General features: G+C 40.2%; 5 protein-coding genes across 5 annotated transcripts; 3 read left to right on the top strand and 2 right to left on the bottom strand.

Moving 5' to 3' along the window:
- Nucleotides 1-4,403: 4,403 nt before the first annotated feature.
- Nucleotides 4,404-6,625, bottom strand: LOC306696020 (perforin-1-like). Its single transcript, XM_079159501.1, has 3 exons — nucleotides 6,611-6,625; nucleotides 5,968-6,503; nucleotides 4,404-5,783 (listed from the first exon to the last, which is right to left on the bottom strand). Exons 2-3 carry the CDS (start codon nucleotides 6,501-6,503, stop codon nucleotides 4,610-4,612), a joined length of 1,710 nt encoding a protein of 569 aa, XP_079015627.1. The 5' UTR covers nucleotides 6,611-6,625; the 3' UTR covers nucleotides 4,404-4,609.
- Nucleotides 6,626-13,203: 6,578 nt separating this feature from the next.
- Nucleotides 13,204-23,890, bottom strand: LOC306696403 (uncharacterized protein; the record flags this gene model as incomplete). Its single annotated transcript, XM_079160007.1, has 5 exons — nucleotides 13,204-14,571; nucleotides 14,756-15,291; nucleotides 15,399-15,430; nucleotides 21,998-23,166; nucleotides 23,355-23,890. The coding sequence occupies 5 exons, from the start codon at nucleotides 23,888-23,890 to the stop codon at nucleotides 13,398-13,400; spliced, it is 3,447 nt and encodes a 1,148-aa protein (XP_079016133.1). The 3' UTR covers nucleotides 13,204-13,397.
- A 6,373-nt stretch (nucleotides 23,891-30,263) lies between these two features.
- On the top strand, nucleotides 30,264-31,800 carry LOC306696187 (myeloid-associated differentiation marker-like). Its single transcript, XM_079159739.1, has one exon. The coding sequence runs from the start codon at nucleotides 30,551-30,553 to the stop codon at nucleotides 31,436-31,438; it is 888 nt and encodes a 295-aa protein (XP_079015865.1). The 5' UTR covers nucleotides 30,264-30,550; the 3' UTR covers nucleotides 31,439-31,800.
- A 655-nt stretch (nucleotides 31,801-32,455) lies between these two features.
- LOC306695815 (testis-expressed protein 2-like) lies at nucleotides 32,456-59,526 on the top strand. The gene is made up of 13 exons (XM_079159188.1): nucleotides 32,456-32,585; nucleotides 33,096-33,186; nucleotides 44,694-46,225; nucleotides 47,117-47,317; nucleotides 47,502-47,832; nucleotides 47,956-48,185; nucleotides 48,455-48,634; nucleotides 49,283-49,382; nucleotides 54,251-54,377; nucleotides 55,366-55,479; nucleotides 55,812-56,021; nucleotides 56,770-56,890; nucleotides 57,626-59,526. Exons 3-13 carry the CDS (start codon nucleotides 44,714-44,716, stop codon nucleotides 57,773-57,775), a joined length of 3,276 nt encoding a protein of 1,091 aa, XP_079015314.1. The 5' UTR covers nucleotides 32,456-32,585; nucleotides 33,096-33,186; nucleotides 44,694-44,713; the 3' UTR covers nucleotides 57,776-59,526.
- Nucleotides 59,527-61,039: 1,513 nt separating this feature from the next.
- Nucleotides 61,040-70,328, top strand: ccdc40 (coiled-coil domain 40 molecular ruler complex subunit; the record flags this gene model as incomplete). Its single annotated transcript, XM_079160006.1, has 17 exons — nucleotides 61,040-61,169; nucleotides 61,699-61,829; nucleotides 62,062-62,145; nucleotides 62,740-62,959; nucleotides 63,597-63,754; nucleotides 63,857-63,979; nucleotides 64,202-64,323; nucleotides 65,546-65,789; nucleotides 65,901-66,083; nucleotides 66,678-66,923; nucleotides 67,060-67,273; nucleotides 67,389-67,558; nucleotides 67,639-67,730; nucleotides 68,261-68,372; nucleotides 69,335-69,529; nucleotides 69,616-69,774; nucleotides 70,092-70,328. The coding sequence occupies 17 exons, from the start codon at nucleotides 61,040-61,042 to the stop codon at nucleotides 70,326-70,328; spliced, it is 2,820 nt and encodes a 939-aa protein (XP_079016132.1).
- Nucleotides 70,329-72,089: the final 1,761 nt, after the last annotated feature.

The following is a 72,089-nucleotide window of genomic DNA, read 5'->3' as shown; positions in this document are numbered from 1 at the left end:
AACTTCAATTTAGAAGCCATGGCAGAGCGGAGCTGTTCCTTTGCAACTGGTTGACTCCAGGGAAGTAAGAAAAAGTTTGGTTGTAACATTATCAAGCATTCATGGAGCATTCACAGGCTATATCCAGCATCCCGCAGCCAAAATGAAGTGCAGTCCACGAGTTGCGATCCGCCCGCTGCAGACGACATGCTGGACTGCGAAGCTCAGTATTTTTTTGAACGTGTCGCGTGTCCAAATTGCACCAAATTCGACAAAACACTCACTTGGGTCCACTTGTGGAGTAGATCAGATGAGCATACTTAGATGTCAGTGCGCATGTGTGCGTGTTTACATGCCTGCATGCATGTGCAGTCATGCAGGGGTGTGGTAACCTCTAAAAGCCCTCCCCACCTCGCCTTGGTTTCATGGGAACCTGTGTGCAGCTAATCCTCCTTTTGGCTGGAGAGGGCTTCTCCAAACAAATCATCCAGCCATAAGACCCACTGCTCCTCAAGTGGGCTCCTGGCTCTCTTTACCAAGCCTCGCCAAAAAACCTCTCTCCTTTCTTCTCTTTTCTCTCATATGCTTCACATAAAACAGCTACCTACCGTGAGGCAAATCCCCTCGCCTCTGTCTCTTTTCTTCTCGGAGCGAGGGAAGGAGAAAGGAATGGGGTGTGGATAAGCCAGGCCAGCAGGAGATTGTCAAGTTGAAGAACTACGATGACCTGTTTTGGAAGAGCGGGTGAGACTGAATAATGGGTGCTGGTAAAGGGGTCATTGTTTGATAGCGAGAGGAAAGTGAGGATAAAGGGGTGAATCTCAATACTTTGATGTGGCTCCTTCTGTTTACCGTCATTATGCATCACAGTGGATTAAAGTAGTATGAAGATCGGTTTACAGTATCTATCTACTGTAAACTGCATGCATAAACTGCACCACTGTATCACAGTATCTATCTGGGACCACTTTACTGTCATAAAGATAAGCATCGTTCAAATCATCATCCATTCATCATCATCCATCATCTGTGGAGTACTGGGGAGACCTTTGAACTGCACTTGGGGAGGGTTCACCAGTCCACCACGGCAGCCGGGACCCTCTGTCTCTCTCTGTTCATGCTCTTATAGATATCTATTGTATGCATTATTATTATGTTATATATATCGTGAATTGGAGGGCACTATTGGGTTTAGCATTTTGGTAAATGTAGGATCCACAGATTGCGCTTTAACCATTATTATTGAATTTCTAATAATTAACAAAAATGTGTTCGCAGCAAAGGGGTCTTCTTCCCTCCTTCAGTCCTCATGCGTTTTCTCCACTGGAAGTGCACCTATGGCACTTTATCGCGTTTTCTTGTACATTGGGTACCCACCTGGGTACCATTTAGTACCCAGACAAATAACATGCATGTTGTATGTACAGTATCTCTCCAAAGTGGCCACAGGTCTTAGTGGTGTTCCTCTTTAGTGTCCCACTCACAGCTTTACAGATTCACAGCTTTGCAAAATTCTTTACATTTCAGTTAACAGCTATGTTACTGGAGCTGCTGCCCGAAACATGAGTAAACTTTGAGGCAAATTCAGGGTCTTTATATCTATATCCTATTGAACTTCAACAGCTAACTTCATTCCATTAAAACTGTATCCATAAGCGGTTGTGGTGTAGTTTAGGCTAGTAAAGTACATGAACCAGCAGCAGGGCTGTCTCCAGAACACTTGTCACGTAAATGAGTGACTTTTGTGTTGTGTTTTTGCCTTCATTTAAATCATTTTGTAGAGAATTATTTTTTGTGCATTCAAAACCTCTAATTACATCCACTGGGATTCAGTGTATAATGATACAATATGATTAAGTTCTTTGTAGGACTTGACTACATTGTCACTTTAGTAGTCTTTGCTTTTATAGTCTAAAATACAATATTTTAATCTCCCAGTATAAGTACATAAACAGGCCTGCTGTTGGCTAAAATAGTCACCATAATAACTTCACTGCTATCAGGGATTCTTCATTTCTCTTACTAGAACGGCCTTCACAATCACAACTATCCTTTCCAAAATAACTAATCATCAGGAAGTAGACGGTGTGGCCTCATCTTTAGCTTGGCAGTAAAGCTAGTTTTAAATTGATCCCCATGGTTTCATAATTCTCTCTTATACCGAGGATCTTATAACGAGGCTCTTATAACGAGGCTCTAACCTAAAAATCATCAAAACTATGATTAGCAGATATTCTAGTGACAGCGAAGCTTTGTTAATATACTGTATATTATATCAGATATGTTCTATCTAACATAGTATTAGTACAAACTACATTGTATTGAGTGGTAAAAACAAAATACTGAGGAAGTACTGTATTTAAGTACAATTATGATGTACTTTAAATTTCCATTATATGCTACTTCTACTTCATTACATGTGAGAGGAAGATGTTGTACTTTTTAATCCACAACATTTATTTTCCAGCTGTAGTCACATCAAGTTGCTCTGAAGAATAAGGTTTTAAATTCATAACATATAATCAGGGTTTAGCTCAAACTACCCTACATATAAAGTTTGTACAACACACGAAACCTCAACAAGTTATAATGGTAAATTGCTGCTGACATGTTAATGAATCAGCAATAAGTATTAGACATTAATTGATTCATTTATTTAAGAGGAAGTACATTTTCCTGGTGACACTTCGATACTTAGTTGTTTACATTGTAATGCTGAATACTTCTTCCACCACTGCATGTATTATAATAATATTAATAATAATAATAACTTTATTTATATAGCACCTTTAAAAGCAGAGTTTACGAACTGCTTTGACAGACAACGCAGCAAAGGCAAGGCAATAAAACAGCAGAAAGTATTACACAAAATAGTACAGTTAATGATACACATAAGTGATACTGTATATGTGCTATTCATTTACATTATGAAGCGTTTTGAGCGGGAAATTGTATAAAGTAAATTGGAACAGATATGGTTTATTGCACTTGCTTGTGTTCATAACATGAAAAAGTTCACCCTCTGCTGCTGCTCATCCAGTACTACAGGCAGCCTCCCTCTCCTCACCACTCTGATCATCTTGGACCTCCGAGTTGTTGCAATTCATGTAATTACCACAGGGGAGCAATAGTTCCATACAGACTTGACTATAAATGTGACAACTGCTGTTGAGACCATCAGCACTCTATTATGCCATAATGCAAATCTACTGACATATGATTTAGAAAACCTTAATGGTTATATTTTCAGATACAATTTTGATGTGAAAGAAGTTCTAATTAACTTGTGTCACTCTTATTTTCTAGTGGTGAAATTTTCAATATAAATATTAAATAAAAACGTTTACAGCACAACTAAGTCTTAACTGTAAACTAATGAGGTGACATCTTAACTTTTATAAAGCAGTTTACAAATGAAGACAGATACACACATTCTGTAGTTAGCACTGTTTGTCAGCTATCGTCTGTCTTTGTGGAGTTTCTTCTCTCTTCTGTCTAAACACAAGTTTCTGAACTTGAGCTGTGTGACACGAGGGAATTGATGCATCCTCCGTCTATTTATAACACAGAGCGCAGGTGTGCCGATACACAGAGGCAAAGTGATTGGTTGGGATCATCAGAGGATCCTTTGTGCTTGATTAAATACACTCACTCACACACACACACGAGGAACATATTTAAATATGAAAATATACTCAAATACATTGGTCGATATGAAGCATTTTTACAGCGTAGGTGCACACATGCATGCCCATATGTAGCCTATTCAAGACAAAGGCACTCCCATGCAGGAATATGTTCAGACAATAAAAGAAGGCAATATTGTACCCGATGTGGGATGGAAGTAGCAAAAAGTCATTGGTGAAAAATGGAGGTGATGAAAATGCATCTGAATAAAAAACGGAGAATGTGACTTGAGAAACGAAGCGATACATTATTTTTGATTTATTTAAACCTTATTTAGTTAAAACAGCTGTGATGTGATGATAACAGAGCCATGTACATTTGTCATTCATACCACACAATTGCCAGGATAGTGGCCTTAAATGGAATGAGTGACAGCTATCAGTGAATATGGGTAAAGTTTAAGTGAACAATTTACACTTATATTTGTTTTACATTCTCTCAGCCTTCAACAGGAAGGACTCAGATTAAATTGTAGTCGGAAAATAATAGTGACAAATGTAGAAAAATCTAATCTAAAAATCTAACTCAACCCCCCTCATTTGGAGGTACATGGTGTAAAAGTTATTATTCAACCAAACTACTTTTAATGGTTCATATATTTGATAAGCTTGAGCACTCGGGCCTGAAAAGTTTAAACAGTCTATAGCTTCTGCATTTATGAGTATGCATTTTAATATTACATGTAAACCACAACATCAACATACCTTTTAAGACATAAAATCAGACGGACACTGGTGTTGTCTTTGCGGATGCTTTATTGGCAGAATTTGTAACTTACAAGAAAGAAGCAGAAGAAAAGGTAGATTATAAAACACAATTTTTCAGATATTTTTGGATTATACTTTGTGTTTTGCAAATACAAATCAAGCAAAGAAAGAGTTACAGAGGGAAATATGCTATTATATAGTGGTACTCTCGTTACTCTTAATGTCAACTGCTGACCTCAACCTGACTGGCCGACTGGTTTAGCATACCCCTCCCCCGCCCCAAGAAGGACCCCGTTTCTGGTGTGGAAGACCTTGGCCAGAGAGGGACTCATGGGGGATGGTATGTATTCTTGACATTGGTCACCGCCGAGACTTGCTGCACACTCGACTGAGTACGAGAAGAAGAAGGTGCCATAAGTCAACGCGCAAGAGTTGCTCACTGACCCCCTATGCAGAAAGATTGAACACTCGCCTAACAGATCACTATTCCAGGAAAAGTCTGCGTCATAAACATCGAACTTAAGTTTGTTTCGCTTGCTAATGTTGACGGGTCCAAAGTTAAAAGTCTCCTTCCATCTAGGATTGTCATTGTTATTAATGACGGCAGTGCGTTTCTTCTGACCTCCATAGCTCACCTCCACTGAACCGTCTGACTTAGTAAACATATCACCATACAACCCTTTTGCAGAGAGCTTGAAAACCTTTAATGTTGCAAGACCTTTCCCAGCAGGACAACAGTTTGACTTGATATTCTGATTACTGTTGCAAACACAAGCACAAGGATCCCTTGAGCTGGATCTGTGACCAACCTGACAGGATTCTGAGCATTTTTTCAACACTGCGTTTTGGCTGATGTACTTCTCCACCTCATGCTTCAGTCCGTCTCTGGCAGGATGACCGCTTGGCAGTATGGTGTGCAGGGGGTTTATGCTGTATTGGACCACATCGGGTGAGGACTTCAGGGAGTTAAGCCAGTTGTTATAGACTTTGAGGTTTGTTTGGCTTTCAAAGAGGATGTCAGTGCCATCAATGATTCCACCGATGACGTCCGTGCTGCGCTCATTAAACGTGCTGCTGAAACTTTGTCCGGAGCCTAACTTCTTCTTCTTTGCCTGACAGCGTTCGTACTCTGCCCTAATGCTCGCAGCGCTTGCAAAGTTAGCAGAAGCCTCGACTGACAAACAGTCATTGACTTCTGTTGCCGACAGTCCACTCATGGTTGCCTCACAGGTCTTGACAGAAGTGATTGCTTTTATTTGCCCACCTAGAGACACTTGTGTTATGTAATGTGTACCATATGTGTCGATCAGTCTGCGATATAATGACACCGTTTTATATGAATAGGGTGGAAGGGAGGCCACGGCTGATTGAAAGTCAGGACTCAGCGGAGGATTCTTTGCCAATCTGTAGCTGTGAAGCACAGGAAGTATATTAATCAGTTACAGTCTATCACAATCCAATTTTATTCACTGTTAATGTTGTTTGCAAAATTGCTGTGTATCGAGGACACTGTGAAACAAAGTATTTCTCAGTGAACTGACCAAATTAATGCAGAATTAATGCCAAGAAGACAAATATCTGTCCACATACTCACCGATAGAAGCTAGAGTCGACAGAATGGCGAAAGAAGGTGTAGTGGTCTTGTTTGGACTTTCTCATGGCAAAGTGAGATTCTTTGGAGTGGGAACCTCCAAAGCCAACACCAAGAGCAACAGACGGGTCTACAGGGATTTCGAGGCCAATTTTCCAATTGTTGGACACAGCTGAGGTGGAGTCATTGACAAGAGTTTCAACAGAATTGTAGACTATACTGGAGACCTTTAAACCAACATTTTGGAGGGTTCTCCAGTCGACCACGGCAGCTGGGACCTTCTGACGAACTCCGTTCATGTAGTTGTTGCTGAACATCCTGCAAGTGTTGTTGCCGAGCTTCCAGGTTTCCATGTCGATGACATAGGCTCCTTTCCGCTGCATTGTGACGATGTTGAAGCCTTGTCCACCCAGGTTGTAACCTGGGACAAAGTGAGCCTTTTCACACTCTTGCGGTGAACCAATGAAGCCCACACTGGCTGACAGACAGAGTGGACTCCATGCCCAGCTCAGGAGCATGAGATGCCAAAGCCTTGCCATCTGTATGGAAGAAATAAAAAGTGACAGGAGGTAAAAGGCATGAACACAGACTAAGTTAATTAATAATAATGTGCCAGATAACTCAAATCAAAACTCTGGGGTCTCACCTGGACTGTTGACAGCAAGCTCTGTTCAGTAACTTACAATATCTGACCCATGTTATAGTATTGATGTAGAGGTGGAGTCTTGATTGCCTTTGCATGTGATTCACACATATCTTTTTTTTAGCTATCTGCATGTGCATGTGTCAATGTGTTTTGGACTGTGGGTGGTTGGCAGTGTTGTTAGTTCTGTTTTTGATACATTTCCATCTGACTTGTTGTAGTATGCACTTTAAGGCACATTTAGTTGACCTGTAATGAAATACACTATACACATACAATTAAAGTTCGAGCCACTGAGACTTCTCATTAATATAAAATGATTAACCCAAGAAGAGAATACAATATCATTAAAGGTAATGTATTTCTTACTACTGTAATATGAGACACAGTATTACTGAATTTAACACTACCCTTTCCTTATAAAGTATACTGTAGGCTGCCATGACATTAGAGCAAGTACACAGACCCTTAACGGCATTTTGTAATAGAGAAAAAAGTTGTATTACAAGACAGGACGGGTCAGGCCTAGCTGGTTTGCTTCCTCATTTCAGTAGATATCTCTATAACCCAATATGAAGATGTTACTTCTTCACATTCTGCAGATTTTAGTTCATTTTTTAATGTTTGAAATTCTGGTCAGATCATATACATTGCAACTTAAAAAAAGACAGCTCAGGGAGCAAGCTCCTCCAAGCTCATTGCAGGTAGTTAGAGCATATACTGATTGTCAACTTAAAAAATGTGTCTACCTCTTCATCACAGCAGTCTGGTACAAAGCCTGCATTACTACCAATGTCATCAATCAGCTTGGTGAACATGACACCAAAGTACTAAAACTCCTGCATCTGACTCACTCCAACCCAAAAGGGAGAAATTCACAGTACAAAACACAGTACTAACGCCTCAGACTTGGAGGTGCTGACTCTTATCCCAGACTCTTGGCTGTAAACGGCCCCAGATCATGCTAGAGGTCAGGGTCCAGTGAAGCCAAAATACTTGCAAAAAGTACAAAGTGTGCAATTGTGATGGCACAATGCCGAAGTCTGGCACAAGTCCTGTTTGTGTCAGCTCTGCCTTCAACACTATCATCCCATGTCTGCTGCATGACAAGCTCTCTCAGCTGCACGTGCCCGTCTCCACCTGCAAGTGGATCACAGACTTCCTGTCTGACAGGAAGCAGCACGTGAAGCTGGGAAAACGTGTCTCAGCCTCTCGGACCATCGGCACCGTTTCCCCCCAAGGCTGTGTTCTTTCCCCTCTGCTCTTCTCCCTGTACACTAACAGCTGCACCTCCAGTCATCAGTCCGTCAAGCTCCTGAAGTTTGCGGATGACACCACCCTCAATGGACTCATCTCTGGTGGGGATGAGTCTGCCTACAGGTGGGAGATTGACCATCTGCTGACCTGGTGTGGTCTGAACAACTTAGAGCTCGACGCTCTAAAGACAGTGGAGATGGTTCTGGATTTCCGCAAGAACGTAGCCCCACCATCCCCTATCACCCTGTGTGACTCCCCCGTCGACGCTGTGGAGTCCTTCCACTTCCTGGGCTCCATCATATCCCAGGACCTCAAGTGGGACCCTAACACCAGCTCCATCACCAAGAAGGCTCAGCAGAGGATGTTCTTCCTGAGGCAGCTGAAGAAGTTCAACCTGCCAAAGACAATGATGGTGCACTTCTACACAGCCATCATTGAGTCCATCCTCTGCTCCTCCATCACGGTCTGGTACGCTGCAGCCACTGCCAAGGACAAGGGCAGGCTGCAGCGCATCATCCGCTCTGCTGAGAGGGTGATTGGCTGTAATCTGTCGTCCCTCCAGGACTTGTTTGCTTCAAGGACCCTGAAGCGAGCAAGAAAGATTGTAGCCGACCCCTCTCACCCTGGACAAAAACTGTTTGTGCCACTCCCATCTGGCAGGAGGCTGAGGTCCATCAGGACCAAGACCTCCCGACACATGAACAGCTTCTTCCCTTCCGCAGTCGGGCTCATTAACAGAGCCCGGGACCCCCACTGACTGTCATCCCCAGGAAAAATTCCTACCGGTCACTCCCCTGCATCCCTTCGATCCCTTCTATTTCACTCGACACTTTTACACTACACATCTTACTTGTTTATAGTCCTGTTATCGGTTGGTTTGTGCACTTTATTTTATATTTCACTTTATTTATATTTCATCCTTATTTTATGTTTCACTTTATTCTATATCTTACTTTATTTTATATCTCTCTGTAAATTGTAATATGTTTCTACTTGCACTGATTGTTGTTGATTGTTAAATGTTAAGCACCTTCCCGTCATGTCAAATTCCTTGTATGTTCAACATACCATGGCAATAAACGGTTCTGATTCTGATCCTGATTCTGATTAGTGCATATCTAAATGATTATATTTATAGAAATGCATGAATAATGTACATCTAAATAAGTTATTAATCATTTACTAACACTTTATAAATTATTTTATTAATCATCTATAACTCCTTAATAATTGGTTTGCAAAATATATAATACTTCATTTACAAATGGGGAATCCATCATTTCTAAAGTGTGAAAACACAATAATGAAACACATAAGAGACGAGCTTATTAATCAAGAATAAAACATTTATAACTGTTGTTATGAACTGCATACTAATGAATTATTAATGTAGGAACAATGCTTTATAAATGAATTAAGTGTTTACTCATACTTAACTAATGCTTCATAGTGTGTAGTTATTATAAAGTGTTTCCAGCACTTTGAATTACCTTGTTGTTGAAATGTGTTATACAAATAAACTTGCCTTGCCTATTTCTTTACATAGCAAATAGTTGCTGCGATATTAATGCTCTGAATATTTTAAAGAGAACCTTTGAACATTTAAAATTCCAAGAGCAGTTCACTACATGGTGGTTGAATAAATGTCACTAGTATTGCATTTAGCATTTAGAGTGAAAATCTAAGTTGTAACTTTAAAACAGTGACAGTCATCTCGTGAGATGCATACAACTCTTCCTGTGTCACACAACGACACTGTGCTCTCTGTCAGTGCTGCAAGTTTGCAGATGCATCCCACCTTAAAACACAACAAAGCAATCTCTGAAGGTATATATTGGCTGATGTGTGAAATTCTTTTTTTTTTAAAGTTTGTCGACTGTTTTTTGTAAGATTAATCAAATCGCTATAGCCTTACTTAAAAGACAATTCCTCCTTTTAATAAATGTACAGAACTCAATCATAGCAGCCATACTGTACAACATGAACTAAAATGTCACACGTTTTTTGCCCATCTGGCGTGTTTCACACTTTGTCTCGTGTGATTGCACTATTTTACTGGAATGAGGAAGCCTATACTTCTCAAGTGGATTTTTTTAGGGGGTCAAGTATCACTCAACACACAACACACAAAATGATTATATTGCACTCAATTATTATTAGACTTTGAACATCTTGGCAATGACGGGTTTAAAAACTAAACAGCAGCCTTGAAAAAGAAAATTACTGCAAATTGTTGTTTTTTTGAATAAAGTTTCTTCTGATTTTAATCTTAATTGTTTGTGTTTTTTGTCTCTCTGCATCTGTTGGCTCTGTTTTTTTAAGCTCTTTGTAACTTGTTTTTGAAGGGTGCTACAGTATATAATTAAATCATTTCTCATTTTTAATACTATTTGTAGTAGTATGACATTTTAAATACAAATTCAAACACCTTGTGATGGAAAGAACAACTAAGTATTTAAAGTACAGTAAGTAATTGCGGTGATTAAAAACCTGATAAACACATGTACTGTAGCTCTTTTAAAACTCTTTTAGTTTATTTGGGAGGATTGCACCTCCAGTTTGATGACATCTACCTCTTGTTCCTTTTGCATTTGAAAGCACCTCTTCACTTCCAACAATACAGTCTGACAGATGAATCAAAGATACATTGGGAACATTATGGAATGGTTTATTTTAAATCAAGAAACTACCAGGCAGCACTATAATGCCATAGGTGTTTGTGTATGTATGCATATAAGATCTGGCCAGACTGTCAGTGGACATCACAGGCCGACATTGTGTAATTGTTATCAAGTACTTAACTATCAGAAAAGAAAAAAGCACATGCTCAGGTCTTGTGTCAGGGATCATGAAAAAAAACATCCGTGATAAACAAATATCTAATTTCCCCATTTAAAAAAGCTGTTACAATCGCAACATTAGTGCAATGGGTACAAATCATTTAGCTATTTCAAAATTACAGTTTAAAGGATGTGATTGTCAACAGTCAGCAATGATATCTATTACCAGTGGTGGAAGAAGTATTCAGATGATTTATAATAATCATCAGATAATTTAGATAATAGGAAAAGTAGCAATACCACAGTGTAGAAGTACTGCAAGTTACAGGTAAAAGTCCTGCACTCAAAATGTTACTTAAGTAAAAGCACAAAAGTGTAATATATATTTTATTTTTGTATTAGAATAAGTGATGCATTATTGTGTTAATTTATTTAATGTTACAGCTGACAAAGGTGGAGCTAAATTTAATTTCTTTATATACTGTTGGGTGGCTTGTGAATTTCTCCCCGGTAATCAATAAAGCCTTATCTTAACCTATAATAACACATCAGAATTAATTCTTTGACTACATATTGTGTTTATAATCTGTATCTGAAACGTATACTTATCAAATAAATATAGTAAAGTAAAGATTACAATAGTGGTAGAGGTATAAATAAGTAGCATATAATGGAAATACTCAAGAAAAGAAAAAGTACCTCAGAATAATACTTAGGAACAGTACTTGAGTTAATGTACTTAGTGACTTTCCACTACTGTATATCATTTACACACACACACACACTAAGTATGCATATTCTTCTACATTATGATGAGGATTTTTGTCAGGGTTGGAAGGCGGCTACATTGTTTTCTGCATGAGGTACGCTTAGTACACACAGGGTTTCCTCCCACTGCATCTTTGTTGATAAGATGAAGATGTTCACCCTCTGCTGCTGCTCCTTCAGTACTACAGGCAGCCTTCAATCTCTACTCTAATAATCTGGAATCTATTTTATTACCACTGAGGGGCAGTAGTTCCATGCAGAAATTACAGCCCTACGTTCCATCAAATCTTCAAGCCTATGATAAATATCACAAACCTTCTGTGTTTCTCTTTATAGATTTATGAAAACCAACAGAACAAATCTTAAATGCTCTAAAGCTCAGAGAGATGCCTTCTAGCCATCATGAGGAATCTGTGTTTATAAAGTGTTTTTATCCTTACTTTTATCTTCACTATCTTCTAATGTTGACTCAGAGAGCTCTGCACAAATAATTCCTATGTACCTGGACTGTTGGTCTATGTACAAATGGCAAATAAAGAACCTTGAACCTTGAACCTTGTTACCACAATGTTGTTTATCATTTGGTGGATTTTTATTTAACATTTTTGTTAGAGTAAAATACCTTTCTGTCCAAAGGAATGAATACAAATAAACTAGTTATATTCAAATATGATTTTATTTTAAAATAAACTGCACAACTGAGCCTGAACCATAAACTGATGAAGTGACATCTTAACTTTTATAAAGTAGTCGACAAAGGAACACAAATACACACAGCCATGATTCTGTGGTTAGCACTGTTTATCAGCTATCGTCTGTCTTTGTGGAGTTTCTTCTCTCTTCTGTCTAAACACAAGTTTCTGAACTTGAGCTGCGTGACACGAGGGACTTGATGCATCCTCCGTCTATTTATAACACAGAGCGCAGGTGTGCCGATACACAGAGGCAAAGTGATTGGTTGGGATCATCAGAGGATCCTTTGTGCTTGATTAAATACACTCACACATGAGGAATATATTACACATGCAAACATGAAAACATACACACTGACAGTGATCTATATGAAACATTTTTACAGCGTAGTTGCATACATGCCTGTCCATATGTAGCCTTTTCAAGACAAAGGCACTCCCATGCAGGAATATGTTCAGACAATAAAAGAAGGCAGTATTGTACCCGATGAGGGATGGAAGTAGCAAAAATTCATTGGTGAAAAATGGAGGTGATGAAAATGCATCTGAATAAAAAAATGGAGCCATAAAAATATGACTTGAGAAACGAAGCGATTCATTTTATTTTACGGATTTAAACCTTATTTAGTTAAAACAGCTGTGATGTGATGATAACAGAGCCATGTACATTTGTCATTCATACCACACAATTGCCAGGATAGTGGCCTTAAATGGAATGAGTGACAGCTATCAGTGAATATGGGTAAAGTTTAAGTGAGCAATTTACACTTATATTTGTTTTACATTCTTTCAGCCTTCAATAGGAAGGACTCAGATTAAATTGTAGTCGGAAAATAATAGTGACAAATGTAGAAAAATCTAATCTAAAAATCTAACTCAACCCCCCTCATTTGGAGGTACATGGTGTAAAAGTTATTATTCAACTAAATTACTTTAATGGTTCATATATTTGATAAACTTGAGCACTCGGGTCTGAAAAGTTTAAACAGTCTATAGCTTCTGCATTTATGAGTATGCATTTTAATATTACATGTAAACCACAACATCAACATACTTTTTAAGACATAAAATCAGACGGACACTGGTGTTGTCTTTGCGGATGCTTTATTGGCAGAATTTGTAACTTACAAGAAAGAAGCAGAAGAAAAGGTAGATTATAAAACACAATTTTTCAGACATTTTTGGATTATACTTTGTGTTTTGCAAATACAAATCAAGCAAAGAAAGAGTTACAGAGTGAAATATGCGATTATATAGTGGTACTCTCGTTACTCTTAATGTCAACTGCTGACCTCAACCTGACTGGCCGACTGGTTTAGCATACCCCTCCCCCGCACCAAGAAGGACCCCGTTTCTGGTGTGGAAGACCTTGGCCAGAGAGGGACTCATGGGGGATGGTATGTATTCTTGACATTGGTCACCGCCGAGACTTGCTGCACACTCGACTGAGTACGAGTAGTAGAGGGTGCCATGATTCAACGCGCAAGAGTTGCTCACTGACCCCCTATGCAGAAAGATTGTGCACTTGCCTAACAGATCACTATTCCAGTAAGTGTCTGCATCATAAACAGCGAACTTAAGTTGGTTTTGCTTCCTAATGTTGACGGGTCCGAAATTAAAAGTCTCCTTCCATCTAGGATTGTCATTGTTATTAATGATGGCAGTGCGTTTCTTCTGACCTCCATAGGTCACCTCCACTGAACCGTCTGTCTTAGTCAACACATCACCATACAACCCTTTTGCATAGAGATTGAAAACCTTTAATGTTGCAAGACCTTTCCCAGCAGGACAACAGTTTGACTTGATATTCTGATTACTGTTGCAAACACAAGCACAAGGATCCCTTGAGCTGGATCTGTGACCAACCTGACAGGATTCTGAGCATTTTTTCAACACTGCGTTTTGGCTGATGTACTTCTCCACCTCATGCTTCAGTCCGTCTCTGGCAGGATGACCGCTTGGCAGTATGGTGTGCAGGGGGTTTATGCTGTATTGGACCACATCGGGTGAGGACTTCAGGGAGTTAAGCCAGCTGTTATAGACTTTGTGGTTTGTTTGGCTTTCAAAGAGGATGTCAGCGCCGTCAATGTTTCCACCGATGACGTCTGTGCTGCGCTCATTAAACGTGCTGCTGAAACTTTGTCCGGAGCCTAACTTCTTCTTCTTTGCCTGACAGCGTTCGTACTCTGCCCTAGTGCTCGCAGCGCTTGCAAAGTTAGCAGAAGCCTCGTCTGACAAACAGTCATTGACTTCTGTTACCGACAGTCCACTCATGGTTGCCTCACAGGTCTTGACAGAAGTGATTGCTTTTATTTGCCCACCTAGAGACACTTGTGTTATGTAATGTGTACCATATGTGTCGATCAGTCTGCGATATAATGACACCGTTTTATATGAATAGGGTGGAAGGGAGGCCACGGCTGATTGAAAGTCAGGACTCAGCGGAGGATTCTTTGCCAATCTGTAGCTGTGAAGCACAGGAAGTATATTAATCAATTACAGTCTATCACAATCCAATTTTATTCACTGTTAATGTTGTTTGCAAAATTGCTGTGTATCCAGGACACTGTGAAACAAAGTATTTCTCAGTGAACTGACCAAATTAATGCAGAATTAATGCCAAGAAGACAAATATCTGTCCACATACTCACCGATAGAAGCTACAGTCGACAGAATGGCGAAAGAAGGTGTAGCGGTCTTGTTTGGACTTTCTCATGGCAAAGTGAGATTCTTTGGAGTGGGAACCTCCAAAGCCAACACCAAGAGCAACAGACGGGTCTACAGGGATTTCGAGGCCAATTTTCCAATTGTTGGACACAGCTGAGGTGGAGTCATTGACAAGAGTTTCAACAGAATTGTAGACTATACTGGAGACCTTTAAACCGACATTTTGGAGGGTTCTCCAGTCGACCACGGCAGCTGGGACCTTCTGACGAACTCCGTTCATGTAGTTGTTGCTGAACATCCTGCAAGTGTTGTTGCCGAGCTTCCATGTTTCCATGTCGATGACATAGGCTCCTTTCCGCTGCATTGTGACGATGTTGAAGCCTTGTCCACCCAGGTTGTAACCTGGGACAAAGTGAGCCTTTTCACACTCTTGCGGTGAACCAATGAAGCCCACACTGGCTGACAGACAGAGTGGACTCCATGCCCAGCTCAGGAGCATGAGATGCCAAAGCCTTGCCATCTGTATGGAAGAAATAAAAAGTGACAGGAGGTAAAAGGCATGAACACAGACTAAGTGAATTAATATTAATGTGCCAGATAACTCAAATCAAAACTCTGGGGTCTCACCTGGACTGTTGACAGCAAGCTCTGTTCAGTAACTTACAATATCTGACCCATGTTATAGTATTGATGTAGAGGTGGAGTCTTGATTGCCTTTGCATGTGATTCACACATATCTTTTTTTTAGCTATCTGCATGTGCATGTGTCAATGTGTTTTGGACTGTGGGTGGTTGGCAGTGTTGTTAGTTCTGTTTTTGATACATTTCCATCTGACTTGTTGTAGTATGCACTTTAAGGCACATTTAGTTGACCTGTAATGAAATACACTATACACATACAATTAAAGTTCGAGCCACTGAGACTTCTCATTAATATAAAATGATTAACCCAAGAAGAGAATACAATATCATTAAAGGTAATGTATTTCTTACTACTGTAATATGAGACACAGTATTATTGAATTTAACACTACCCTTTCCTTATAAAGTATACTGTAGGCTGCCATGACATTAGAGCAAGTACACAGACCCTTAACGGCATTTTGTAATAGAGAAAAAAGTTGTATTACAAGACAGGACGGGTCAGGCCTAGCTGGTTTGCTTCCTCATTTCAGTAGATATCTCTATAACCCAATATGAAGATGTTACTTCTTCACATTCTGCAGATTTTAGTTCATTTTTTAATGTTTGAAATTCTGGTCAGATCATATACATTGCAACTTAAAAAAAGACAGCTCAGGGAGCAAGCTCCTCCAAGCTCATTGCAGGTAGTTAGAGCATATACTGATTGTCAACTTAAAAAATGTGTCTACCTCTTCATCACAGCAGTCTGGTACAAAGCCTGCATTACTACCAATGTCATCAATCAGCTTGGTGAACATGACACCAAAGTACTAAAACTCCTGCATCTGACTCACTCCAACCCAAAAGGGAGAAATTCACAGTACAAAACACAGTACTAACGCCTCAGACTTGGAGGTGCTGACTCTTATCCCAGACTCTTGGCTGTAAACGGCCCCAGATCATGCTAGAGGTCAGGGTCCAGTGAAGCCAAAATACTTGCAAAAAGTACAAAGTGTGCAATTGTGATGGCACAATGCCGAAGTCTGGCACAAGTCCTGTTTGTGTCAGCTCTGCCTTCAACACTATCATCCCATGTCTGCTGCATGACAAGCTCTCTCAGCTGCACGTGCCCGTCTCCACCTGCAAGTGGATCACAGACTTCCTGTCTGACAGGAAGCAGCACGTGAAGCTGGGAAAACGTGTCTCAGCCTCTCGGACCATCGGCACCGTTTCCCCCCAAGGCTGTGTTCTTTCCCCTCTGCTCTTCTCCCTGTACACTAACAGCTGCACCTCCAGTCATCAGTCCGTCAAGCTCCTGAAGTTTGCGGATGACACCACCCTCAATGGACTCATCTCTGGTGGGGATGAGTCTGCCTACAGGTGGGAGATTGACCATCTGCTGACCTGGTGTGGTCTGAACAACTTAGAGCTCAACGCTCTAAAGACAGTGGAGATGGTTCTGGATTTCCGCAAGAACGTAGCCCCACCATCCCCTATCACCCTGTGTGACTCCCCCGTCGACGCTGTGGAGTCCTTCCACTTCCTGGGCTCCATCATATCCCAGGACCTCAAGTGGGACCCTAACACCAGCTCCATCACCAAGAAGGCTCAGCAGAGGATGTTCTTCCTGAGGCAGCTGAAGAAGTTCAACCTGCCAAAGACAATGATGGTGCACTTCTACACAGCCATCATTGAGTCCATCCTCTGCTCCTCCATCACGGTCTGGTACGCTGCAGCCACTGCCAAGGACAAGGGCAGGCTGCAGCGCATCATCCGCTCTGCTGAGAGGGTGATTGGCTGTAATCTGTCGTCCCTCCAGGACTTGTTCGCTTCAAGGACCCTGAAGCGAGCAAGAAAGATTGTAGCCGACCCCTCTCACCCTGGACAAAAACTGTTTGTGCCACTCCCATCTGGCAGGAGGCTGAGGTCCATCAGGACCAAGACCTCCCGACACATGAACAGTTTCTTCCCTTCCGCAGTCGGGCTCATTAACAAAGCCCGGGACCCCCACTGACTGTCATCCCCAGGAAAAATTCCTACCGGTCACTCCCCTGCATTCCTTCGATCCCTTCTATTTCACTCGACACTTTTACACTACACATCTTACTTGTTTATAGTCCTGTTATCGGTTGGTTTGTGCACTTTATTTTATATTTCACTTTATTTATATTTCATCCTTATTCTATGTTTCACTTTATTCTATATCTTACTTTATTTTATATCTCTCTGTAAATTTTAATATGTTTCTACTTGCACTGATTGTTGTTGATTGTTAAATGTTAAGCACCTTCCCGTCATGTCAAATTCCTTGTATGTTCAACATACCATGGCAATAAACGGTTCTGATTCTGATCCTGATTCTGATTAGTGCATATCTAAATGATTATATATATATATAAATGCATGAATAATGTACATCTAAATAAGTTATTAATCATTTACTAACACTTTATAAATTATATTATTAATCATCTACAACTCCTTAATAATTGGTTTGCAAAATATATAATACTTCATTTACAAATGGGGAATCCATCATTTATAAAGTGTGAAAACACAATAATGAAACACATAAGAGACGAGCTTATTAATCAAGAATAAAACATTTATAACTGTTGTTATGAACTGCATACTAATGAATTATTAATGTAGGAACAATGCTTTATAAATGAATTAAGTGTTTACTCATACTTAACTAATGCTTCATAGTGTGTAGTTATTATAAAGTGTTTCCAGCACTTTGAATTACCTTGTTGTTGAAATGTGTTATACAAATAAACTTGCCTTGCCTATTTCTTTACATAGCAAATAGTTGCTGCGATATTAATGCTCTGAATATTTTAAAGAGAACCTTTGAACATTTAAAATTCCAAGAGCAGTTCACTACATGGTGGTTGAATAAATGTCACTAGTATTGCATTTAGCATTTAGAGTGAAAATCTAAGTTGTAACTTTAAAACAGTGACAGTCATCTCGTGAGATGCATACAACTCTTCCTGTGTCACACAACGACACTGTGCTCTCTGTCAGTGCTGCAAGTTTGCAGATGCATCCCACCTTAAAACACAACAAAGCAATCTCTGAAGGTATATATTGGCTGATGTGTGAAATTCTTTTTTTTTTAAAGTTTGTCGACTGTTTTTTGTAAGATTAATCAAATCGCTATAGCCTTACTTAAAAGACAATTCCTCCTTTTAATAAATGTACAGAACTCAATCATAGCAGCCATACTGTACAACATGAACTAAAATGTCACACGTTTTTTGCCCATCTGGCGTGTTTCACACTTTGTCTCGTGTGATTGCACTATTTTACTGGAATGAGGAAGCCTATACTTCTCAAGTGGATTTTTTTAGGGGGTCAAGTATCACTCAACACACAACACACAAAATGATTATATACACTCAATTATTATTAGACTTTGAACATCTCTGCAATGACGGGTTTAAAAACTAAACAGCAGCCTTGAAAAGAAAATTACTGCAAATTGTTGTTTTTTTGTTACAATTTCTTCTGATTTTAATCTTAATTGTTTGTGTTTTTTGTCTCTCTGCATCTGTTGGCTCTGTTTTTTTAAGCTCTTTGTAACTTGTTTTTGAAGGGTGCTACAGTATACAATTAAATCATTTCTCATTTTTAATACTATTTGTAGTAGTATGACATTTTAAATACAAATTCAAACACCTTGTGATGGAAAGAACAACTAAGTATTTAAAGTACAGTAAGTAATTGCGGTGATTAAAAACCCGATAAACACATGTACTGTAGCTCTTTTAAAACTCTTTTAGTTTATTTGGGAGGATTGCACCTCCAGTTTGATGACATCTACCTCTTGTTCCTTTTGCATTTGAAAGCACCTCTTCACTTCCAACAATACAGTCTGACAGAAGAATCAAAGATACATTGGGAACATTATGGAATGGTTTATTTTAAATCAAGGAACTACCAGGCAGCACTATAATGCCATAGGTGTTTGTGTTTGTGAATGTATGCATATAAGATCTGGCCAGACTGTCAGTAGACATCACAGGCCGACATTGTGTAATTGTTATCAAGTACTTAACTATCAGAAAAGAAAAAAGCACATGCTCAGGTCTTGTGTCAGGGATCATGAAAAAAAACATCCGTGATAAACAAATATCTAATTTCCCCATTTAAAAAAGCTGTTACAATCGCAACATTAGTGCAATGGGTACAAATCTTTTAGGTATTTCAAAATTACAGTTTAAAGGATGTGATTGTCAACAGTCAGCAATGATATCTGTTACCAGTGGTGGAAGAAGTACTCAGATGATTTATAATAATCATCAGATAATTTAGATAATAGGAAAAGTAGCAATACCACAGTGTAGAAGTACTGCAAGTTACAGGTAAAAATCCTGCACTCAAAATGTTACTTAAGTAAAAGCACAAAAGTGTAATATATATTTTATTTTTGTATTATAATAAGTGATGCATTAATGTGTTATTTTATTTAATGTTACAGCTGACAAAGGTGGAGCTAAATTTAATTTCTTTATATACTGCTGGGCCTTATCTTAACCTATAATAACACATCAGAATTAATTCTTTGACTACATATTGTGTTTATAATCTGTATCTGAAACTTATACTTATCAAATAAATATAGTAAAGTAAAGATTACAATAGTGGTAGAGGTATAAATAAGTAGCATACAATGCAAATACTCAAGAAAAGAAAAAGTACCTCAGAATAATACTTAGGAACAGTACTTGAGTTAATGTACTTAGTGACTTTCCACTACTGTATATCATTTACACACACACACACACTAAGTATGCATATTCTTCTACATTATGATGAGCATTTTTGTCAGGGTTGGAAGGCGGCTACATTGTTGTCTGCATGAGGTACGCTTAGTACACACAGGGTTTCCTCCCACTGCATCTTTGTTGATAAGATGAAGATGTTCACCCTCTGCTGCTGCTCCTTCAGTACTACAGGCAGCCTTCAATCTCTACTCTAATAATCTGGAATCTATTTTATTACCACTGAGGGGCAGTAGTTCCATGCACAAATTACAGCTCTACGTTCCATCAAATCTTCAAGCTTATGATAAATATCACAAACCTTCTCTGTTTCTCTTTTAAGATTTATGAAAACCAACAGAACAAATCTTAAATGCTCTAAAGCTCAGAGAGATGCCTTCTAGCCATCATGAGGAATCTGTTACCACAATGTTGTTCAACATTTGGTGGATTTATATTTAACATTTTTGTTAGAGTAAAATACCTTTCTGTCCAAAGGAATGCATACAAATAAACTAGTTATATTCAAATATGATTTTATTTTTAAATAAACTGCACAACTGAGCCTGAACCATAAACTAATGAGGTGACATCTTAACTTTTATAAAGTAGTCGACAAATGAAGATACACACATTCTGTGGTTAGCACTGTTTATCAGCTATCGTCTGTCTTTGTGGAGTTTCTTCTCTCTTCTGTCTAAACACAAGTTTCTGAACTTGAGCTGTGTGACACGAGGGAATTGATGCATCCTCCGTCTATTTATAACACAGAGCGCAGGTGTGCCGATACACAGAGGCAAAGTGATTGGTTGGGATCATCAGAGGATCCTTTGTGCTTGATTAAATACACTCACACATGAGGAACATATTACACATGCAAACATGAAAACATGCACACTGACAGTGATCTATATGAAACATTTTTACAGCGTAGTTGCATACATGCCTGTCCATATGTAGTCTTTTCAAGACAAAGGCACTCCCATGCAGGAATATGTTCAGACAATAAAAGAAGGCAGTATTGTACCCGATGAGGGATGGAAGTAGCAAAAATTCATTGGTGAAAAATGGAGGTGATGAAAATGCATCTGAATAAAAAACGGAGAATGTGACTTGAGAAACGAAGCGATACATTATTTTTGATTTATTTAAACCTTATTTAGTTAAAACAGCTGTGATGTGATGATAACAGAGCCATGTACATTTGTCATTCATACCACACAATTGCCAGGATAGTGGCCTTAAATGGAATGAGTGACAGCTATCAGTGAATATGGGTAAAGTTTAAGTGAGCAATTTACACTTATATTTGTTTTACATTCTTTCAGCCTTCAACAGGAAGGACTCAGATTAAATTGTAGTCGGAAAATAATAGTGACAAATGTAGAAAAATCTAATCTAAAAATCTAACTCAACCCCCCTCATTTGGAGGTACATGGTGTAAAAGTTATTATTCAACCAAACTACTTTAATGGTTCATATATTTGATAAGCTTGAGCACTTGGGCCTGAAAAGTTTAAACAGTCTATAGCTTCTGCATTTATGAGTATGCATTTTAATATTACATGTAAACCACAACATCAACATATTTTTTGAGACATAAAATCAGACGGACACTGGTGTTGTCTTTGCGGATGCTTTATTGGCAGAATTTGTAACTTACAAGAAAGAAGCAGAAGAAAAGGTGGATTATAAAACACAATTTTTCAGACATTTTTGGATTATACTTTGTGTTTTGCAAATACAAATCAAGCAAAGAAAGAGTAACAGAGTGAAATATGCTATTATATAGTGGTACTCTCGTTACTCTTAATGTCAACTGCTGACCTCAACCTGACTGGCCGACTGGTTTAGCATACCCCTCCCCCGCCCCAAGAAGGACCCCGTTTCTGGTGTGGAAGACCTTGGCCAGAGAGGGACTCATGGGGGATGGTATGTATTCTTGACATTGGTCACCGCCGAGACTTGGTGCACACTCGACTGAGTACGAGAAGAAGAAGGTGCCATGATCCAACATGCAAGAGCTGCTCACTGTCCCCTTACGCAGAGAAATTGAGCACTCGCCTAACAGATCACTATTCCAATAAGTGTCCTCGTCATAAACAGTGAACTTAAGTTGGTTTCCCATGTTAACGACGATGGGTCCAAACTCAAAAGTCTCCGGCCATCTAGGATTGTCATCGCTATCAATGATGCTAGTGCGTTTCTCCTGATATCCATAGTTCACCACCACTGAACCTTCTGTCTTAGTCCACCTATCACCATACAACCCTTTTGCATAGAGATTGAAAACCTTTAATGTTGCAAGACCTTTCCCAGCAGGACAACAGTTTGACTTGATATTCTGATTACTGTTGCAAACACAAGCACAAGGATCCCTTGAGCTGGATCTGTGACCAACCTGACAGGATTCTGAGCATTTTTTCAACACTGCGTTTTGGCTGATGTACTTCTCCACCTCATGCTTCAGTCCGTCTCTGGCAGGATGACCGCTTGGCAGTATGGTGTGCAGGGGGTTTATGCTGTATTGGACCACATCGGGTGAGGACTTCAGGGAGTTAAGCCAGCTGTTATAGACTTTGTGGTTTGTTTGGCTTTCAAAGAGGATGTCAGCGCCGTCAATGTTTCCACCGATGACGTCTGTGCTGCGCTCATTAAACGTGCTGCTGAAACTTTGTCCGGAGCCTAACTTCTTCTTCTTTGCCTGACAGCGTTCGTACTCTGCCTTAATGCTCGCAGTGCTTTTAAAGCTAGCAGAAGCCTCGACTGACAAACAGTCATTGACTTCTGTTGCCGACAGTCCACTCATGGTTGCCTCACAGGTCTTGACAGAAGTGATTGCTTTTATTTGCCCACCTAGAGACACTTGTGTTATGTAATGTGTACCATATGTGTCGATCAGGCTGCGAAATAATGACACCGTTTTATATGAATAGGGTGGAAGGGATTTCACGGCTGATTGAAAGTCAGGACTCAGCGGAGGATTCTTTGCCAATCTGTAGCTGTGAAGCACAGGAAGTATGTTAATCAGTTACAGTCTATCACAATCCACTTTTATTCACTGTTAATTAATGTTGTTTGCAAAATTGCTGTGTATCCAGGAAACTGTGAAACAAAGTATTTCTCAGTGAACTGACCAAATTAATTCAGAATTAATGCCAAGGAGACAAATATCTGTCCACATACTCACCGATAGAAGCTACAGTCGACAGAATGGCGCACGAAGGTGTAGCGGTCTTGTTTGGACTTTTGCATGCCAAATTTAGATTCTTTGGAGTGGGAACCTCCAAAGCCAACACCAAGAGCAACAGACGGGTCTACAGGGATTTCGAGACCAATTTTCCAATTGTTGGACACAGATGAGGTGGAATCATTGACAAGAGTTTCAACAGAATTGTAGACTATACTGGAGACCTTTAAACTGCACTTTTGGAGGGGTCTCCAGTCCAACACGGCAGCTGGGACCTTCTGACTAACTCTGTTCATGTAGTTGTTGCTGAACATCCTGCAAGTGTTGTTGCCGAGCTTCCATGTTTCCATGTCGATGACATAGGCTCCTTTCCGCTGCATTGTGACGATATCGAAACCTTCTCCACCCAGGTTGTAACCTGGGACAAAGTGAGCCTTTTCACACTCTTGCGGTGAACCAATGAAGCCCACACTGGCTGACAGACAGAGTGGACTCCATGCCCAGCTCAGGAGCATGAGATGCCAAAGCCTTGCCATCTGTATGGAAGAAATAAAAAGTGACAGGAGGTAAAAGGCATGAACACAGACTAAGTTAATTAATAATAATGTGCCAGATAACTCAAATCAAAACTCTGGGGTCTCACCTGGACTGTTGACAGCAAGCTCTGTTCAGTAACTTACAATATCTGACCCATGTTATAGTATTGATGTAGAGGTGGAGTCTTGATTGCCTTTGCATGTGATTCACACATATCTTTTTTTTAGCTATTTGCATGTGCATGTGTCAATGTGTTTTGGACTGTGGGTGGTTGGCAGTGTTGTTAGTTCTGAGAAAAGAAAGACAGAGGAGCAAACAAAACAAACAAACAGAACATTTTTGGTAAAAAAAAAGAGCTGGAGAATGGGTCATGTAGTGGAGGGTAGGGTGCAGGGGTTAGCAGGTGAAGGCGAGTTTGAAGAGGTGGGTTTTGAGGGCTTGTTTAAAATACATCAAATTAAAGTTAAAGCCACCGAGACTTCTCATTAATATAAAATGATTAACCCAAGAAGAGAATACAATACCATTAAAGGTAGTGGAGTAAACTGTATTTTTTACTGATTTAATGTGAGACATGGTATTACTGAATTTATCACTACCCTTTCCTTATCACGTATACTGTAGGCTGCCATGACATTAGAGCAAGTACACAAACCCTTAACTGCATTGTGTAATAGAGAGAAATAAGTCTGACATTAATCTTAAGTGAACATAAAATGATTCGCTTTCTAGCCATACAGGCAAGAGTTGGTAATTGTGTCAAATCCTTGCCCTTAAAGGTACAACGTGTAAGATCCGGCCACATGCTCCTACATTTACAGTCATCTGTTATAAAGAAATTTAAAAAAAATGTTAAAAGCCAACTGCTCGTAAGAACGTGCGAGATTCAACCAATTTTCAGAAACTCTGAGACCTGGTCAGAGTAACATTGCTACCATATAATCTTCACGTGTGGCATCGGCTTTTGGTTTACGTTAACCATCTTTGTGTTTACTGTGAGTCCAATTGGGGGCTGTGTGGTCCATGTATGTTTTGATAGTTTGTCTATTCAGAATCAGAATCAGAATCAGCTTTATTGGCCATGTATGCGTGCACCTACATCAAATTTAACTCTAGTTACACATTACTCTGATCGTACATACACACACATGAAATATATACAATAAACAAGAGAAATATAAGAGAAACAAGGACATTAAAGACAACAAGTAGAACAGAGAAACTAAGCATAAACATTTAACATTTAAGTACTATGTACAATATAAATATATATATATATAAGAATATATATGAGCATAAAGAACAACACAATGACAATGGACAATGGATTCGATTAAACCCAATGTGGCAGAAACAAGAAAAAGACTCATATTTTAGTTTTGTCCTCCCTGTCACCAGGAGACCACTTCGCCAGGAGGAAAATATGCATTAGCTCCGAGATACGGACTTTCAGTTAACCGAGCTGCAGCCACTCAAATTCAGTGATTCCAGGGGACTGCTCCAATACCTGCTGGATTAGCAAACTTTCTGTAGCCGCCATTACACAGGTTAGACCGAGAGCTACACCCACCCTTCTCCCGACAGTGAGTCAGGGATACCCCAAGAGTCCGGGATAAGAATCAGCAACTCCAAGTCTGAGGCCCTAGTACTGTGTTTTGTACTGATGTGACTTTCTCCCTTTTAGGTTGGAGTGAGTCAGATGCAGGAGTTTAAGTACTTTGGTATCGTGTTCACCAAGCAGATTGATGAGACATTGGTAGCGATGCCGGCTTCGTACCAGACTGCTGTGATGAAGAGGCACATTTAACTTGACAAGTTGACAAATACTGTTGTCTGTTTGCTTGTTACCACATTTTATTGTACATTTTAATATTTTTCTATTTTAAAATGATGTCTTGATTATTGCACTGTGTTTATTATTATGCACCATTCACAGAGTCAAATTTCTTGTATGTGTAACCTACTTGGCAATAAACGGTTCTGATTCTGAACGCTCTTCGCTCTCAGAGACAGTGTGGGCAGATGAATGCCAATCACTCACATATTTTCTGGTCATGTATAAAAATACAAACATTCTGGGACAGGGTTATTCAGATTCTTGAGGAGATTCTATGCTACAAGATTCCCAGGGACCCCTGGATTGTGTACCTGGGATTGATATCCAGCGACATAATTCAAAAGAAGGACATTTATCGCTTCAAAATCCTGACACTCGCATGTAAAAAGGCTATCACAAGGAGCTGGTTGAAATGTGACCCTCCAAGACCAGGACAGTGGCTGGACATTGTGGAGGAAATATACTCCATGGAAAAACTATCTAACGATTAAAGCAGGGACCCATGATCAACGCTGGAGAAAATGGACTGCGTACAAGAGAAAAGATGGGCCGTGTTCTCAGCTGGTCTGAAAAGAACGGATCAAAGGTTGTAATTTTTATTTTGTCATTAATGATGTGATGTTTTGTTGTGGATTTTGTTCAGTGTAGCAACTGAAAAATAAATAAAAAGTGTAAAAAAGAAACAAAACAAAAACAATGACATTATATGTGCAATCATGAACTGAGAGCTAAATGTTTTAGCTGCTTGCAATTCTTTCTTTTTACTGTTTGAATGGTTCACCATCACAGCAGAAGTGTGTGTCCTGTTCCCATACTAAGCAAACCACAATGTCACACATTTGGTGTTGGTTCAGTTTTGTTTATCTGACACATGTCTCACTGTGTCTCCAGTTATCGAGCTCAATTCCTCGAATGTGGAAGCTGCGGTAAAAGTAGCATTATCGTATATGGAGCTTGAAATAAGAATAAAAGTGGAACCATATTTGATTGGCCATGTAGGTATTTAGATAAGTCAGTCATCAAGTTACTGTAAAGACCCATACCATCTTTTCAGGTTCAACTCTTTAACTACAAACTATGTATACTTAAACATATCTGCTGTTGGGCTTTGGACCTTCAACATCTTGATTAGTCAATAAGTGACATCTATAAAAAGTGCTCCACCAGTGATGATTGTGTGGTGAATATGTTGTCCTTTGAGCAGTCTGTTTCTGTTCATCCTATCCACTGATTGAGTGCAAAACAATTAAAGGTGCTACATTCGAAATTCAGAGCATAATTTATTGTGCTAAAGGTGCAACCAACGTCAAGAGTCAAGAGATTACAACACACACAGAGGGAGAGTGACTTCATTCTCTGCTCAGGTAGCCATGACTCCACTATATCTTTACATTGCAAATAGTTGTTTGCTGCTATATTAATGCTCTGAATATTTTAAAGAGAACCTTTGAACATTTAAAATTCCAAGAGCAGTTCACTGGTGGTTGAATAAATGTCACTAGTATTGCATTTAGCATTTAGAGTGAAAATCTAAGTTGTAACTTTAAAACAGTGACAGTCATCTCGAGAGATGCATACAACACTTCCTGTGTCACACAACGACACTGTGCTCAATGTCAGTGCTGCAAGTTTGCAGCTGCATCCCACCTTAAAACACAACAAAGCAATCTGAAGGTATATATTGGCTGATGTGTGAAATGATCACAAATTCTTGTTTTAAGAAGTTTCTCGACTGCTTTTTGTAGGATTAGTCAAATCGCTATAGCCTTACTTTAAAGACAATCCCTCCTTTTAATAAATGTACAGAACTCAATCATAGCAGCCATACTGTACAACATGAACTAAAATGTCACACGTTTGGTCCTTTTTTTTTGCCCATCTGACGTGTTTCACACTTTGTCTCGTGTGGTTGCAGTATTTTACTGATATGATGAGGAAGCCTATACTTCTCAAGTGTATTTTTTAGGGGGTCAAGTATCACTCAACACACAACACACAAAAGGATTATATTGCACTCAATTACTATTAGACTTTGAACATCTTGGTAATGATGGGTTTAAAAACTAAACAACAGCAGCCACATTGCAAATTGTTGTTTTTTAAAATTAAATGAATTCTGATTTTAATCTTGTTTGTGTTTTTTGTCTCTTTGCATCTGTTGGCTTGTTTTTGGAGGGTGCTTTATAACTAAATAATCTGTAATTTGTAATACTATTTGCAGTAGTATGACATTTTAGATACAAATTGAAACACATTATGATGCAGAGAACAACTAAGTATTTAAAGTACAGTAAGTAAATGTGGTGATTAAAAACCCCATAAGCAGATGTACTGTAGCTCTTTTAAAGCCCTTTTAGTTTATTTTAAAGGATGTGATTGTCAACAGTCAGCAATGATATCTGTTACCAGTGGTGGAAGAAGGACTCAGATAATTTATAATAATCATCAGATAATTTAGATAATAGGAAAAGTAGCAATACCACAGTGTAGAAGTACTGCAAGTTACAGGTAAAAGTCCTGCATTCAAAATGTTACTTAAGTAAAAGCACAAAAGTGTAATATATATTTTATTTTTGTATTATAATAAGTGATGCATTAACGTGTTAATTTATTTAATGTTACAGCTGACAAAGGTGGAGCTAAATTTAATTTCTTTATATACTGCTGGGCCTTATCTTAACCTATAATTACACATCAGTATTAATTCTTTGACTACATATTGTGTTTATAATCTGTATCTGAAACGTATACTTATCAAATAAATATAGTAAAGTAAAGATTACAATATTCCCCTCGGAACTGCAGTGGAGTAGAGGTATAATAAAGTAGCATACAATGGAAATACTCAAGAAAAGAAAAAGTACCTCAGAATAATACTTAGGAACAGTACTTGAGTTAATGTACTTAGTGACTTTCCACTACTGTATATCATTTACACACACACACACACTAAGTATGCATATTCTTCTACATTACGATGAGGATTTTTGTCAGGATTGGAAGGTGGCTACATTGTTTTATGCATGAGGTACGCTTAGTACACACAGGGTTTCCTCCCACTGCATCTTTGTTGATAAGATGAAGATGTTCACCCTCTGCTGCTGCTCCTTCAGTACTACAGGCAGCCTTCAATCTCTACTCTAATAATCTGGAATCTATTTTATTACCACTGAGGGGCAGTAGTTCCATGCAGAAATTACAGCTCTACGTTCCATCAAATCTTCAAGCTTATGATAAATATCACAAACCTTCTGTGTTTCTCTTTTAAGATTTATGAAAACCAACAGAACAAATCTTAAATGCTCTAAAGCTCAGAGAGATGCCTTCTAGCCATCATGAGGAATCTGTTACCACAATGTTGTTTCAACATTTTTTATTTAACATTTTTGTTAGAGTAAAATACCTTTCTGTCCAAAGGAATGCATACAAATAAACTAGTTATATTCAAATGTGATTTTTTTTTAAATAAACTGCACAACTGAGCCTGAATCATAAACTGATGAAGTGACATCTTTAACTTTTATCAAGCAGTTGACAAATGAAGACAAATACAGACAGCCATGATTCTGTGGTTAGTACTGTTTATCAGCTATCGTCTGTCTTTGTGGAGTTTCTTCTCCCTTCTGTCTAAACACAAGTTTCTGAACTTGAGCTGTGTGACACGAGGGACTTGATGTATCCTCCGTCTATTTATAACACAGAGCGCAGGTGTGCCGATACACAGAGGCAAAGTGATTGGTTGGGATCATCAGAGGACTCTTTGTGCTTGATTAAATACACTCACTCACACACACACACGAGGAACATATTTAAATATGAAAATATACTCAAATACATTGGTCGATATGAAGCATTTTTACAGCGTAGGTGCACACATGCATGCCCATATGTAGCCTATTCAAGACAAAGGCATTCCCATTAATGCATGCATACATTCATGCACTAAAACATTTGCAGCTAACTGCCACCCTCACAGACATCCAAACACTCATTTGAATCCAAGCAACTCAAACATATTTCCAGGTGTTGTGAAATTAAAAGACAGATGCTTGTCACATCAGCTTCTTCTCCCCTGAGGATAGAGCAGATCCACACACACTACCAGATCCTCTGAGCAACACTTCACTCAAATGATCCACAGCACTCAACAAATAAACTCATCTTAACTTAATACAAATGCCCCACAGGCAGCTACAAACATCATGCAAACAATTATTCAGAGCTACCTGTGACCATATTTTATGCCTCCAACAGTGAGTTCAAAGTGGTGGCAAATGAATGCCAATTGAGTCAGGAGAACCTGTACTCGCCGTAGTTTATTATCTCAAAAAAGGGAACTGCATTGCATGAGAATCGAGAGTGGGAGGAAGATAACCTTGTTTGCATGTTTTTTTTATTGTGGTCATTTGCACGTATACCTCCAGTGAGACTGAAAGCACTGCTGCAACCTCAAAAAGGAAGTAGGCGAGGCTTATTTTTACAGAGACAGTGTTCCAAGAGATAATATTTTGAAGTTTTACTTGCTATGTGAAAAGGATGAAGCACTGGTGAACAGAACAGAAAGAAGGTTGTTTTTTGTATGATACCTGACGGCGCAAGTGAAGATTTGTTGGAGGTGACTGTTTTATGTACCATTGACTGTACTGGACTACTCTTCAGAACTCAACATCAGGCCAATATTTTGGGAATGCAATTAGCTGATTGACGAAGCTTTTAGATTTCAACATTCTTTTGGTGGAACTGAGACTGAAGTATCATTTTACACGCCTCTTGGATATCTTGTCTCTTGGATACGAGATCACCCAGATTCAACATTGTGAGAATGCCTGTGATTGTATTGGAGGCCAAAGACTTCACAAGTCCTCTTTTCTTGGTGCGGACATGGGAAGTCGTATCCGGTTGCACCACCTTCAGCCTTGTGGCCTCGCTGGAACCTTCAGAGTTCAACAAAACTTCAACCAACCACCACACATTCAGGATTTTCTGCATGTTTTCCTGGTGCTTCTTCTTCACACTTACACTCCTTATCCACATTCTCAGCATCATCCAGTTTCACAGCCTTATCCCAATATCCTGGAAGAACCTGACTATGACAGCGGCAGTTTTAGGGGCACTGATGTGTCTTAGTGCCTCTGTGGTTTTCCCTTGGATCGTCATGGATCATCAACGGGCACCGCCGAGCATGGTGGCGGCTGTTGTGGCCTCCTGCATCACCTTCCTTGGCTACACCTCAGAGTCCTACATTCTTCGCACCCAAGCCCAAGAACAAAGAGGCTACATGGGCAGCATGCCTGGTCTCCTCAAGATACTCCAAGTCTGGGGATGTTGGAGTATGATACCCCTGGTTGTGGCGATCTGTGGACACCCTACTTTTACAAACAGCTGGCAGCTGTGGGTCTCCTGCGTATCATACGGTGTCTGTGTCCTCATGTCTCTAGTCACACTTGTGGTAATATTAGGAGACTTTGCTGGGCGATGTTTTCTACCTTTTGACAAGTTATTGGCCGGCTTCAGTCTGATTGGGGTGTTGCTCTTCATGGTGGCGACAGTGATTTGTTTTACCAAGATACTGGATCTGAGAGACCTCGGACAAAGAAAGAGTGCAGAACTGGTCATCATGGAAACAGTGGTTGCCAGTATTACACTGTTGGCTTATACAGTGGACCTTGCCTTCTCCATCAAACTGGTGTGCGACAGGAGTCACACATGAATTAATACATTAAATGTATTGCATGTGAAGTTCATCATTATCCTGAAATGTTTAGGAGAAAATTGTTTCTGTGGTAAGTGTGTGTAAAAGTCAAACTGACTGGATGTTTTAATCATTGCTGTGTACTTAAATTAATCAAATGTATGAAACTGATCCGATAATATAATTTAACTGACATGTGAAAGAGTTATGTGACTTTTATGGTGCAGTTTACTGACCCACTCACTGTACATCAACTAAACCTGGGTTATGTGACAGGTACACTAACCCATAAGCACACAACATATTTTACTGATATACTGCCTGGTATATAGTGGCAGCTGAACAGCAGTCGCCACTGTTGCTTAAAATAAAAGCTGTTGACTGTGGACATTTAAGAGTTTTTTTTCTTCAAAACTGAAAAGTGACACCAGAAGGCGCAGACTAAACAGATTCGACACAAATCAAGCTTTACATTAACCTCAATTTAATGAGAACAGTTGCAATTCACCAACACTGGGTGGCAACACTGCATTAGCATGTACGCCCATTTAAATCACAGGGCTGGACTTAAAGAGGAACTTAAACGTTTAAACGGCAGAAATACATTTGTCTCAAAAATGTTTTTATTGTGAGGGTTTTTAACTAATTAATTGATTTGCCTATAGGCAATACACTTGGAAAAAAACTATTCATTTAACAAGGGCCAGCAATCTCGTTTAATTATGAGATCCTCAACATTTTGTAATTGCCTAACTTTTTATATTGTTCTTGTTTCCTGCATTGATAAGCCAGAAAGCACTGTGCAACATTTTAATAACTTGTGTACATCATTTCACACAGTTTTACCTTCTCACATCTGCCTCATCTGCTCTCGGCCTGGAAAGACGCTCTGTCGACCAATCGATTGCCAACCGACCCGCACAGCGAGCCAGTTATTATCCCACCGCTCGGTCGCTCGGTCTCGATTACTCTGGCCTTGATAGACTGCTGCGTGTTTCCTTTAAGGAACTGAGTCCAGTCAGCTAGTCAGTTGTCAACAGGCTGAGCGAGAAAACGAGCCGTTGATGCAACTTGGTACGTTAACGTTGTCGTGTTGAGAAAACCCTCATTTTGGAAGTTCATTTGGTTCGTTGTTTCCAGATAAAAATGAAGTCCCCTCGACACGGTAAGCTGTCCTTGACATCTCTCTGTTTTTGTCCACATTCTGCGAGTTTGGTGAGGTGACCTCGGGTAAAAAGGACTTTAAAACTATTTCTTGATTCAGTTTGTAGCAAGCTAGCGTTGGGTTTTCAGTCTAATATAGACAAAACAAGTCTGTCAGTTGAAATAGTCGTTAGCCTGTTATCTTACATGTATCACAAGACAGGCTGCTTTCTCTACTCGCCATCGGTTTGCTATTAAAGCTCGTCAAGTTTCTATTTAGACCACGTTAGCACGTGTATTAGCCGAATTAACTTCTTCCAGCAACACCCATATGTCAAATGCCACTTGGAATTATATTTGTTTGCCACATGATTATGTCACAGTCTACAAACATTGTACACAAATGCTACCAATACTTACTCACCAAGAAGCATAAACACCCACTTCATATTGCCACTCTTTATGTCTTTGTGTTTTCAACCTGCATCTGTAATGATTGAGCATTTCTCTTTGCTGGTAATGTGTTTCTCAGGAGCCCCCTGAGCATCATGCACATGTGAACATGACTCTGCAGTAGGCAGATGCAAGTCCCAGGCTGGATTGAATGGCACCGAGGATACAAGGTAAGCACTTTGCCAGTAAATTTGAACTCATTATTGATCTGTTGCTTGAGCTACAAATGCCCTCAGTGAGGGCTAAGTCTAAGAGATAGATGGGGAGAGAGAGAGAGGAAGAACAAACGTAGTTTAAGAGAATGAAGAGCGGAATAGGAATACACTGAAGTCTGTGTAATATACACTCAGGGATCAAAGTAGAGATTTACTGATACTGGATATCGGCCCGATACTGACTCAAATAGCTGGATTGGGTATCGGTGACAATGGGGCCGATCTGGTATTGGATACCATTGTTTTAATAATTAACAATTCAGTACATTTACTGCATATGTATTTACTTTTTTACATTTTGTTTTACAAAGTTAGGAAAGTTAAGCTTACCTTACACTTAAAATAATGATCCCATTCACTTCCTCACAGTGAGAGATAGAGCGTGGTAATCAAACACTGGTATTGGATCAATCTCCAACGCATAGGAATTGGTATCGGGACTGATGCATTGGTGCATCCCCAGATCAAAAGGAAACTTTGGAGAAATACAAAGTCCATAATATCATGTGATATTCCTAACCTGAAGGAACACAGAGCCATGAAGATTATGAAATATAGTGTTTGTTGTGGGAATAATAACTGCAAAGAGCATCTTTGTCAATCACCTGTAAGGATGCTGGTTTAAAAAAAACATTTGAAAATGTGTTGGGACGCTTATCTCTCAATAAATATAATCGACTGTCCGACAACTTTTTTTTGAAACACCACAGATGTTCATGCCCTACCACCAAAGGCCCTGACATATGGATAGTTAAAGTCAATAGCAGCAAGGTGTCTTTCAGGTTCCTTTGCACACAGTGACCTCAAGGTATACTTGAAATGTTAAGTAACTTGCTCTACAAGGTTCCTATGCATAATGACCTCCTCCCATTTAACCAGTGTACTAACGGACAGTGGTCTCTGTGGTTGTATTTATCTTAGTTGTGGCATGTAGCTGCTGCTCTTCTATAGAAGAACATCAAAGCTGGCATGCTGGTTGGAGTCCAGTGTCTCCTGAGGGAATTTCAACATGTCACATTAATGTTACAGGTGACAAGACTACAACTGCTGTATGCTTATATTGAGATAATTGTTTTTGGACCTATGAACAGCCTTTGATACCTTGCGGCCAAAGTTATGTGGCGATGATTTATTCATCCCAAAACCTGCCGAAGGGATCTGCACAAACATACCTCGAGGCCATGGCCCAGCCCTACACACCACTCCATGCTTTTTTTTGGTGCTATTTGGTTTCTAAAATTCCCTTTTTATCCTCATTTCATCCCCATTGTAAGTTATCACATGTTATTTTTCATGTCTCCAGGATATTGTTACACTTTTATGATACTGACCCTTGCACTCCTTCAGTGTTCTCTTTGTAATCGTCCTGCAGTATTCCCTAATTTCTTTGTTTAGGCTTATGGTAGATTGTAAAGTCTTTCTTTGCTCAGAGCAGCTGTGTTGTTGAGTCAATTATTCACAGTAAATGATGGTTTGACTTTCAAATTTGCATGAAGTTATTAGATATTGTATAGAGTGAACAGACTACTGTCCATACTGAGAACTTTCTTCAACACAATACCTTCATACTGTTGTCTGAGTAACTATGTTACAAGCCTTTATACAGGGTTGTTAGGGTGGTGATGCTGTGCATATCAAGGAGAAGATACTAGCATTTCACTTTGTTGTTTGTTTTTTGGGAGAGAGAAGCATTTCGGTCTGTAATGAATTGCAGATATTAAGGCTGACATAAAGGTCCAACAACATAGTAGTCTAATTCATACCATCCATGCTGATATTTATAGTAAAATCTGTTTATGAATATCTGTCCAAATAACTGAGTCTAACACAGAATTTTTTTTAATACTTTAATCAGTGTCTAAAAAAGGGTTTGATATGGGGAACCCATGTGCACAATGCCATTTGAGATGGAAGAAAATCAACAGTAAAGAGTTGAGAGGAAGCAACTAGCATTGAGCAAAATACGCTTCCAAATGCAGTTTTACAGTTTGTTTGTTTATTTTAATTTTTTTTGCACAAAAATAGATTTCTATGGCAGGGAAGCATACACTGCATCACACATCACTTGTTGGTGGAATACGTGTTGATAATAAAAACATAAAATAATGCCGTGGTTATCCGTTTCCTGACATCTGTCACAGATGGGACACGGCACCAGTACACTGTGTGTGCTTAGCTGTCCTGTTACAGAGCACCGTGTCACCTGTGAGAAACAGGAGGAGGTTCAGGGTTTGAGCAGCAGGTGCGGTGACCTTTCACCAGTCTGATTTTCCTAAAATGGAGTCTGCCATATTCATCTTTCACACTGAGACGAGGAACATGTGCTGCTTATCATACTGGGCTACACCCCTGTTGACTGTGCACCTGCTCGTAGCTTTTGTCCAAGCTCTCACCAGGTCTGACCTATTTTTGTAAAAGTGAAATGTTCCTGTTTTGGTCCAGGATCAGTCAAAGCGTTGGCCTGCTCACATTGTGTAATTTTATTCAGTATAAATGTAAAACAAACTAATAGGAGATCTTGTACCTGTATAGTGACCATTACAATTGGACTACCGTGTGCTTAGAGTGTGTTCACACCTCTCTTCCCTTCACAATAGCCCATTACATCACAGTTTATTGGCCCCTTACAACAGACTAGTTTACCACATGAGACCATTTGTCTACGTAGTAGAAAAAGAAGTCTTGTAGATGTTGCGCAAGAATTATACAATATCGTTTTACTGTGATCTTCTTTCACCACTGATCAAGATAAGAAACTTTTCGGCAACTGTAGCTCAGTTAGCTTTCTCTTGTTTGCGAGCCTTATTTGACTTTTGGCTCTTAAACATGTCACCATTTTCAGGCTCCTGACTTGAGGCTTATTTGGTTAAAAATAATACAAAACAAGCCTCTTCTAACATTCAGATTTCATTAATAAGGGGTGGTTAGTGCCTTGCTTCAGGGTTTCTCAGTCACTGCTTTTTCAACCATCTTGTTATGCTGACTTTCCTAGTCTACAGAAAGTAGTTTGATTAGAATTCATTCTTCAGTATTGTTACTGCAAATGCATTGTCCATAAACACTGGCCCAGTTTCACACAGTTATCAATCTTAACAGCATAAAGGCAATCAGCCTAGCCTAGCCTAGTGTGTGTGTGTGTGTGTGGGTGGCCAGCTTTGTTTCTTTCGGAGTAATGTCCAGGGCTTTGTTGGACATGTGATATTTCCAGAATTCCACATAAACCTGTCCTTGTTGATTTCTGTAGAACCCTTCGCAGATCTCTATCAGTAATATACTTGTCCTACACATTTGTGTTGACATTATTAGTTTTCCTTTTCTGTGATAAGGGAAAATACAGTCTGACATTGAAGATACGTGTAAGCCTTCTGTTATGTATTCACGCAGGTGCTTCTCCCTTACCTACCCAACCGGTGAAATAATGACCATTACTGAGATATCAGGGGAATGTGTCAACCTGCCAGCCAGCAACGTTTACGGGCTGGTTTCAGGTGCTGCCTCCATTGCACGCTGACAGCACCATTCATCGCGCTGCCGTCATTTTAATCACTTATTACCAGAGGAAAGAGACAGAGGCGAGGTGGGTAGATGTATAAATATAGCCCGTCTATAAATACTGCTTGAGTTTCTCACTAGAATCCGAGACATTATTCACAAAGCTGCAGTACGTTCACAGGGAGTGTTTTGTGTGAGAGCAAAGGGCTAGGAAAGAAATTGAGATGTCTGAGCATCGGTGAATTCATTTGCCGTTTTACTTTGAGCCCTGAGGAATAGTACATCTATCTTTTTCATAAGATTAAAAGTCATTCCCCATGATCTACAGATTAGTCTGGGATGCATTGACATAGCACAGACCCTTTCAGTCTCCCATGAGCTGCTCTCAGACTCAATGACAATGTCGTCTATTGTCATTACAGTTTGGCTGACGAATGCTTTCCCCAGTTCCTTTCACTTTGTCCAACTGTGACGACAATAAAAGTACGATTGCTGCATTCTACACTCTTAAGTTTCTTGTTTGTTTTTGTTGGCCAGGAGGGCACAATTATTGCTAAATGAGATTCCTGATTGTGTGTTGTTTTTTTTAAGAGATGAATATGAGGAATATTTTAAATTTAGTAATTTTTAGTAATGATTAAATGTGCAGCACAAAATCTGTTATTCTTATCGGTGTTTGATTTCTTTTGTGCCTCAAAGTCTGCTGTTGTGAAACTGTATCGGGTTGCAGGAAAGTTCAACTACTCTAGATGGATGCTGGCAGCCGGTCACAGGTGTGGTGAGTGCCATCAGAAAATACACCCAGCCTAAACTAAACTAAAGAAAATGTTATTTCTTCATTGAGACAGTCTCATAAACTGGAGGGTTTTCTGTATTTTTGGAAGTGATTGACTCTAGTATGTTGACATTCAGGATGTGCTGGGAACTGTTTAGGGAAACAAAAGAATGTTTGTGGAGACAAAGCTTGGTCCAGTCCTCTCCTGAGTTTACCCAGATGTGGCCAGCTGGGTAGATGGCTGCCCCAGAGGCCTGGATGCAGACTTGGCTTACTGCACCTTCAGTGTTGTTGTTTGCTGGAAGGCTTCGTTTCACTCTGACTTTTGGATGAAACTTTGGATGAATATCAGTTGGTAACGATAAACCTGTTAGACTGACAGCCATTCCTTTTTCTTTTTCTTTTACATTTTCAACTTGTGCTGTAACTAACCGTTTTATCTCATAATCACTCCATGAGTTTTCTCAGAAATAGAAACCATGACTAAAGTTGAGCAGTAGACTAAGGCCTCAGAGAAAGAGCACTGGGTCATCTTGATCCTCTCTGCAAAACATGCTTACACGGTTGCACTTAATTAAAACAGTGATCTTAACTCTTCTTTGTTCCTTTTATCTAGTGTCTTGTTTTTAATGAATGCCTTATTTTTAAATGATACATGTGACCAGCTGACTCTTATGGAATAGTAATCGAAGTGAGAGGCCGGTAGTTCAAAGAGCAATGCAAAAACGTTCTAATTAAAATAATGTAAAGGAAAAAACACAAAAAGCTAAAGTGTCTGCTTCGAAAACTAGTTAATTAGTGCCGTTAAAAAGAATCAACGCAATTCTTTTGTTAAAAATGAAGAGAGATGCATCTCTTGTGGGAGTCACGGCTGACTGAGGCAGTATCTGTAACCGGAGCAGAGAGACAGATCTCTTGAACCATGGCACAGTTTAGTCACCGCTGCAGCCAAGGAGTTCATTTAAAAGTAATGAGGGCTTGTTGACGAGCTTCAGCGGTTAAGTGAGGAGTGAATTATTTAACACGAACAACACCTGGGTCAGTGAACAGACATGCTTTGAAACAGGCTGAATCTGGGTATTAACTGCATTTAGTAACACAAGGCTTCTGTATGTTCTGTAAAAGAAACCCTGCCAACAGTCCTAAAGGCTTTGTCATCGGAATGTTTGAATATTTTAGCAAAAAAGAGGATACAACCCGAATCCAACAGGTAACTTTATTTGTTTGATCAACTTATTTTTACAACAATTATGTACTAACGGCGCACTTGGCTCGTCTGTCCCAATACATTCACCATGTTGGCTTATCATGTTTCAATGGACAAAATGTGCTTTTAGTTGGCAGAGAGGCGTAGTGTTCTCACTGCCTAACATTTCAATCCCTTCCTGTCTCACCAGTTTGTTGACATTCTTGAGAACAGTTCCAGTTCTGTTGGCCTGCTATTGTTTATTTGTCTCTAGAACCTGAAATCTGAAATGAAACTGTGAAATGCATTAACCAGTTTACCTCTTAACTCTTAATCACTCAGTTACTAGAACATACCAGGACACACACACCTTTGTCTCAACTAATGCAGTCAGCCATATTGAGCGCTAACATACTGCTCGGCTTACTCATCTGTCCACACTGTGTATATTTCTACACTGACAGAAACAAAGAGATATCCAAGAATGAGAAACACAAAGGTGCGTTACATGCCAGACATGCATCCACATAACCAATCGAAGTTACCGCCCTCTCTTTCATAGTTGAACCACATTAGGGGCCTTGACATGTTCACATAATGAGTCTTAAGTCATGTTAAGCTTTCTCCCACCTCAACCTTTGCATTTGAATAAAAAACAACCACGATGGGGCATATTATCCTCCTTCCTATCTGTAAACTGCCTACAGGGCAGTTAACTGTTAGCTATTGTAGCTGAACTGTTGGCAGTAGCATTAATGGGAGTACTGGGCTGTGAGACACTATGCAAGTCATTAGCTAAACTGACAGTGTAAGCACAGGGAAAACCATCACTACTGCAAATACACAGCAGGATTTGAAGTGGGACTTCTTCTAATCCCCTCCTAGGCAACCTGGATAAAGCATGGTGATCTGGGATTTCATTAAGTCTTCCACGGGGGAATGTGTGAGCGTGTTTTCAAGTCTTTTACAAGGTCTTTTTTTCCTCTTGTAGTTTAATCTCTGTGCCTTGGCAAGCCTCCTCTTAACGCCACTGATGTCATCTGAAACAGTGGTGTATGACATGAGATGCTCCGAGGGGGCTGACATGTGGTGTTGTATTGGCAGAAAGCAACAGGCAGGATGACTTGCAAAAATACCCTTGCAGTGCGGTTACTGAGCTTTACACAGAAGAGGAAACGCTGTCAGCCAATTCTACTGATTTAAAAAAAAAAAAATGCATTTAGGGGTTGGGGACAATAATGTAGGGAGGTTGTAAAAGAATAGTGTCCCGTCTGGAGACACCGTTTTTAGCTACAGATAGAATATGTGTGATAATTGTCTAATTGTTTTAGACTGTGAAGCATAGTTGTGTTTCCCAATTACAATGTGTTTTTCCCTTGGGGAAAAGAAAGTATATCTATCATGTCACAAAGTAGCAATTTCAGTCCTGTTCATTATGATTCAGATTCACTGTTAAGTAAGCTTCAAAGAGTTGTTGACTGATATTTGCTTCCTTACTGATCAGTGCATATAGTTGGACAGAATTATGGGGTTTTGGAAAAGTGACCAATTATTTGTGTCTTGGGCAAAATATCAAGCAGTGGCGGACTCTGGCTGTGTGAGGGGCAGGGGTGAAAATAAATAAAAAGGGCACCAGCCCCACCAGCCATGGCCCTCCCATGAGAGAGGCTTTCTTTGGTTCCAGACAGTCGTATATCCTTACTGTGATGTGAAGCTTCTGAAGAGGTTCTACAGGAGTCAGCAAGCAGTCCCATGCAACCCATACAGCTGTGGTTATTTAGGGAACCCAAAGTTTCTCAAACTTGAAGCCTCATTTAAAGAAAGTAGGTCATCAGTCAATGATGGTAAAAGTCTTCCATTTATCTATGATGTAAATTCCCGTTTCTTCTTTTGGTGGATCCACTTTTCCTCATCTGACTACATTTAGCTGTGTTTGCTTCGGTTAGGGACTTCCTCCATTTCCTATTATTACAATGACTGTGGCGGGGCTCACTGATCAGGCAACATGTCTCGTGGCTACATTGATCGTTTTCAAATATGGCACTGTCAAAAGATGTCCTCCACAAAGAATTCATTTTATTATTGTTGAACATTGTCATTTAACATCAAGGATTCATCAGCATTAAATCACAAATGGCAGAACACTAACATTTCTCTCAAACTACTCTTAAATGAAAGCATAAATAATAAAATAATGTTTGACCCTTTTATTTGTGCAATGGATTTGACAAAATATGAGACCAGGACTAAGTTTGTCACGCATCATGATTATTAAGGATGTTAATGAAACTTTGCCCATTTTAAAATGTATTTTTAACTATTTATTTTGGGCAAGATGTTTGAAAGGAATAGTAAAATTACACCTCTGATTAAAGAAATTGCTGGAGCATAAATACTTGCCGGTAAAAATATGATTTAGCACAGAATGTAATCTAACTACAGAACACAGAATGTAAGTTACCACATATCTAAAGTTCCTAATACTGTGCTGAGTAATCTCTTAACTTTAGTAACTATTCTGTTAACACTGCAGTCTCAGACTAATAAGTAGAAGGCTTCTGTGTACATTCTGATGTGTTTTGTTGTCTGGACCATAGAGGTCAGGGGTCATGTTCTCGGGAAACGATACTGAGAGAACACGGGGTCAGCAGATGAAGCCAGTCTGCTGAGCTCTCACAGCAACTCGTTGTTTAATTAGTTGCAGCATGACAGTTGGGAAGCCAACTAAGACTATTGGTTCAGATTTTACCCTTGATTTATAAAGGTTCTGACCCTTAATCTGTACTCTTCACACTTAACGTCATTTATTGACATTGTTGTATAAACATGTTCACTAATAAGGTTGCAACGTCCATCTTATTTTTATTTTCTGCTCTTTATGGCTTATGGGAATAAACATGGACATAAACAATGCTGGCTTTAAACAATCTGCTCTGCAAATGTTCTATGTAGAAGGAAATGCATTCAACGCATTAGTTAGACCTCAAGGATACACACAATGGATTTTGATAAACACTGAATAACATTAGTTTGTTTTCTGTCACCCTGCTTTAAAATACCACATATTTGATTTCATAAATGCATGTAAGTTTACGTTTAGAGATTGAATTTACCCCTTCAGACACTGGATGAATCTTGTTTCAGCTAATCCACATTATAAAACATCCCTGTGTTAAAATAATTGTTGCAACTGCTATCTTCTCACCTCACCAGCATGTCAATCTCAGGTTCATTTGAACAATACATTCAGTAGCTAAACACACAAAGCCATGTACAACTACTCACTTAATTTGCATGGATACATTCAATATGTTTATCGGTCTGTGAGTCTCTTCTCATTACCAGTGTGTATCTGCTTGTTACAGAAGAAGTGACCTGTGTGTGAACATGTCTCTAATTAGTGCAAAAACACGAGGGTTAATGAGGCTGGCCTCCTTCTGTAATTGGCTTCATCCCCATGAATGACAAGATTTCGTTCTTCACTGTCCTCTTAGGCTGTTCATTGGCTCAGGGAAAGGCACCGGGAAAGCAAGACAAATTAGCACTTAATTGTCAGTACTGTACATGCCCAGTCTTTTGCTCCGTTTGTGTGTTTCCTTTTGCATCGTGTTAAACTGGGAGATAGAATCAGCTTACAGACCACACACACACACATAAACGCATACATACATACATACTTCTCCAGTTAATCACTAATCCTAATATGCTGTTGGCAAATACTGCCAGGTCCTTTGAGTCCTACATGTTGAAATAAAATCCATGTCCAACTGGGGATCCATTAGAATGGCCTCATTGTTTTGCTGCTGACTGAAGGCTGGATAGGGACAGAGGTGGCTGGCAGACTGCCTGGCTGGGTAACAAGCTCACTCGTGACCAATGTGACAATGAGTGACTAAGTTGAGTCTGTTTATGAGTGAGCCAGCATGATCTCAGGTCACTTCTGTGGTCCGGACAAGACACGAGAAAGCTATTGCCAAATGTCAATAATGCTTATAAAGATGTAAATGAAGGCAGCAGTTTGATCTTATTGTGTTGTCATACAGTATATATCCTGGCTTGACGGTACAGCAAACTTAACCTGAATGCAGCAATGTCATTCCAAACATGAAATACAGCAAACATTAGTTTTGCTGTGTGTGTTGTATGTTATAATTGGCTTTTACTAAATGTCACATACCAAGTTTTGACTCGAAAGTATTTTAGGTAAAAAACAGCTTAATAATGAATTCCTTTCCATAAGCTCATTGCTCTGCATTACACTGGGCAGCTTACAAGCACACTACAGCTATATGCATCTAAATTCTGAGATCTGGAAGTCTGAATTCTAAACACTCATTCGCAAATTCTTACTTTTGCGTAACAATGCCAGACTACAAATAGTGCTCTTACTTCCTTGTGTATTTAACCCATGGCTTTTTTTTTCATGTACAGTATCAACTTTTGGTGAAGTCCCTTTTCTTGGGCTGAGCTGATCTTTTCAAAATACCCTAACAGAAGCTATGCCTTCCTGTGAAATGTGTTTGTTTCTTAAAGAGCATTATGTGAAGCCTTTTTATAATGTTTTCAATGGTTTTGTCGTAAACCTGCTCAGCATAATGAAGCTGTCACACTAGTGACAGCCGTAAGCTTGTAGAATAAACTGGAAGTGTAATTACTCTAAGGAGTACTCCACCTAGTTAGCATTGACTCCCATAATAATGTTGTCAAAATCAATGCAATCAACACAGTATCGTCTTTTGTATTCCACACATTGTTGTTTCTTGTCAAAACCTTGTGTCTACATTACACGCAACTCAACCAAAAATGGTCAGATTCTGGCGCTGTGCGAATAGCGTCTAATATATCCTCGAGCTGCTATCCTCAAACAGAGAGGAAGAGTGAGCTTACCAGACCTCTGTAGCTCACTCCTTTCTTTTTCCCAACTCCAAACCCCCAGATTTTTCCATTTTTAAACTACTGTCTTCAGACACAACCGACGCCGCAAATGGCTTTTTACAACTTTTCTCATAGAAAGTAGTACTTCACAAGACCTGTAAACGGACTGATGTGTAACATTGGTTTCCCTTTTTTTTCTTCTTGAAGGTAGGGTTGGTAATCTTCTTCAAAAACATTTCTGAATTGGCCCTGTGAATGTTCTATGTTGATTCTGAATACCTGTCCATCGGCCTATTCACCTTGCTCCTTTTAATAATGTTCCCTTTATAAAGTTGGGTCCTTTTCTTTGTCCCTTTCAAAAACTCCTGTTGATCACCCAATGCACTTCAGGCATCATGTTGTGGCACCAAACAATCTGCATAATTGTGCAATGTTTTCAATTTATTATCTGGACAGTACTAAGTTATAAACACCTATCAAGACTTGTGACAATTGCCAAGCAAGTCTAGATTCTTGTTTTAGCCAAGCTATCTTTGCTTTTGATTGCTCCTTATTGGACTCCTTGATTTTGCTGAATATTTGAGCAGTATGTGGTAGGTAATTGCAAAAGTACCAGCAGGTGGTGAGTGGGATTGTGTGAGTGTGTGAGTGTGTGTGTTTCTGGTGATTTAAGGTTCCTTATTGTTGCTGAACTGAATTCTAACACAACCAAACTGGTTTGGAGATACAACACTGTACCACACAGGTACATAGACAAATACACATTTTTGTCTGGAAATTGCATCACTAACATACTTTACCTTGCCTTCATAGATAGATAGTCTTTTAAGAATATGATACATTATCTCCTTTGTTTTAAATTTGATTTAATTCATTAATTGTGCTCGCAGTCCTGTTGTCACTGCCTGGGGAGGGTGCAGACAGCAATTTGCTTACGCTAAGATACATTGTGGCCCGCCCCTGTTTTTTTAACCTTTTGAGTGCTACAACAACTGTTTGTGTGTCCTTTTAACTTGTTCCTGTTTCGACTGAAACGTTTATTTAAATATCAAAATAGTTAATAGCAGATTATTTTTTGAAGATCTACTGTAGTCAGGTAATTAATGTCGTGCCTTCTGTTTTCCTTCTTCGCAGACTGACTCCGTGTGACTGCAATGACTAGCCAACATCCTAGCCATGCAGAGAGCGCTCACTCCAAAGAAAAACAGCCACCTGCCTTGTCCCCCAAGCTCCATGTCCAGCGATCGCCATCAAAGGACACTATCACCATCCACTTCTCAGCTCTTGGGAAGGATGAAGAGGAGGAGGAGGAAGAAGAAGAGCTGTACTGGACAAGTGTCCCCACTACCTCAGCTGATCAGGATGACTCAAACATTGTGACAGCCTTAGAAGCAAGTGAGGAGATGTTTGAAGACGTGTCCTCGACATCTGCAGCCAAGGATGCATCCAGACTTTCTCCGGTTTCTAGACATCACACTAACCGTTCGTCATCTCAAAATGCTGAGCAAAAAGGCTCAACGTCTAACTCCTCTCCCACTAAATCTTTGAGCTTTCCTTCCAGTGACAAACCCTTCCTCAGCTTGCTGAAGTCTCTCTCCTCTGACAACGAGTCTCGGGATGGGATCCCTGCTGTTGCTGCTGCAACAGTAAGGCACAGGCACCTGATGAAGAGTCTTGTCAAATCTCTATCTTCAGATACATCCCAGGACTCGTCCTCTTCCTCCACACCCTACCGTCTTCCAGAATCCCGCCTTAACCTGCAACTCTTCAAGCAATTCACACAGTCCAGGATGCCGTCTGCTACCACGTCGTCAGCCGGCGATTCTAAAACTGCCCCTTCCTCTCCGTTAACTTCACAAGATAGCCGCAGCTTCTTCAAAGTCTCAGAAGTTGAGGCAAGGATTGAAGACACTAAACGGCGTTTCTCTGAGGCCATCTCCGAGCCTCTCCAACTGTTTAGTAAGATGATGGATGAAAAGAGTGGCAGCAGTATTTACCGGCCCAAGTCCCTCTCTGCAAGTGCCTCAGAACTCTCCAACATTACTTCTGTCAATGGTCTCCTGGAGAGCAACAACAATAACTGCATCAAGGAGGAAGAAGGAGGTGACCTAGAGGCTGAGAGCCCCAACAGCAGGGCTTCTGGTACTGCTGAGTCACCCGTTATCCCCTCTGTTGACACTAAGAGCCCCAACAAATCTTTACTTTCCATGTCATTAGACAAATGCTCTATGTCCGCTCTTGCTAAACAAGAGTATGACGACTTTTGCATCCTGTACAGTGAGGACTTTGAGACTTGTACTGACACAGACGGCGATGGTGGCAATAGAACTGATGATACTGGAACTGGGAGTCAAACTAAAGTGCCACTAAGTGGTAGTACTGAACCATTCAGTGAAGATGAGTCAGAGAGAATAGAGCCAGCACCTAGTATTCCACACTATACTCTCATCATCCTTACTGTTCTGGTCTATGGGTATTTTGTTTTACCTCTACCGAGTTACATAGGAGGAATGCTGCTTGGGATTGGACTGGGATTTCTTTTAGCCATTGGTGTTGTGTGGCTGACAGGACCAAAACCTTCTGGCAGTACTTTTAGACAGTCCAGACAACATGGGAAGCTGTGGAACCTGACTAGGTTGGACATTAAGGAACCAGAAATCCATAAGGTCAGTGAAAATTTCCAACTTAGTTGAATTCGTTTTGTATGCTGCAAAGGCCTTGAAACACATTTGCTATCATCGCACGTCGATTTAGCTTTTTATTAGCCAAAAAACTGGCCCCCTAGAGGCTCAATCCTACTTTGACCAAAATTTTCATCCGCTTTTGGAAACTAAATCGACTAATAATTGACTTATTATTTTTGTCAGTACAATAGACATGTTGCATCTTCCATTCTTCTCTACTGTACCACCCCACATTTATACATTAAAGCCACATATTGCAACATTTTAATGAAAAAAACAAACTAGAATCACTGCTTTTTAGTTGTATGCCTCCGCCAACCAGTCATGTTGCCGTTTACATGCATATCTGAAATAGCATATGCATTCTTATGAGGGAATGATGCATTCTAGAGTTATGGCAAAAAGTGTGTTGAGCCCATAAAAAGGCATTAAATAAACTTTTATAATGAAAGAGAATTTGTCTTCATCATATATCTATGGGGTTCCGTGAATAAAGGCAAACATGCAATTTAAGATGCATATTTCTATTTTTGCCTTGAAGTGTCGAGTAACAAACAAACTAAATGTGGCTCCTGGGCTGAATTTAGCCAGACAAACTTCAAAGTCTACCACAGAAAGCAGATGACAACAAACTGCTTATGACAGCGATTACAAGATACTCTCTTATCAGTGTGACGTTCATAGAGACATGGATTCACGGTTGTCCTAATTTTCCATGCACAGTTTTCGATTGTTATATGTCTTCTATGTTTGCAGGTGTTCAAAAGCATTTCTCTCTTTAAATGCAGAAAAGCATGCACATGTTTTCTAGTATGACTGTTTTGGAACTCAAGCCTTGAAAAGTAATCAACATGTATAATGTCTTCCCTCCAGGGCTGGATGAATGATATATTGAACTATGACCCAGAGACGTACCATGCCACACTGACGCACTCTGTGTATGTCCGGTTGGAGGGCTCCATCATTCGTTTGAGTAAACCCAACCATAATGTCGCTCGCCGTGCCACACACAATGAAACAAAAGCCGAAGTCACCTACATCAGTCAGAAGATCTATGACCTCACCAACTGCAAAGTATGTCGCTGGCATAATTGTATAATTGTATTAAACAATGTTGGATTTTAGATAGATAATGTCAAATACTAAAACATGGGAAATGTCCCTCTAATTATCTTTTAAAAGCTATGACATTCTGCTGGAGATTTGTTGAAACCCAACCATGTTTGACTCAGGTTTGTCTTCTGTAACCCTCCCCCAGGTATATCTAGCGCCTCAGAGCCTGGCCAGGAAACGTGTGTGGAATAAAAAATACCCCATATGCATTGAACTTGGCAAACAGGATGACTTCATGTCAAAGGCCGAGGGGGACCGGTGGGAGGCCAGTGAGAGCTTTAACACGAGGGAACGAGGAGAGGGGACCGGAGGAGGACAGGAGCGAGGGTGGTCGTCTTCGTCCAGTAGAGACCTGACCCTCTATCTGTTTGGAAGGACTGGGAGGGAGAAGGAGGAATGGTTCCAGCGGTTTCTATCAGCTTCCAAGCTAAAGGCGGACTTGAAGAAAGCTTCAAGTTCTGCTGGGACTAAGACTGGTGAGCAAAACTGATGTTCTGTTACTGCAAGTCATTTGTCTCCTTCCGGAACTGAAGAAGTCAATTTGAGAGATTTTGTCATGTAATTCCTCACCGTTTTCTTTTATTTGCCATGGCCCACAGCTCTGAGCTCTCACAGTCGCAGCAGCAGCCGTGGCAGTCTGGATGAGGCACTGGCATCTCAGCCCAGGTCAAAGGACGCCTCAGTGCCAGCAGGCAGTGCCAAAACCAAACCGCTATTAGACTACAATGTATACATGGCCTCCTTACTGCCAAAACAGGCGGTAGTCAGCCCTGCAGCTGCCAGCCCTGCTCTTCAGAGTCCTCAGAGTAGCCCTGGGGCTGATAAGAAGGTAGCACATAGATTTATCTTCCATTTATACTATTAACACCTGCTTTCTAATTTCCTTTCTTAGGGGACAAACATGCCATGCCAATTGCAATTTAACCTTACAGTTTTACAAAATGTGTAATTACAAACAACAAGTATCTAACATTATCTAACACAACTTATCCTCACAGGAGTAGAATAAGTGTTATAGTAGGGGGTTAAATGTTTTAAAGCCGATAGGAGATTCATTTTATTTTCTCCTCCTTGTTAATTTGCCTGCTGTGTCTTAAGCTTCAAAGCACAACCTCAGTACCAGCTCAGGTACAACCCAGGGATGAAGAGGAGGAGGAGGAGGATACTGTTGCCTGGCTTAATGCGGCTCTTGGTCGGGTCTTCTGGGACTTCTTGGGCGAGCCCTACTGGGCTGAACTGGTCTCCAAGAAGATTCAGATGAAACTCAGCAAGATTCGGGTGAGTGGAGCAAGGCCAGTCCTAACAACCTAAAACCTTGAAATTTAAACAGACGGGCAACAGAAAGAGTAAAAGTAAAGAGTAGCGATGATGCAAAAATAAAAGGAGTCATGCCCACCATCGTGATGGAAACAACATCAAGCCCACAGAGCATACACATCTAAGTTCTCCAAATTTCCTTTTGTATCTCTGTGCACCTCTTTAAATCCCCCAGCAGCGCCACACTGGGTTTGGAAGCAGAGGCAGAAAGACAGAAACACCTCATCCTTCACTTCCATCCCTTTGTTCTAATGTCTCTTTCTGATCCTGCCCCCCAGGAAAAACCTACTTTGCTAACTCGTATATGTGTTTTGGTTTGTATGACTATCCACAATGTCCTGTGGAAATAGCTACAGGTAATAGTGTAGTTTTGGTACAATAGTGAAAAGAGACTGAGCACAATTCAGTCCAAAAATGGATTGACACGTATAAAAAGTTATTTATATGGTGTGGCAGAAGGCAGTGTGCGTCATTCATGTATAACACTGCATTCACACCAAATTAGGCGTTGCATCGTTTTTCCCCCCCGATTTGATTAGGTCATAATCTGCAAATTAATTATTCATGTACGGTTTGCTCGGCTCAGTTGCATGCTTTTATCTTTTTCAGTTGCCTTACTTCATGAATGAGCTAACCCTGACAGAACTGGACATGGGCTCGGCCACTCCCAGAATCCTTGGGGCATCCAAACCCTCCATTGACTACAGAGGCAAGAGAGAAATCCATGTCAAACACACACAAACACTCACATTCAGTGGTTTCTGTAAAGAGATGCTGGCCAGTAACGCTAACTGTGTGGTACACTGAGCTCTATGCGCTGTATTCTGGGATGACTTCATGCATTGTGCAGACTAGTATTCATTTTGTTGACTATTTAGTCCTTTGTCAAATGTCCTTGTTAGTTTTATTCACCCTCGTCCTGTTGGTTCATTTAGCAACACCCTCTTTACTGGTGATAACAGCAAACGCAATTTAATACTACAGGTGCTATAATACTTGGTGCAACAAAACAAACTACTGTTGTTTTATTATGGAAATCCAGCCTTTTTCTATCATCCTGTGTGATCTTATTTTATGCTGCACACAACATGAGGCAGCTCTTCATTTAACAGCTCACTGTGGCGGCTTCTTCTCGTTCCAATAATCACGCAATATTTCAAACTGATCCGCTATCAAAACAAATACCAAAATGAATGAAACGTTTAATTTCTAAAGATCAAACAAAGGACATCAAAAGAACATGGAATTTACTATGCAGAAGGACAATGAAGGCCCGTGGAAGGCTTATTCATTACCACTACCTAGATAAAAGAAAGCAATATTCACAGTATCAATATTTGGTAACTGTTTGCAAGTTGTTCTGATCACAGAGCTGTGGACAGTTCCTGCAGGTTTAAATCTCTACTGGTTCTCTTCACACTGTATGTTATGTCAGTCTATCTCAACTCATCACTCTATAGCATTTTGGAGGGTAAAAGTAAAGTTTGAACTCCAGCTGTGTCATACAAACACACACAACAGCTAACGGCAGCTTGACTGGAACTTACAGTATATGTGGAGTAGACAAGAAGAAGAATCATGCCTCATGCCTGATTTCACAATTTCCATCTGTTGGTGCACAAACTGCGTCAATGCCATGCTCTGAGGAGTAAACAAAGGTACACTAGACAGTTAAATTAATTATTATTATTACTATCTTGACACAGCGCAAATGGGTTATAATGAATGATTATACATAATGCTTCTGTGATGTATGTGTTTTAAACTGGCCTCTGTAGGTCTCCTATCCAAACCAACAGTGTATTATCACTAACCCATAGTGCTAAAAATGTTAGCTTTGTCACAATCTTTCCAAAAATCAAAATTATTTCATTTTCAAAATCTTGCAGTACAAGAAGTAGTGTGAAATGTCAAATGAGGTGAAGACTTTTTGCGATCTACTGCATGTATACACACATGGACAGAAGTGACTTCTTGTCTCATGACTGGCCACTGCTCCCATTCTTTCTCAAGTCCTCCTGCTGTGACTAATGAGATCACAGTGCTGAGGCTGTCTGGATGACATGCTCTCCATCCTAAATCTCCGTTGAAAACGACACTGTCCGGTGCTTACAATAGTGACCATCACACACAATCAATTAGAATGCAATGCTAACAATAATATAACGCAGCAGTCAGGGTCACTCCACCATCTTGCTCTGATTCATTGCTTGTATTACGACACTCATGGACATGTGAATCAGCATCTACATTAATATACATTTTTGAAGTACAAGAAATGAAAATCCACTTAGACCCAATCAGCTTGTCAGGCAGTGGCACCCTCGACATTAGTGAAACATGCTCTTTACTTGTAGGCTCTCAGCTCGTTAAAGTGGCAATCAACAAGTTTTTTGTTATGAAGTAAATGTTGATTCCGCAGTGTATAATGATGAATAGTGACTTCATTTAGATTGGCACAAAGGAAATGCGTCAACTATTGCACAACCAAAACATTACACGGTAGCTACTGGAGCTATCAAGCCCCCCAAGAAGAGTGGCGGCCTTCGATGCAAATTTTCCATCGATGGAGTTACAATTTTTGGTTCCATCACGCGATTCCATGAGGATCAAAATTACTTTTTCCTATTGACTAACATTGGGAAAGAGTCATCTGTAACTTAGCGGAAAATATGTTTTGGGGGGAAAATTGGCTTCAAAGTGTGAACATATTAATAACCCTAGGTCCCAAAAGTTCTAAAATGCACTGATAGCCGAATCCAAAGTTGTTCATTGCTCCGTTTATGTGAATGAGCCAGTAACCGAGGGCTGGGAGGAGGGGTTAAAGAAAACGCTGGTATGCTTGCTCTATGGGGCCCATGACGCTGTATCCATTTCTCTTTAAACATCCATGGTAGCTACCCCCAGTTGTAAAAGAGTATCAATGTAAGTTTCTTTGCAGTTACTATCCCCAGGTAGGGGAAATGGCTGACGGTGGAGCAACTGAAGGGCCTGAGGTAAACGGAAAGCATTGGGTCCTGTGCAGTGTTTCTCTTTTCCAATAAAAGTAGTTCATACTTGCTCCAAAGGGGGGTAGGGGGTAAAGTACAAACCTTTCCTCTACTCTACAGCTGCTGCCTGTCGGTCTGACCAGCAGTAACACTGCGCAGAGTTCAATAGGGTATTGTTGTTTACTGAAAAGTTGCAAGTGTTACAAAAAGGCATGTGTGCTCAATTGATATGAAGAAATCTGGTGTTGTGCACTATAGTTCCTGGGGAAACACTTCATAATTGAAGGCTTTGCTTCCAGAATATAATTTGATTGGTTAGTGACGTCTTAGCTGAGTACAATAGAGTGAGGCCCTAAGCACTTTAGCAGTTCTTCTGGTCTAGGCATCTGTGGATCAGATAAATTGAGCCTTAGCTATGTGAGATCTTAGCTTTGTGAGGGACTATACATTATTTGCCTGTTGCAATTGCGCAACTATGTTGACTTAAGTAGCCCATAAGTTTTCAGCTGACTGTTTTCTAGTTTTGTTCAGAAGGAGCTTTCCATATCTTTTTTTTTTTTTTTAGACCTGCTTCAGCATTGAGCTTTTATCACGTTGTCCCACATTGCCTCTCTCATCTCCTTTACATTCAGTGACAAATCTGTCTCTTCGACTGTTTCACATGTACAGTCTCCAAATAGTTCTCTTCCTCTTGCATTCCCTTTCATTTCTGTGTGTCCTTACTCACACTTTAGTTTCACATGCTCTCTTCCTCCCTCCTGTCATGACACTGCCTCATTTTTATCGCTGCAGTACTTCCATAATAACCCGATAATGAGGGCAACAATTGATTGCATTTCCCACTGACAAGGCAATGGTGTGGAAGCCCAAAACACACCTCAACTGCCACTTCAAACACAGTCGGTGTATAAAGGCCATCATTTTGTAAATGTTGTGAATCGGTCAACAGCTGCATTTGCACTTTCATTAAAAAAAACTGCAATTTGTTTCCAAATCAATCTTAAATATAAAAGTGTTTCTTTCTTGGAAGTGAAAGAAAGCAGGAAAGGAAATTTCTCTGCAGTGTGTTTCCATGATCAATAGCCTTTTACCTTGAAGTGGTAGTTCTAAAACTTTGAGTAGAACCAGTCAGTTTAGTTTCCCTTGTGAGACGTCCACGGGTGTTGCAGTGGCTGTATCCTCCTTTGTCTCAAGTTCTGCCTTTACCTTGTCTGACCCAGCTCCTTCCTTTGCTGAGTGCAATGGATCAATGAACCTTTCCAGCTGTGTATGTGCACGTATCTCCACAAGGAATTGTCTCTGCATGCCTGTGCAGTTGTGTGCAATGCTTATTTGTGTTTGCACTTACTCTGCATTGAAGGCAATTCTTGGCATTACGTGTAACACACACTCCTAACTCTTCGCCGTACAGCTTTACGCCAATTAAGGAAGCACTTCCTTGTGTCAAGCAGCTTGCACTGAGGCTCTCCAAACAAACCGCAGTGCCCTGCGTAAACCTAGAACCAGCCAGACATGGTCTTATTATCCATCATGCCCCCCCCAGGACAGGCGGGTAAGGCCTACTGGGTTCAGCAGACCCAGCCTGATCATCCTGTCTCTCACTGTCTGACTCTATTTTTCTCTGAGGGCTTCCTCAAACCTTCTCTGAATGTCTTCTGCTTTGATTTCTCCTCCACTTTGTTTGACTCACTCTCACTCTGAATGTTTTTCTTTCTGGCACAACAGACTCATTGCATTATCACATAATTTGGCACAACCAGCTGGTGTTCGGGCGTCACTAGAGCAGTGAGGAGGGCACCCAGTCTCTGCTGTTTTTCTTCTTTTTGCCTTCCAGTATTACATTTCTTGATCCTATCTGACGACTTCTGGGCCATGTATGCGTTTGTCAAGAATGTGATTGAAATCTGATTTAACAGGACTGTGATAGCTGTGCACTAAATGTCGCACCATGTATTTGGTTTGTATATATGTAGACGTGTCTTAGTTTCAGCAAAGTGCGAAGTGTTTTGGTTTAGAATGGCTGTCATCCTCTGACTCACTCACTCCTCACCTCATTCAGATTTCCTGTGTCAATGTTCATACTTTGCTGCCTCCCACTGGTGCAAAGAGAAACCACACCAAAGTTCAGGATTGGACGTGGCTCTCTGTACACAGGGACATGTGATCACGTCTTCCTCGTCAAGGCTTAGGGATCAAGAAAATTAAATCAGCTGGGTTCCCCGCTTCTGTAATTAAGGGGGGGGGGGGGGCTTAGAGGTAGGGAAACCAAGGAGTAAGGGAAAGATGGAGAGATTTAATAGGCAGGGAGAGCGACTGTGTCGAGCAGACCGGCCTTAAAACTACTTTGATTAAACTCCTTAACAGGGTTGGACAATACGATGATATCACAGATGAGATCAAAACAGATATTTGTCAGCTACTTTTTTTTACTAATGTAACATGACAATGCTTGTGTGTATCTATAGTAACATGACAGTAGATTAATCTATTTTACTGCATATGTATCACCCAATCTTCCACTTTTACAGTTTCACTTTTTCAAATTTCTCTCACATCAGCATTTCTAATAACCACTGTGTCCCTTTAGGTCTGTGGTTCGACCTGGAGATTTCCTACAGTGGCTCCTTTCTGATGACCCTGGAAACCAAGATGAACCTCATTCGTCTGGGCAAGGAGGGAGAAAGTGTCCGCTTTGGGGAATTTGGCAAAGACGGGTGAGACAGTTAAACACACAGATTTGAGAAAAGCGTCAAGACACTTGACACTGAAAGGTATATGTGTCTCTGTCAGGTGTCTGCCTGACATTCTGTCTGGCTCTCACTCAGTGTTCTATATCTTTGCTGTCTTTTATATCTTCTCCTTTCTTTTCTCTGATATTCTCTCTCTACCTTCTGGATTCCACCTTGTTAATCGGATGTTTTTCTGCTCTTGGTGAGTGCTGCTTGACTTTCAACCATGATCTTTCTGTTCAACTCTCATTCTCTAGTTTTGTATGTCTCTAGTTTTGGGGTCATCTCATTTCATGTTACCGCCCAATTCTTCATCTAATTCAGTATTCAATTTCTTAGTGTGTTCAGTGCCTTCATCTGTGTTTCTGACTATATACAACCCCCAAATCCATTCTCAGCAACAAACAGAAAAGGTTCATATTTGTCAGGGTAAATTTGCAAGATGCACCAATCAAACCTTTTCGCTCCCGCTACCAATACCTATCTGGCATATAGGATTGGTGCATCCATAAAATACAGTGTGCATGCATGTAAAGTGTGTACCTCTCAGGGCTAGATTGATTGCCAGGAAATGAGAACTGAGCTCTTTTTCGCCAGTGCTCAGGAAACCAGTCAAGTTTCAGTTTCACATCAAATGACACCTGAAAGTAAAAAAAAAAAAAAAAAAAAACTAAAAACTAACTCAGTGGAAACACTGCAGAACTGAGTTTTTGTATTGTTTTTGTTTTTTTTAGATTAACTTACTGAATTATCTCTAAACAGTTATGTTTCCAGAAGTTTAGGTAGTGCACATGAGCAGTCATGGGTCATGTACACTTGTGTCGCCTTGTATCCATACCTCATCTGTTCATTGTTTTGTTGGTACTGTACAATAGAAGCACAATGAAACATGTGCATGTTTTACTGCATGCATGCAGATGTGTGTGCTTGTGTGCCCACCCTAATCCATTTTTGTTTGTTTATGTGTTTCCAGATACAGGCCACGGACTTACTGCCTGGCTGATAGTGATGAAGAGTCGTCCAGCGCAGGCTCATCCGATGAGGAAGATTCCTCAGATCTCTCAAATGACTCGGCTGGAGCAGAGGGGTGAGATTACATTCTCTGTGCTCACTTAATCCAATTCCATAATCACAAGATGATATTACATGTACGTAGTAGCCTAGTCACTTACGGAAAAAATGGAGACAAAAGATTTCTTGTTATAAACTTGAGGGAGGTGAAAATACTGAGACTGAGAATTACTTAAATTGAGACGGAAGACATAACTGTCCTCCAACAATATGTTGCCAGGCATGGCTAGGAATTCATCAAAAATATGAAATATCAGTTATCAAAAGCTTGTATCACTAGATTTCATTGACACCCAGCCATACTAAATTCAATACGTGAATTTAACCCTGACCCTTTATTGAATACAGTTTGGTTGGAGGCCACAAACCCAGCAAGATCATGCGCTTCGTGGACAAGATCACCAAGTCCAAATACTTCCAGAAGGCCACAGAAACGGAGTTCATCAAAAAGAAGATGGAGGAAGTGTCTAACACACCGCTCCTGCTTACAGTGGAGGTGCAGGAACTCAGAGGAATGCTGGCTGTCAACATACCGCCTCCACCCACTGACAGGATATGGTACGTAAAGGAAGTGATGTTTTTCTACTAACTAATTTGTGAAATGCTGTTTGTCAGACTGAGAAATAATCACACCTTCCTCAAAGATAGCACTTTCCCACAGAAGGAAAACACAACTGACTCTTGCTGATTAAAATGGCTTTCAGATGACTCTTAATTTGCCGATTTCCTCCATCGTGTCGACATTTACATACCTGTATTTCTAAATAGTGGAATGATTCATGTCCAACATACACAGGGAGGATATCTGTTATCAGAACAACTGAAATTAATTCTACTCCACACCTGCATGTTTTATTGGAAAAATTCTATCTTTGTTTAATACAACAATGCCCTCTGCTGGTGGGGACCATACAATTGCATCAATAGACTTTCAAAGCAGTCATTTTGACTTGTCATAACAGGAAAAGAGAGGTTTGCTTTGCCTGGCGGGGCCACGTACTGTGTAGCATAGCAATTGCTGAGTTTCAAGCTAACACCAGTGCTAACTAGCCAGCTTGGTTAGCAAGGTAAATCCATAATTGACGTTCACTGTGATATTAATTGGGATGCTAATTTTATCTTGTGAAAAACATACTTAAAACAAAATGCCTTAACCTCACCTGATGGAATGCAGTGGTTTCAAAGGTTATCAATTACACCTGTGCTTTTCCTGCCAGGACAGGCCAAAATGTCCATTTGTTCATTTGTCATCTCTTACTAATGTTTATAAGGTAATCTTTGAGTGTTTTGACCTTTTCTGTTGCAGGTATGGCTTCAGGAAACCGCCTCACCTGGAACTGAAAGCGCGACCTAAACTGGGGGAAAGAGAAGTGACTCTGGCTCACGTTACAGACTGGATAGAGAAAAAACTGGACCAGGAATTCCAGGTATTTATGAACACTACTTTTAGATTTTTATACACTTGATCACAGACGACAGGGCAAGGGATAGAACAAATTTGAAAGTTCGCCAAAGTTGAAGTCACCATGTCATTCACTGCATCCATTCCATTGAAATTAATTGCATTTGACCTGAAATGCCGTCATATTTTCAAATTATATTCAACTCCTAAATCGCTAACGATATGAATACTGATCTTAGCCAGCATACAACATCTTTACAATATGACACTATTATATGATCCTAGAATGATCTTATAAGAGACTTAAACGGCCAGTGTGTAGTATTTGGGGGGGTCTATTAGCAGAAAAGGGATGTAATATCCATAACTTTGTTTAGTGTATAATCCCCTGAAACTAAGAATTGTTGTTTTTGTAAGATAAGAATGAGCCCTTCATCTCTACGTAGGGAGCGGGTCCTCTTAACAGAGCTCATCCCCTTGTTTCTAAAGTAGCCCAGAACAGACTAACCAAACAGAGAGCCTTTCACATTTTTATATTACCTGAAGGCCACTCTGACACACTTGTGAAACTAAGTTAACATGAGTGAGTCACAGAGTGCAAAACTGTGGTACTCCCAGCTGCCATCTTACTCCCGTTGCTCCTAAAGTAGTGTTATTATGTTCAGGATGGCTTCTGAGCAAGGCCAACGGAAAACCACATTGTGTTACGAGTAGTAAAAGACCACCCACTGTCCTTCCATCATTCACTCTCCTCTTTTAGAAAATCTTCGTAATGCCAAACATGGACGACTTATGGTTGACTGTCATGCATTCTGCAATGGACCCACGCACAGCCGGCGGACCCTTAGATGGCCTCACAGTGGACCCAGAGCCTGCCCCTCCAGAGAAGGACGGCACCAGCCAACCATGAAGATTGTTTACAGTATTTTCTAGAGCTTGTGAAGTCTGGGACTTGAGCCAAAGTCAAAATATCAGACACTAATTCATATCCATTGCCGTAGAGTAAACCCTATGAAGAACGAGTTAGAGACAACCGAGGAAACACTAAAGACAAACTGTTGCTTGCTGCCAGAGAAAAAGGTGATTTGACTTTGAAGGATTTATACAACTGTAAGAAACTCTATTGAATAGGGACTGATATGTGAAGAGTCACGTTTGGCTCAGAATTTGGGTTGGTAAAAGTTAATAAGGGGAATATATAGGGATACATCATTTCTGCTAAGATTCTGCTGAGGCTAGGGAGTGAGATGGAGCTTGGTAGCCCCTTTATTATGGTCAGTGGAGTTTTACAATATGATAGTATGTTCAAATTAGAAGGGTTTCATTTTGAATGATTGTGGTGTGATGGAGTTGTCATTTCCGTTGATGAGAATGAACAAAGTGTAAGCAGGTTAAGAAAAGTATATTGGAAAAGCTCAAATACTTGATCATAGATTTATTTACCATATAAACATTAAACCTTTAAGTGGCTTTATGTCAGCAGTTTTTCCATCAGGTGTTAACAGTTAACAGTATTAATTTGTGCTGTGACCACACCCTGAATACCGCTTCATTTGCCAAGACGCCATTTTTTTATGCCAATGATGCCCTTATCCATGTCAAGTAATGCTCAAGAGCAGCAAACATACATTATCTAGGAGAAGTGTCATGCACTGTGTAAATTCCATACTAATTACACATACACAATAAGTGCAAGGATAAAATCGCTATAGTAGGGTCGTGTATACTGTAAATATTATAGAAAAGCAAATGTCTGATGAGAGGACCTCTAACATGTCTATTGAATGTATGTGTGGATAGTTTTGGTTCCTATTGTTGTTGTATGACAATAGTGTTTACCCTGTCACATTTTGACTGTGGTATGCAGATTATTGCACAAAATCTTTTTGTTTTCTTATGATAAACACTATATCATCTTGCATATCTTTTTCCAGATGTGTCATTCAATCGTATGAAGTACCAAGTGGTGTATTTATTTATACATCATTTCTACTTAATTGTGTTAATGTTAATGACGACAATGATATTGTTGGAAGTTCATTTAAATGACCAACTTTGATATGTAACAGTGCTTTAAAAAGCCTCTACCAGCTATACTGTATGTACAACAATTTGATGAAGTGAGGGTACGTACTGTATAGTAGAGCATCTATTGCCAAGAATGTAGCCTTATCTGCAGGGTCCCTTTCTGATGTACCTTTTTAACCGTGTCCTAGTTCTAAATATACCAAAGTCCTTTGATTAGGCCTAAAGTGCCAGATTTCTCTCTGCTCAAAGGTACACACCCTGTAGTGATATAGCATTGTGAGGTAATATTTACAAATGCGCTGCTATACCTGCATTAACATTGTTTACAGAAATTCTTACCTTGTTGTCTTCTTTTGCTCTCTAAGGATACTAAAGCACTGTAACATGAGATGGATTTGTTTCTGTATGATTGTCTTTCCCTCTATGCTTTTTCCACTTTTTGTTAAGTATTTGTTTTTGAATGACTACACAAGGTGGGTTATGGTTGTATTTTTTTTTTTTGTCTACATCTTTGGAATAAACTAAATGAAATAAGATTGTTGAGGATATATGAAGATAATGTCAGGATTTGTATCTGTGAATTATTAATCACATTTTAAGATTATTAAATTTTAAGGCCAAATTCATTGATTAGCCAATGTGTATCTGCCTTATTTATAGAGCAAAATAAAAGCAAAAGTCAATGTTTTATTCTGAGATGCGAATCTCTCTTACTTTGTACTATTACAGAGTCAAAAGCTTTTTCTAGTGTGTTAAAAGGAATATACTTCATTAGGCAACAGAATTGCACCTGTCAGTGTCATTATCATGCATTGTTGTATTTTGATTACTAATACATTTATGCAGTGTTCGGTAGCTGAAGTTATAACAACACTTCAAATATAGAAAACGCCTCATGGGTTTTCTGTTTAAAAGCTGGATTTAGAGTTCCTTATAACTCTCTGTAATTTGAAAGTGTCACAACGTAGTGGAGTAGAGTACACTACTTGAATATACTTCACGGGGTGAAGTACTAACTATGTAGACTATAAAACTCTGCCTTCCAGTTCTGTCTTAAATGCTTTTGGAGTTTAGCAAACCCTAGGAAACCAAAATCATTTGGTAACGTTGCACTAGATTCAACCAGAAAGGTTGATATCAAATACACACAGCTGACCATTACAATGGCGGTAACGGTAATGCACGCGGGATGGTGAGCACTGCTTCTACTCCTCCTCCTACGGATGTTTACTGTTGCCAAGCAACGGTTGCCAGTGTGCTGGTTTATCAGTGATACTGTAAGGTGGTAAGTATTGTCAAAATTAAAGGAAAAGTATTGTTTGGATTTTATACAGATATACGTAGTATTTCTTTCATTCGTTAAGTAGCTACGACTGTTGTAACTAAGTTACACGTCGAGCGTTAGCTCACGCGACATTGTTTCAAGGTGTATTAACCGTTAGCTCACGCGACATTGTTTCAAGGTTTGACCGTTATAACTAGCTACAAGTTACCGTTGGGCTACCGTTGGTTAACTTAATGTGAGTTATTCGCTTTGAGGTTTTTCTATTTTTCTGTACCACATAGATACGGAAGACGGGTTTTCTACTGTGTTCAAGTGAAAATATCAACAACAACAAAATAGAAGATGTTAATGGACATAATACGTTAAGTTGTAACAGTTGGAGAAGAAGAAAAAATAGCTCGCACAAACGGCTAACATTAGCGTTACGTGTTAAAACAGTCTGCTGAAGTAGCCATCGTCAGACCTCTTTTTCGTCATCACAGGTACAATGCAGAGCGCTGAAGGTGAGGGAGGAGGGAAGGAGGTGAGGGAAGGAAGCTACAGACAAACTGAGGATGGAAATGACAAAGCAGCAGAGGACAGTGAGGCGTCCGCTCCACCTGCTCAAGAGGTATATCTGTCAGGAATAAACAAGAGTCGAGCTATGCTCTAGCGTTTCATTTTTCACTTCTTTCTCCTTTATCAACTTATTGTGGAGACAAGGGAATATTTATTTAATCTTTTGTCCACAGGTGTGATGTTGCACTTGTAGTCTTTGTTTTTGGGTGCACATAATAGAAGTTAACAATGAGATCAAGCCCATTATACTGTACAATGTTAGTCCTATAGGACAGCGGTGGCCAGTTCCTGTAAAAGTCTAAAATGTGTCCATGTAATGCATGTCAAAAACCTTTATATGTGCTTTCTATCTGTGGCTCACAAAATCAGCCAGGACCAGAGCCTGAGGACCCGGCCCTCCAGCCTCACCCTGACCACAGTGGTGCAGATGTTTGTAAGTTACTGTTGAGTCCAAAGCAACACGGTATGATGCAGCATAGCACTGTTCAATACAATATCATGTATCATCCTGAGGCAAGTCAAGCACATAAATCAGTACAATTTACATACAGTAAGTAAGACTGCTCATTATGGCTGGTTTGTTTAGGATTCCTGAGTCCACAGAACCATCACTATCTTGGAATACATTTTAATTTAATACACAAAACGTTATTGTCCAAGGGCAAGATACTGTGCCGTAAGATTACAGCGCCTTCATTAACTGCCTTGTTAAACACATTTGCAATAAAAAAGAATAACAAGGGCGTGGGTGAGTACATGGAGAAAAAAACAGAAATAATATTTAGAAGACGGTTGAAGACGGACAAAAAATACTTCCAAGAACTTATTTACAAGTTCTATATTACTGAGCAATATTTATATATTTTACATTTGGTTAAAGTAATAATCGCAAAGATTTTCATTAAAATAAAAGTCTGTAAAAGTTTTAATAAACTTTAAAGAATCTCTTTTCTGTGTTTTAGTGCAAGGAAATGCAGCTCAAGCGCCGTTAACACTTAACATATCAGAAGACATGGAGGATCGAGAAACGCTGTTGGAGGACGAGGAAGAGGAGAGAGAGGACCACGAGTTAATTGTTCTGGACCCTGAACATGTCTGTTGCTTCTCCTTCAATATTTATTCAATCAGTATTTATTAAATGAATAGATTTTGCCTCATTGCTCCTAAAAGAGAATAATGGTGTCTCACCTGTGTGTGTGAATTCGGTACATTGGTACCGCTTAAAAGCTAGGTTGTACTTTCCAATAAATACACAGTGTGCTCACGTATCAGCAGCCCGGCCCTCTAAAGCTATGTTAATGTTGTAATATGTAATCTTTTGGCAGCCCCTGGTCAAAAGGCATCAAACTGCTCTCAACATTCAGCTCAGAAAGCAACTGGAAAGGATCAACCTGGAACTGAACAAAAAGGTTGGCTACTGTTCTGTTACTTCCCACCCCCCCCTCAATACTTCCGGCCCCCTTGCTCGGACCACACCCATCTTCAAACCCAGCCTTTATTTGGATCTCAATTACACACCTGTAAAGGTTGTGACTGCATCTTGCACCGTCGTTACGCTATCGCTGTGACAAAATCTGTCTGCAGAAATAGAAACGTCTGGCAAAGTACTCAAAACCTCCTCTGTGGTAGTTCCCGCTGCAGTAGGTGTCTTCAGGGCGTTTTTGTCATGATGACACACTCAACAATAACAAAAAAAACAATGCCAGCATTGCTGTCGCGGCTGGTATTGAACATGTGGTTCATAAAAACAAACAGGTAAAGTTTCCCTGACTTAACATCTGTAGGATCTCAATATGTCTAGAAGATGGTGCTGTTGACTTGTATATAAATGAAAAAAAAACATTATTTATTTTGATATCAAGCATACAAATGATGGATAATAATAGCCCGATGAAATCCCCAAATATCAATAATTGGAGCAAAATGTCTTTGACCCAGAGTGTGTGTGTGTGTGTGTGTGACTAAAGGAATCAGAGTCTGTATTCTCTCTCCCACTGCTTCAGCGTGCAATGGTGAAGGCAGATGCCAAACACCAACTGGAGCTAGGTGTTGAGATGTTCAGGGTTCAGGAGAAGCTGGCCCAACTCCGGACCAGACTGGATGACCGTCATCACGCTAAGGCACAGGCTGAAGCCAAACATCAACAGACACAAGATCAGCTGGAGGCAATGAAGAGCCAGCATTCCAGGATTACCAACCAAAACGCCAAAGCCAAAGCCAATGGTGAAGACTGATTTGCCATTTGGTCTGAAAAGAGTCGGCAATAAGCATTTGTCTGTGCGGCATTGTTCAGGCACAGAAGTATAGACACACCCAAGAGCATAGAGTTTGAGTCTATTATAACCTCACTTGCTTTGCTCATGATGGTAACTCAATCTCCGAAAAGGGATACAGCTGCAGGACTTGATAGTCTTTGTAGAAACCATGTGGATTGAAACACATGGGTCTAGATTTTGATCTATCATCATTACACTTTTCCTCAGTTCAAAGCTCGATTACATTCTTAAACTATAAACTATCTTAAATCAAATTTAGGTTTCAGGTTTAACCTATTGTTATTTGAATTGACGCTTCATCCTTGTCACAGCACAGTAAAATTATTTCAGAATCAGAAACAGTTTTATTACCAAGTAGGTTTGCACACATACAAGGAATTTGTCTTGGCGATTTGGTGCATAAAAATCAACAGTGCAAAATTAAACTGACATAATAATAACAGTCAAATTTACAATAGAAAATATGAAATCCTGAAAATACATCTGTTTTTAAAGTGGTAGAGCTGTACAGTTATTGTTTCAGCACCAGTCTCAGTCCATGTTTCCATTATGTCCTTGTTGAGTCCTGTGTATCTTCTCCATAGTGTCCCAGTTACAAGCGAAGACAGACGACCTGATGCTGCAGCTCACCTTCACACAAGGAGTCAGTGAAGATCTGCGCTCAAATGTCAAAGCCACGAAGAATGCCAGAGGCAAAGCGAGAGCTGTGAAGAACCAGGCTGAGGAACAGAAGTTGAAGCAGGTGGGCAGGCTCCTGCAGATCTTTCAAAGTCTTGACTGTATTATTAGGAACTATCATTACTACATTTACTGTTATTGATTGAAAACACTCCTGTGTCATTAGGATTTATATGTGGAGCGTCTAACAAAGGAGAAGGAGAGGCAGACGCAGCAGATAGCCTTGTATGAGGCCCAGGCCAAAGCTCAAGCAGAGGAGACACAGGCAGCCAAAGAGGCTCACTCTGAGGTAACTATATTATAGTATAGGGTATAAACTAAAGGGTATGAACCGCATCAATGCTGCTCTTAATATTGATATTTCTTACCAAATTTATAAAAATTGGGATGTCATGGTTGAAAATGTCATATTTACTATATAGATATACTATGCATATTCTCATATTCTATGAGTGTTGTTGATGTATATATACAATATTAGTCACACAAGTGCATTCATGTTTGTGTGCAGGCTGAGATGGAGATGGAGTCTCTGGTGATAGCGCGTAAACAGCTGCTGCGGCAGTGGAGCAGCTGCCTCGTGGGCATGAGGAAACGAGACGAGGCCTTCAGCGCCATGCAAGAGGCCATGCGGTAAGAGTGTGGGCAAGGAGAGGCTGAATGTGAATAGGCTACCGATACACTTCAAATGTCCTGATGCAAATCCCAACTTACATGTGAGTAACAACGTGTCCCTACAGGAGACATGATTCATGGACAGCATCGTGGTGTCAGTCTGCAGCAGTGGTGGGCCGTCAGGCCTGCAAAGCCTTCTCTGCTGGCCTAAACAGAATTACAGTTATAGCTATTTTATAATTTAATAATTTTCCACAATTTAAGCTTCTGCATTTTCTAAATGCACTAGTATTATTCAAACGTATTGTTCGGTTTGTAAGCCTCGTACCGAACGGTTTAATACGAATACGTAACGTTATATAGTTACAGCCCAAGAAACGAATAATAACCCTAGCTGTGGCGCCATCATGTGGTTATAAGGTGGTATTTCAGCAGTGAAGGCTCAGGTATAAAATGCACGGCCTGCCACTGGTCTGCAGTGATAGATTGTTGGTTTGCCTCAGCCTCTGCTTTTCAGGCTAAATCAAACACAACGGGCCCCATGCTGCAAACATTCTCTCTAATTTTGGGTTCAGAGAAAAGAATAAGAAACGTCAACTCCAAATGCATCACACTTTCTTAACCATCCAAACCTGCTCTTACCCAGGGGTGCTGAATGATGAATCCCACTTGATCATAAGTTGGAGGCGTCTGTGTTTTATCAGCAGAGGTAACACCGGCTAAACAATAAGAGGGCAGTGTGCAAATACTTTGGCACATGCCCAAAAATTGGAGCGATGCAGCCCAAAAAAATGGTTGTAAGAAGAAGAAGAAGAAACTCAGCAATAGTTAAATTGAGATACTTAAAAAGTAAACATTTTTTTTAACATTTTAAAGAGTGTCAGTACTGGAAAATCAACAAACATTAACGAGCAGCCCGTAAGCCATTCGGACGCAATATCATCCAAGGGTTTCCTTTTGTTGGACAAACAATTTGCGGACTGTGAAAAGAAGCCTTATCTCTTTAAGTATGCTGTCATAAAATGTTCTCTTACCTAAGAGAAGAGCAAAAAATAAGAAAACGTTGATGGATTCCAGAAATCAATGGGTAACTAAATAATAACAAGTCATCGATACGAACATTTGTTCTCATATCTCTTCCTGCATGAGGATCAACATTTGCAGGACACACATTATTAACCTGAGATTAAAATGAAATCTGCATCTATTCATTCTTTACTGCTGCCCTTGTTTCCATCAGCACCGTTGAGCACCAGGTGTTTTTGATGGACAGAGAGATTGAAGATTACGAGAGATCCATCATTGAAGAGCAAGAGCGAAGTGAGACACTAACTATGCAGCTGAAGGAGTCCCAGACGGACGGGGCCACATCCACAAAGCTGATCAGTCAGAAGCAGGCCCAGCAAGAGGCTCTGCAGGCCCACTACAGCACCAGCCTCCGCACTCTGAGGGAGACGGAGCTCACCCTCACCAGGCTCTCTAAGGTAGCTAGAGGACAAAATCTTCTCTCTTCACAGCTCGTCACAATGTCTTCCTACCTTCTTCTTCCTCCTTCTGAAACCATTTCGGCTCGCCATTTATTTTCCTGCATCTAGGACATCGGCGCCCACCATGTTGAGGTGAACGATCAGAGGAGGCAGTTGGAGAAAGAGGGCAATTTGCGTCTGGAGTCGGAGGAAAAGATCATGACCCACATCCAGCAGGAGCTCACTCACAACAACGCTGCCAAGTACTCGCAGCGGCTCACCGGCAAGATAGCCGCGCTGAAGAAGCAGAAGGTAACGATGAGAAGTTTATTACTGATGAACAAGATTGGAAGCTGGCAGGGTTAATGATCTCAACTCGCATGTGGACGCTTGCATAAGGACGCCAGCCTTCTTGTAAAGTCCTCTCATATATAATCACAATATCCTGATTATCCGAGAAAATGGATTTTTAGAAAATGTTGCTGTGCACGTTGCCTTTTGATGCAGTGATGCATCATAAAAGGTTGCAGACCCCTGATGGTTTCAGGCCATGGGAAAGCTTCGTAAGGAGGTTGACCATCGTTGAGTCCAAAGGTTCATAACACTCTGATAGCAAAGATCTTTCCACCAAAGTCCCTTTCCAGAGAGTCTTTCCATATACACATGAGCGATCATGTTTTCATCAACATTATCATATCATCTAATATCTACAGCATATTTTAGATCTTCATTTTAAAACGGGGCTTGTCTTTGTTAAAGGACGTCCATACAGTTGTGGAACTAGAGTGAATGGCAAAGAGTATGCAGTGCTGAAGATAGACAATTGTAATATTACATTTCATGAAATATGCTAAGGATAACGATATTACATATTTGACCTGCTCGTCGTCTTTTCCTCCCTTTTAGCTCTCTCAGTTGTGCCAGTTGGAGAATGACGTAGTGGCGATGGGACTGCAGAGCAGCGAGGTCGGCCAACATCTGGACAGCCTGACACTCACCCAGGAGGGCCTCGATGAGGAGATCGCAAAGTGCACCGAGTCACTGACAATCAACCAGGCTAAGATCTCTTCCTTTGGTACTCTCATCGGGCAGAAGCAAGATACCATCTCCATATATAACAAAAGGATCCGTGAAATCACAGAAAAAACTGGGGTGAGAGCTTTTTGGGGGGGGGGGGGGGGGGGGGGGGGGCAGTAAAGCCTGGTTGTCTGTTGTTTATGTGAAATATAAGTTCATCAGAAACTATCTCAACATGCTGCCTTTGTGATTTGTGTGTCTTCATTCCCAGACTGAAGACCTGAGTCCTCTGCAAATCAAGATGGCGGCATTGACGACTCAGATCGAGGAGATCGCAGCGAATATCAAGAGTGACCAGCAGCTCTGGATGAAACGGCAGAGGACTCTAGTAGGACTGAGCCAGGAGATAGAGACCAACAGCAGGGACGTGCTCAAATTGCAGATAGAGTACACTGTCATGCAGCAGAAGAAAATATGCTTGGAGAGTATGTAATGTAGTTATAAAGAAGCACATACATAAACAGATAGGTACACGGGTCCATGTCAGTCAGTCATAGTCAGTTGTCAGGAAATACTGTATGTTTTCTGTGACCCCACCAGGTCAGATTAAAGTAGAGCACCGTGAGGGGACGGAGCTGGACAAGAACATGAAGATCCTGAACGGAGACCTGCTGAAGCTCAAGACCCTGCTGAGCAAGAACAGAGAGCTCAGCCAGGCGCTCCAGCAGCAGCATGCATTGATGGAGGCGGATGCGCTCCACAGTCTTAAGGCACGCCATCGATTGTTTGATTCCTCTTCTCTTCCATTTGTATTAGTAAAGGATAATTAACCGTGATAACATGTGTTTAGGAGGCAGAGCGAGAGGCGATCAAGATGCGTATGAAACACGAGAACACCCAGGAGGAAAAAGAGAGACTCCTCAACACTCTGGTGGAGGCGAAGTCAGTCACGTTTGTTTAAGATGAGTTTATGCTTTTATGTCTCTATAGAAAACAGCTTGATTAATTTTATTCCCTTGTGTTTTATTGAACAGAAATATATGTTCCTACTCTTATAAATCCCTGCTGGCTTCAGGCAAGAGAACATTATGATAGTATATTGTTATGATTGCTGCTTAGCAAACAGTAACCTCAAGGGTATTTTAGTTTATTCATAAATATCAAGACAATTGTTTTCCAATAAATAATACCTAATATGTATTGGAATGAAATCACTCAGTTAATGACATTTCACATGAGTCTGGTTTTGTAATTTTTCAACTCTACATTAAAGGGATGGACTGATTCCTTTTAAGTATGGTTGTATGCTTTGCTTAGCTTCCCATGCCGACTGCCATTTCCTGGTAATACACAAAGTATGGATAAGTACCTCATACAACTGCACTTAACAAATTCAAACACACATATTGGGTACTGGCTTTTACATGCGTCTTTTGTTGTGTGCTTTTGTTTTGTGTGTGTGTGTGTGGCAGGCGGCAGATTATGTTATGGGAGAAGAAGACCCAGCTTATAAAAGAGACTCGTTCAGTTTTGGACGAGGTGGGAGATGTTCAGATGATGAAGGCTGAGATACACCGTATGGAGGTAAACACATTGCACACAATATGATTATACAAAGAGAAGGTAAACAGAAAAGTAGATGACATATTGAGTTGTCATCTACTTTTGTATGTGCATACACGTATTGTACGTACATTAGGGCAGTAACATGTGACGGCTGACTTATTGACAGAGGGGGGTATCTTGACCGAAAGAAAAAGGCCCCATGCTTTGAGTGAGACATTTGGATATTATACCACACATGCTACACCTTTCAAACAAAAAATACTCTCAAAATCGTAGTGTTTTTTTTCTCAATTATGTATCTTTGCTAGTTAGTTGCAACAGCAATAGGAACACAGCACACACACAGATCAAGTAGCTAAGTTACAGATTGATTACTTCCTGTACTAATGACATGCTTTAGATATAAATCAGCCTCTTTTTGTTGGGTTTGGAAGTGATGAGAAATCAATGTTATTACCTAAAAATAAAAAACATGTATTGGAAATATAATAGTTTAACTTTTTAGCCTTTATGGTAGTGCAGTTGTCTGAAGGCGTGAGGCCGTTCGGACTGGGCCAATTGCTCGTTGCTCGTTGACTCCAGGGAAGTGAAGAAGAGTTTGGTTGTAATGTTAGTAATCCATTTTAATCTACTGCACATATTTTTAATTATGTAATGCTGACTGTCGAATCTCAGCAAACGTATCAGATATGTCAAAATAAATTCATCATTTTCCTTCTTTTTATTTCATTCATCACCACTGTTTTTAGGACCTTCCTCATCTGAGGTATTAAAATGTCTTTACGGTAAAACAGCATCCCAATCCCAAACAATACCATAGTATGTGGTTTGAGTGAAGCAAAACATGAATGGCCTCCTAAGTAACTTAAAAGTTCAAATTAATAAGGTGCCTTGGTAATGATTGTTATGCTTCTATTCATGTTTTTAACAATGTTTTAATACCTCTGGACTCCGTTCATTAAACGTGCGTGTCTGTGCAGGTGCGACTCAACCAGCTGATGAAGCATCAGGAGCGATTGTTGAGGGAGAGTGAAGCAACCGTGGCGCGAAGGGAGACCATTGTCCTGCACAGCGAGGTCGTCGCCCACCACTCTGCCCACCGCAGACGGACTAGTAAGGTCGAGTTGAACCGCATCACACAGCACCTGCAGCGCAAGCTCCGGGACACACAAAAGGTAGGGGACGATGATCTTTTCCATACCTGCATACATGCCTGAGGCATGTCGCACAATTGTCTTATATGCAGTATGTACGTCTTTAGCATGTGGCAGAGCGTGATCAGGTGATCGGGGAGCTGCGGAAGAGCCAGGAGAGTCTGAGCAACAGGCTCGCACAGCAGAAGCAGCAACTGATACAACTCTGCAGCACCAGTTGCGTCCTTGATCCTGAATTTGGAAATCTCCAAGACACAAAAGATAAGGTAAGGGGCACATACTGTAGTGTACTGCCTTACAACACATGCTAAATATACTGTAAATGAGCTTTGAAATTTCATAATATTTGTAGATTAAGCTGGTGTGTGTGTGTGATTTACTCTTCACTGTCTTTAAATCTAATCTAATCTTTATCTAAAATGCTGGTACGTGTCTCAATTCAGAATTGAAACATGCACCGGGCCCTGTAATCATGGCTGGGGAACTACCGATTTGAGCGTCACACTTTCCACTTACAGAATCCACTCCCACATGCCAAGAATACCTGAAATAACTGCTCATGGGTTTTCCCCCCGTCCTCTAGAACCTAGTCCACTTAGTTGCTCTACAGAGCCGCGCCAAGAAGCTGCAGGGCGTGTGTGAGGGCAGCTACAAGGCTTCGTCCACCAGCGGATCTGTTGACGCTGCTCTGCAGAGCCAGATGGAGCGTGTGCACGCCGTCAACACCATCGTGCACCGCGTGTGTGAGGAGTTCCCTCAGCACCAGGGGGCGCTGCACAGGCTGTCGCAAGAGCTTGAAGCACGCACACAAGAGCCATAGCGGGAGACGTCCTGAGAAGAAAGATTAGATAAGTGACGACCGGAGGAGCATGAGAGCTCATTTTATTGTACTGTTTGCATTCTTATGCTTTAATGTTTGCATTATTTTATGCTTTACTGTTTGCAGTCTTATGTTTTAATGTGTCCATTCTTATATGCTTTGAATGAAATACAGTAATTATTGAGTGTGATGTGTTAATGTTATAAAATAAAGACTTGTGAAAAAGTAATACAAATAACTTAATCCCTTTTTTACATCCAGTTGCCAGTATGGAATCTAACTGATATGTGGTTCATTGGTACATTTACAGTATATTTGAATGATGAAAGGTTAGTAACATACATAAAGGTTGTTTCTAGTGACATTGTCCCAACAATTAATGCAGCAAAGACAAAAAAAAAAGTCATTTCTTAATCATTCAGTATCTTAATCATTCATGTACTCATCATGTAACTCATCCACCTTTTCTTTGTTCAGTTACTGAAAAAAGGGCAAACTGCAGCACATTTGAGCTGTTCATATCTTGTGCCAGGTCAATGTGATCATATTTCAGATGACGTTATTCCTTTGCCACTTCCTCATTTTGCAATTTAGAACAGTCTTGAGGTCTGTGAGGTTTCACTCCCATTCAAAACCTTACAGCTTGTCGCCTGCATAATCACATAAACAGCACCTTTTTCTATAGTATATTGTAGCCAAACAATGTGATCTCCATCACATGATTACTTATTTTCTTTTCCCCGACTTTCTTCTTGATTCATGTGTGCTGACAACTTACTTAAAATGCACTTTTGTTTTATAAAACAGATTCCTCATGACATACAAACAAATACAATTTGTTATGGTCAAATTTGCTGCATCCTAATTCAATACCACACTAATTCTAAGCAGGTCTTGTAGTACCCTGTCTGGAGATGTGGCTAAATTAAGTATACTCAAAGGATTATTATGCATGCTAAAAATACTTAATTCGTTCTTTTTTATTTTGAAAGTCCGTTGCTCGCTGGCAGCGGTGGAGGAATGGAGACTACTGGACATCGCTGCGGTAAAGTCAGCAGACACTCAGATGTTAGTGCACCTCTATGCTGAAATTCACGGTGAACGCATTCAAACGGCACAGATCGGGAGCGAGCGAAGGACTTTGAAAGTTAGCGGAAAGATTAACGTGAGACAACATCCGGTTTCTTCAGACGAACATCCGGTCTTCAGAATAAGATGCAAACAAAGTATGAATTATATTCACATTAATAAGTATAAAACATGCTACCTGCATCTCGTGAGTTAAAGGGAAAATACACCTAAATTGTGCGTAAAGTGCCTTTATTCTTTGATCGCTGGGTAACCATCATCACCTCTGAGTTACAGCATCATAGTGATGAAGAGTAGAGCTGCATTCATATGCTCTGACTGTCATGACAGTCATGACAAGACAGACATTGTGATGAAACGTGTGAAACATGTTCATGTTCACAGCAGTGAACGTTTCACATGACGTCACACACTGAGCACAGAGAGTGAAGAGATATAACTGCTACTGTGTGAAGAGAATCCTGCTGTTAAAAATATCCTTATTTGTTTAAAGTGTTTGCAAACCAAATGTTATTGTCACGGGGCATGGTGGAGGACTCAGACGCAGGCCAGGCAGAGTAGCTTGCAACAGATATTTAATTACACGAAATCAATACAGGACACAGCAGGGGATCCACGGACGAGACAAGAGGACACATCCATCAGAACCAAAACAGGGCAGGCAGACAGGGA

Source organism: Pholis gunnellus (genome assembly GCF_910591455.1).
Source record: "Pholis gunnellus genome assembly, chromosome: 5".
In the NCBI taxonomy this organism is placed as follows: Eukaryota; Metazoa; Chordata; class Actinopteri; order Perciformes; family Pholidae; genus Pholis; species Pholis gunnellus.
Note: the sequence above shows the minus strand (reverse complement) of the source record. Positions and strands in the feature narration are given on the sequence as shown.

Excerpts from the sequence above, each read along its gene's own strand:
- LOC306696020 (XM_079159501.1), bottom strand. The coding sequence starts at position 6,503 with ATGGCAAGGCTTTGGCATCTCATGCTCCTGAGCTGGGCATGGAGTCCA. Across the intron at positions 5,784-5,967 it reads GTCGACTCTAGCTTCTATCG|CTACAGATTGGCAAAGAATC; the intron begins GTGAGTATGTGG and ends TGTGCTTCACAG.
- LOC306696187 (XM_079159739.1), top strand. The coding sequence starts at position 30,551 with ATGCCTGTGATTGTATTGGAGGCCAAAGACTTCACAAGTCCTCTTTTC.
- LOC306695815 (XM_079159188.1), top strand. The coding sequence starts at position 44,714 with ATGACTAGCCAACATCCTAGCCATGCAGAGAGCGCTCACTCCAAAGAA. Across the intron at positions 54,378-55,365 it reads GGGGAATTTGGCAAAGACGG|ATACAGGCCACGGACTTACT; the intron begins GTGAGACAGTTA and ends ATGTGTTTCCAG. Across the intron at positions 56,891-57,625 it reads AACTGGACCAGGAATTCCAG|AAAATCTTCGTAATGCCAAA; the intron begins GTATTTATGAAC and ends CTCCTCTTTTAG.